The sequence below is a fragment of the Drosophila miranda genome (assembly GCF_003369915.1).
Source record: "Drosophila miranda strain MSH22 chromosome Y unlocalized genomic scaffold, D.miranda_PacBio2.1 Contig_Y1_pilon, whole genome shotgun sequence".
In the NCBI taxonomy this organism is placed as follows: Eukaryota; Metazoa; Arthropoda; class Insecta; order Diptera; family Drosophilidae; genus Drosophila; species Drosophila miranda.
Window position 1 is genome coordinate 35,960,297 of NW_022881603.1, and position 60,948 is coordinate 36,021,244.

A 60,948-nucleotide genomic window follows, 5' to 3' on the forward strand; every position below is an offset into this window, starting at 1 on the left:
TCGCATTTGACAGAAGTTTCTACGATATCTAAGATTGGGAGCCTTGGAGTGTGAAAAAGTAATATAATTTGTGACGGCACTACGGCCGGGGTATGCTCGCCGCGCCGGAGCTCACAGAAATTCGTTTGATCTCTGGCTATGGTAGCTGAAAGAATGTCTCGTGGTTTAAGAATAAGGCGTGCTCTTAATGGGATCGTATCTTCCTTCTGGGTCTTACTTCGGGGTCGTCCTTCGGGGTCGTCTGCGCACCACACGTGGCTGATAGCTGCGCGCTGGTCCAGGCGGTCGTCCGTTCGGCGTTGGTCTAAGTGCGCTCCGAGTAGAAGATTCGCAGCGCAGCGCACGCATTTAAGCGAAAGGCGTCACGTTTACCTTGACCCAAGAGAGTAGCGTAGCGTAGGGAGAGCATAGATGACCAAAATTTCGCTCAATTGGGCGAAAGATCATCCGATTATGTAGTTAAAGTTCCTAAGATCATCCGATTATGCAGTTAAAGTTTCCAAATATCATCCGATCTTCGAGCTTTTGGTTCGGTACCGCTTAGCTGAACTTGCAGAAGTTGGGCTGGAGTTATTGACTGAGAATCGATTGATTAAAGCGGACGTGTTTACTCGGGAACAAATAAATAAATATATATATATATATATATATATATATATATATTTAGCCAACGAACAGTTCTGGCATCTACGCCATACCTCTTGAGTTGAGTTTCAATTAAGACCGAGAATCAGGAGATTTACCCAGGAAAGCAGTCTCCAATGAAAGTGTAGTCCGCAGACCGACGTCGAATCGGATCGGCAACCTGAAGTCAAGCTAATGTACCCCATCGTCAACTGATTTAGCTGCGCCAGCGACACCCAATAATGAACTCGAATTGATTGCATTGTTGTTGGATTCTTCCGGAGGCGCAGTCCTACTCAGCCTGGCTGACATGTCTCTCGACCACGTCAATAGAGGATCGTAGTTACTCGTTGATGTAACACACGCCCCTTTTTCCTCTAGATTTCATGTGCCAGGCTAAAACCATTCTCTTTCGTCACACGATGTTTACAGTTTTATAGTTAGTTATGTAACACAGCCAACATAATGGTTTTAATGGGTATGAGAGCAACATTAATTTTTCTTGAGATTACAAAGCAGTACACTCTAGTACGCTCACGTGCATATATACTCGTATTAAATATCTTTTCTTTTCCTTAGAAGTATACACCAACGTCATCATTGAGCTCAAAGATCAAGGAATAAACGGTACTAGCCTACCAAAAGCGCTGTGAGTTTGTAAATAAGAACAAGTACATATATGCACTGAGCTGGGAAGTAACCTGCGTGTTACATATATTTTTCTATTGATATCACCTTTATATATCCGTAACCATAATGTATTGGTACCTCTCAGCCCTTTAGAATCTGTTACCCATATATGATGGTCATTTTTAAATCTTTATTTTTCCTAATATTTCTTCTCAATTCTTTACTAATATATTAAGCTATCGAGACACAGCAAAAAAAAAAATGAATTTAATTATAAGTTAAGAAAACCCCCTCCAAGAATTTAATTATATGATTAGGGATTTATTGAAATACATATATAATGATATTGATTTTGAAGTACAATCATAATATGTTCTAAATTCAGGAGTCCGTCCTCAGAAAGGCATGATCGAAGTGGTGGGATGATAACTGTTTAAAGTTATTAAAGGGTCTATACGGTCAGATTACCTGTATAGCATAGGTTGGGAGGGTAGAGAAGATAGAGATTCTCACTAACACCGGAGTTTCTCATCATTTGAGTAGAGTAATTGATAAGTATGTCCACACTTTCCACAACCAACTTGTTAGTCCCATAACCAATTCCTTGCTCCGGTTAAACCTGGATTCTGTTGTTAGTTTTATGTTTGGTTCTTCTTTTTTTTTAATTTTTAAATGTGCACCTAAAACAGTATGCGAGTGTGTGTCAGTATGTGATAGGAGAGAGTAGAACGAACCCCGACAATCCGGCGAGCTTAGTCAGAGCATAGCTAGAGGTGCACACGAAATCTCTTCATACTAGTATGGGTAAACGACAGCTATCCCACACCTGCACGCTACATAATTGGCGCCCAACGTGGGGCCCGAAGGGACATGATCTCTCGTAAAGTTGGTACTTAACTTTAGTACCAGAGGCATGTCATTCTGGGGCTAGGCTCCACCATAGCTCTATATTCCATCCAAAACAATAATTCTCTGGTAATGCCATACTGATAGATCGGGTGGTAGGGTGGGAGTACGACAGCTGCTGCCTACGGAATCTACGACTATTTTTCATGGTTGGAAAAGTCGACCTATGTATAATCTGTTGTCTCTTACTCCGGATGGACTAGCTTATATAGGTAGTTACAATATGCTAATATCACGATATAGGACTCCACCAACGAGATAACTAAAGATGTTGACTTAGGGAACTGCGGGAGTTATTCAAAAGACGGATACCCCGACTCAAAGTTATATTCATTAAATTATCTCGAGCTTGGCTGTAGAGATTCCCTTATCAAATTCTAGTTTGTGTCAGGAAAAAGTCACAGATTTTAGGAATCACGATCGTCTATTTATGATAAGTAGAGACTGTCCATTATCCGGACTTATACCTTCGAAACTGGTAATAGAACTGGCCAACATACACAACTTAATTACTCAACTATTCAAATCGAAACGTACAGTTAGTAGTAGACCACCTAGATCATGCCTGGAGAGGGCGAACATATTAATTATTTACCGACGGAAATAAGAAAAATTGAATATTCATTAACTCATATTTGCATATTAGTTTCATAATTTTATTTTCATTGTTATTATTTTTTTTTATTTATTATTATTAAGAAATTCATACAAATCATGGCGGTCCACCGTAGTAATGAAAATTTAGCTTCGGCATTGATCAACCAAGACTCGTTTTGCATTATTTTCCAGGGAAATTTGCGGCAAGACCAGCTGATAGCTACCACGCCTTGTCACCACCGATTTCATAATACGTGCGTATGCGAACATTTGAAAAGCGAAAAGTCTTGTCCAGTGTGCAAGGCGGAATGCGAACCTGGTAGGCTCCGTTACGAAAATAATACTCTAGCAGCAGAATTACACCTAAGTTCAGGCTCCACACCACCTAATGTTCAGGGAAACGAAGCCAATGGGACGGTACAACTAGATCCAACCTTATTACGTAAAAAAGGGAGAACAAACAGCAGAGGTCGAGGCCGAGGAGCAACCCCTAAAAGAGGAATGCAAACAAGGTATCAAGCTAGTTTAGATCAATATTTATCCGAGAGTCGACAGTCGGTTAGTAGCAACGGAAATAGGTCACCTTGTAACGCTCAACCTGAAAACCTTACGAATTACATCCATTCGGTCATGCAAAACCAGGAGAAATCTATGATGGAAAACCTTAGTTCGTTCATAAAAGCTTCCATCGAACAAGCTATACAGGCCCAGTTTTCCAATATGAATTTAGCCACAGCCGCTACTACGGGTAACGGAGGTCCCTCAGAGTCACACAGTAATGTTAGACCAGAGGTAGACAATGATAGTTACAAGGTTAGAGGCGATTCCCAAGGAAGAACTCCTAGGAGTGGTCAAACAGCCGGAAATGTAGCACCGGCAAAGGCGGCAAATATCCTACTAAGCTGGCGTCTTAAATTTGATGGTTCTCGAGACGCAATGCACGTAGAAGAATTTCTATATCGCGTTCGTGCCCTTACGGGACAGACTCTGGGGAATGATGATCAGTTACTTTGCGACAATCTGCATCTGCTTTTCACAGGCAAGGCCAGCGATTGGTTCTGGGATTTTCATCGAAGAAACCACCAATACTCCTGGCCGTCGTTCTGTACAGCGTTTAGACAAAGATTCGACGATCAGAAAGATGATTTGGGAAATGATACGGAAACGTCAACAGAAGGACAACGAATCCGTCGAAGATTTTCAGTCAGCCATTGAAAAGTTAGTGGCACGACTTTCACATGAGATAAGCGAACTCAAGCTGATCGATATTCTTAAGCGGAATGCGAAAAGTGCTCTGCGATATGAGCTGTTGCATTTAAAACGAGGGGGAACGTTGTGAGTTGCTGCGGAGACCGCAACTCTACATTTATACCCGAGACTTAGTCAGTAAGGCTCTCCTCCGGCAGACGCCGCTAATATTGAACGACACGACAAAGAGTGCGTGTGAGAGAGACAGAAAATCAGTCTGAGCGTGACGTCGGGCGCTGCGTAGCCAGTGCAAATTGATTTGTTCCTTTTGGCTATAAAAATTATCTGATCTGATCCAGATTCAGCAACCTGATAGATATGGTCATTATCTATGATTCTGCGTTTTTAATTTTCTCGTATCTCCAAAATTGTGGATGCCACAGATTTTCGTTTTTTGGGTGGCGGAAGGGGGTGGGGCGAAATTAAGAGATATACGTTTTATAGTGAAATCTAACAGGAGTGCGGATACCAAATTTGGTTACTCTAGCCTTAATAGTCTCTGAGATTTGTGAATATCCCCAGATTTTCGTCCTTTGCGGGGGCGGAAGGGGGTGTGGCGAAATTTTGAAACAAACTCGTCTCGGTCCGATATCTTAGGAGTGTGGATACCAAATTTGGTTGCTCTAGATTTTATAGTCTCTGAGATCTAGGCGCTAATGTTTTACTCCAAGCAAAGCCGCCTATGCTACGTGTGTGTTAGAGAGAGACAGGGCGAGAAAAAATGAAATTGTTTTCTTGATGCTGGCTATAATAATAATACGATCCAATTCAGATTCTGCAGTCTAAAAGATATAGTCATTCTCTACGATTCTGCGTTTTTGGTTTTCTCATATTTTTAAAATTGTGGATGCCACAGATTTTCGTCCTTTGTGGGGGCGGAAGTGGGCGGGGCGAAGTTTTGAAATATTTTTGTAGCAGTGACATATCACAGAAGTCTGGATCCAAAACATCGTTGCTCTAGCTCTTATAGTCTTTGAGCACTAGGCGCTAATAGGGACGGACAGACGGACAGACGGACGGACGGACGAACGGACGGACGGACGGACGGACAGACGGACAGACAGAAAGGGCTCAATCGACTCGGCTATTGATGCTGATCAAGAATATATATACTTTATGGGGTCGGAAACGATTCCTTCTGGACGTTACACACATCCATTTTCACCACAAATCTAATATACCCCAATACTCATTTTGAGTATCGGGTATAAAAATACAGAATAGAAGTGAGTTGAGGGAGGAAGTTAAAAAGCATGAACACTTCTGTAAAGATGCTGGCAACTTTCTACAGAGAAACCGGGTAATTAGACCCCACGTATCAGAAATTCAGAGTGAGGAAGAAGAACTCGAAGAAGAGAGTATCTCCGAACTACGCCGCAAGCGGTTTGTTTGCTGGAATTGCGACAAAACAGGCCATCGGTTTGAAGATTGCGTAGCAGAACGCCGAGTCTTCTGTTATGGCTGCGGGGCGAAAAATACTTTTAAGCCAAAGTGCGAAAAATGTAACCCATCGGAAAACCGAAAGCGGGATGCGCAAGCCAACACCATTCTGGCGCATCCGACAATGATGACAGAATGAAAGAGCAAACTTTCCAAGAAAACACCTCCAACCCGGATTGTCCAAAAATTCGATCTAATAGGTCCCTGGTAGAGGCACAAACCCAGACGGAGGGGATAGATATAGATGGTGAAAGTTCCCAATCAGATAAGCAAGGATTAAAGTATCAACCAAAACGTTCGACCATACGATTAAGGCAATTCTGGACCAAGGTAAAGAAGGTGCGAAAGAGACTTGTCTCGTCGGTCCTTTTGAGCTCTGATAACAGATTATTTATAGAACTAAGCATAGAAGAACAAAACTTCATGGCCTTGCTAGATTCGGGGGAGACGATAAGCTGTCTTGGAAGTGAAGCCGCTAAATCGTTCGCGCAACACGCCAAGGCAAAGAAATGCTCCGGAAATATTCGAACGGCCAATAATGAATCTTGTAAAGTCGTAGCGAAAATTACAGTTCCCATTTTCGCGATCATACTAAGGAGATAGAATTCTTTATAATACCAGCCTTGAAACAAAATGTGTATTTAGGAATTGATTTCTGGACAGAATTCGGTCTGGTAGCAAGACTTTTAACGGATAGATCTGTGGTACAAGAATTAGACGTAGGAAATGAAACAAAGGCTTCACCGCCAGTACATGATCTAAGCAAAGACCAAAAGGTTAGACTAGAATCCGTGATTCATTCGTTTCCTTCGTTTGAAAGGGAAGGATTAGGACGTACGAAAGCTATCCAACACACGATCGAAATGGTACCCGATAGACCAGTTAATCAACGCCATTGGCCGATTTCACCCGCGAAGGAAAAGTTAATGTTTGACGAAGTGGAGAAAATGCTGGCCTTAGACGTGATCGAGGAATCGAATAGTTCCTGGAGTAGCAATTGCGTTTTAGTTAAGAAAGGTACGAAAAACCGATTATATTTAGATTCCCGAGAAATTAATAAGAACACTCGCAAAGATGCCTACCCTTTACCACACATTGATGGCATTCTTAGTAGATTACCACCAGCCAAATACATAACGGGACTTGACATGAAACACGCATACTGGCAGATTCCTTTGGAAGAAAAATCTCGGCACTATACAGCTTTTACCATTCCCAATAGGCCGCTTTACCAGTATAAGGTAATGCCGTTTGGCCTAACTAATGCCGCTCAGACGTTGTGCCGACTTATGGATCAGGTGATACCTGCACACCTCAGGAATCGGGTTTTTGTCTATTTGGACGATTTACTGGTGCTCTCAGATGACTTCGATTCACACTTGGTGCTGTTACAAGAGGTAGCGATTAATATAGCCAAGTCAAACTTTTGTATACGGGAGATTAAATATCTGGGGTTCATAATAGGTTATGGTCAGTTAATCGGATAATTCAGATCCGGGGAAAATAAAATCCATAATGGAGTTCCCGATCCCAAAAACCGTGAAACAGATAAGGAGATTTCTAGGACTTTCTGGATGGTACAGACGCTTTGTCGATAACTATGCCACCGTCAGCTACCCCTTAACGGAACTACTAAAAAAAGCATCAACCACTTAAGTGGAACGCATCAGCCGAAGAAGCTTTCAATAAACTCAAATCCTGCTTAACATCTGCTCCAAGCCTAGTCACCCCCGATTTTAAGAAACCCTTTTTGTTAATATGTGACGCAGCCACTTTTGGTTTGGGCTGCGTACTAGCTCAATTAAACGAGGAAGGGATAGACTTACCTATAGCTTTTATGTCCGGCGAGCTTAGTCAGAGCATAGCTAGAGGTGCACACGAAATCTCTTCATACTAGTATGGGTAAACGACAGCTATCCCACACCTGCACGCTACATGTTCCAGTGGTTAAGTTGGTTTTTGTGGCGCCGGCTGATAGGATAGTAGATTAATAGATGATTATTTACTGTTCTAATGGCTACCTTCGTTACCGGAAAGTACAGAGTTCAGAGTTAGCCTGAGATACCAGGATATCGTATGGCAGGATAATGTCTTGCTCTGAAGATATAGTCATAGAATCTCTTTATAGATCAATAAATATTATTTATTGGAATGGGATATATATCTTTTTGTTTTATTTTTGTAGTTTTTGTTTGGTTTGCTTTTAAAATATCATCTTAGAGTATAAACTTAGCACTTGCTTATGAAATAAATAGTCTGGAAGTCTTCGGCTTACATTCTAGAGAAACGACTGGTAGGGGAAGTGTGGGACAGTATATGTCTGTCTATATATGGAGATGAGACAGGATGTGTGATCAGGTGTGAAACGCGGGTAAAGATGCGGTTAATTCTCATGATGGTTGGGCCCTCTCCTCATCAGCTGACTTAGAGGGCGGCAACGCGGGTGGCAAGCTGCTCCAGCTCGTTGTAGATGCTGGCTGGCAGATCGGAGCCCACCTGGGACTCGAAGTAGGTGCGGATATCCTGCACCTCCTGCGACCAGAAGTCCCTGGGCATCGAGAAAAGTTCGCTCTCATCGATCTGCTCCTTCATGCCAGTCAGGTTGAGGGCGCCCTCCGAGGGAATGTGTCCAATGGCCGAGTCCACGAAGCAGGACTCTCCGTTGATGCGGCGCAGGACCCAATCGAGCACACGTGAGTTCTCGCCATATCCGGGCCACATAAACTTGCCCTCGGCACTCTTGCGGAACCAGTTCACATGGAAGATCTTGGGCACCTTTCCCCTCTTCTCCATGCTCAGCCAGTGGGCCACGTAGTCACCGAAGTTGTACCCAAAGAAGGGGCGCATGGCGAAGGGATCGTGCATGATCACCTTGCCCTTGTACTCGGCAGCGGCAGTCGACTCGCTCCTCATGGCAGCGCCGATGAAGACGCCGTGGGTCCAGTCGCGGGCCTCGTAGATGAGGGGAACTCCGGCAGGACGACGACCTCCGAAAAGCATGGCGAAAATGGGCACGCCAGCCGGATCTTCCCAGGCACCATCGATGATGGGGCACTGAGCGGCGGGGGTGCAGAAGCGAGAGTTAGGGTGGGCGGCTGGCTTTCCGGAGTCCTTGGTCCAGGGCTTGCCCAGCCAGTCGGTGATCTGCACATTAGGAGCCAGGCTGCTCTCCATTCCCTCCCAGAAGACGCCGCCGTCGGAGGTGGAGGCAACGTTGGTGAACATGGTATTTTTGAAGACGGTGTTCATGGCAATGGGATTCGTCTCCATCGATGTGCCTGGCGCAACACCGAAGAAGCCGTTCTCCGGATTGATGGCCCTCAGAACGCCCTTCGAGTCGAACTTCATCCAGGCGATATCGTCGCCCACGCACTCCACCTTGTAGTCAGCCAGCGAGGGGTTAAGCATGGCCAAGTTGGTCTTTCCACAGGCGGATGGGAAGGCGGCAGTGATGTATTTCTTCTCCCCTTGGGGGTTGGTGATGCCCAGGATGAGCATGTGCTCGGCCAGCCAGCCCTCGCGCTTGGCAATGGTGCTGCCGATTCTCAGGGCGAAGCACTTCTTGCCTAGCAGCGAGTTTCCGCCGTAGCCCGAGCCGTAGGAGACGATTCGGTTCTCGGCGGGTTTATGCAGGATGATGGTACGCTCGGGATCGCAAGGCCAGGAGGGCTGTTCCACCTGGCCGTTGGCTGGGGCTCCGACAGAGTGCAGGGCGCGGACAAACTCCTCTTTTTTGGCCAGATGGCTGAGGACTGAGGCTCCCATACGGGTCATGATTCGCATAGACGCCACTACGTAGGCGGAGTCGGTAAGCTCAATGCCGATCTTCGAGAGCGGTGAGCCCACGGGGCCCATGCTGAAGGGCACCACGTACATCGTGCGTCCCTTCATGCATCCGGGGAAGCGCTGCTGAATGGCTGTCTCCATGTCCTTGGGGGAGATCCAGTTTCCCAGAGTTCCCTTCACTCCATCCTGGGGTGTGGGAATCGTCTCCTCGCGCTGTTCCGTGCAGATGAAGGTCTTGGACTCCACACGCGCCACATCGGCCGGATTGGTACTGGCCAGCCAGCAGTTGTCGTACTTGGGCAGGGCCACGATGGTGCCGGCCTCCAGCAGGCTCTTGATGAGCATCTTGTTCTCCAGATGTGCACCTGGTCGGGCTGACACAGGGCGATCCCTTCCTCCACGAAGCTACGGACGCCCGCTGTGAGGGAGTTGACATCGCCATACGAGATGGGAATGCCGCGGATGTGGCTGTACAGACCGCAGTTCTCCTGTCGCAGCTTGTGCAGCTGGGGCAGACCGCAACCGTTGGCAGAGCTGGACAGGAGGAGAGAGAAGAGCGGGGGAAACAGGAAATTAATCAAGTGCTTTTCACATTTTCAATGGAGTGTCCGAGAACGAGGACGAGGACTGCGACTGCGACTGGGACGGGGTGCCGGTGTCGCATTAATCATGCGGTTTTCATTTATGCAATTATGGCTCGCATGAAAAGCAATTACCGCAATTTATACGCTATTTAAATTATTATTTTAAAAATAATATCCGCTACAGTCAAGAGGAGAGTGTGTGGTGGGTTGGGGTGGGGTTTGTTTGGTTTTCTGTGCGTGGCGTTACGTTGCGTTGCGTGGCCTCTTTTCCCGGGGCAGATACTTACATAACTTTGCTTTGTTCGATGAATTCAGGCATGTTGCTGGTGTTGTATTTTATAGATTTTGGAATAAGCTGCACAGATTTCTTGATTTGCGTTTTACGGCTGTGACTTGTAGAGTCGTGGATAAATGTTTGGCACTTGGTTTGATTTTTTCGGCAAAATAGGCGAATCTGCTATCACAATTTTCAATTATCACCATTATTGTTTTAGTGTCTTAGTGCGACTCTCGCTTTCATATGTTCTTCCACAGCTTTTTGTCAAATATCAGCTTGATGCTCAGACCACTGAAAGTAGACTTTTCACTTGATCTTTCCATTTACTCCGGACACGAGTAACTGATGCCAGATGCCAGGCCGCGCGGCCTTTTATACGCTGCCGGCGGGTGCCTCGGCGTTCGGCTCCGCGATCGTGTCCGATCGGTGCGCTTGCGAGCGAGAGCGCCGATTGGTCACCGTTGGGAGGCTCGCCGATTGTTTTGGTTTTTCACAGAGGCAGAACCGGTGTAGCAGGGCGAGATCGGGCGAGGCGGTGGAGGCGGTGGAGTGCCCCCACCTGGAAACAGCTCAAGTACCAGAGAGCATTTTCTAGTGTGTTTGCCGCTGACTTCGCGCCAATCGGGTATTGATAAGAGCCTCACTGAGCCGCGGCATTTGTTGTTATTTTGATGTTTTGCCATTTTCCCGTTGTTAATTTAATTACTTTGTTTTTGGTTGTTTATGCTTTTATTGGACGCGGGGCCTGGCAAAAATAGATCCCAGTATACGGCAACAGGGTGTGAGCGGGTGCGGCTCTAACCGAAACAGCTGTGTCCACGGCCGTGGGTATATTCTGGTCCAATCTGCGGTGCAATAAGTGGATGGAGACCTCTACACGCGCCCTCCTACGCCTCCAAAACATCACGAGGCGCACTCGGATTCGATTCAATTTTTTTCTCTCTCCTTGGACCCGTGCCAAATCAAAAATATTCTCGGTTTTTATTTTTATTTGCGAAACTGGTGACGGAAAATTTGTGTGATGATTTCTGCTGGTCCCCCTCTCCACCGTTGACCGTGGCCGGATTGGAGGCCAACGCATTCATGTGACTCTTGCCGGGGCCCAAGAATAGCCGCGAATGGTTGTCATGTGTTTTCTCGCGCTCTCTCGCTCTTTCTCCGCGTGGAAGGATAAATGAAGGTGCCGTTCGGACGACTTTGCCCCGCTCCATGCTGCCTCAGTCCCTTTCGGGAAACCGTTGCAAATCCGGTTCCGCCGTTCACTTACCCTAGATCCAGACACAGAAGGGACTGTATCGAGCAGGCCTTGGGGAACCCAAGCCCAGCCCACTCCCTCTGCCTCTCCGCTCCACCTAGTAGGACTGGTCCATTTCCAGTTTCACACACACGCTTCGTGCCATTTTTTTGGCGGTTTATTTATAAACTATGGACTTGTTTTTCTAGTTGTGCCTGATGTCTGATAATCTTCATCATCGGCGTCAATTGCCGGACTCTGGCACTGTTGTCTCCGCTCCTGTTCTACTATCTCCTCCACCTGGTCCTCTCCTCACCCACACAGCAAGCGCGTTTCTGCCGAGTCGATCTTATATTGCATTTACGTCAATAGACATTCCCCAGCCCCAGCTCCAGTGCTGGAAGACAGGGTACGTAATAAATACACATGTACATGGATGTACCCAAGTGATCTGAATGTGGGACAGCCAGGCGGAGGGTTATCAGCTGACGAGCCTCTAGGGGCGTCTAAATATAGAGCTGGCACCGTCTGTAACCCGGATCTTGATTGGCACCCAGGAAATTTTCCTAGGGGTTCAGTTATACAAGCCCCCCTTCGGCCAGAGCACAGCCCGGATCTCTTCTTCTTCTTGCCAACGACAGAAGAAGGCCCATGCCAGCGACCGTTATCGAACCGAGGCGTGGCGTTGGAACATCACACCACACTCGTTCCGTCGATAATCAGGCCCTGGAAACCCGGTGTGGGTCCCCGTACCCGTCCCCATGCAGCCTTCGACAGTTCTTTCTTTGGATTTCTTGGGACTTTTTGGATTCTTTTGGCATTTTATTTGCTTGTTTTCCATCGCTGCGATCTTCTGATAACTCGGGTTAAAAGGCATTTTGGATTTATACGTCGCGGCGGACACTGATAAGCCATTGGGCCACGCCCCAATACCGATCCCATCCCGAAATAAATGTCTTCGATGCCGAATTTGTTGGTGTATAAAAATCGTTTCGTTTTATTTTATGCAATTAGGTCTTAGATTAGAAAGAGTAACCTATGGAACACACACATCACATGTTGGCCACACGCGCCTTCAGCTCCGTCAGCTGCTCGGCCACGGGGCGTGGCAGATGGCCGCCCACCTGCTCCTCGAAGTATCGCTCAATCTCGAGGGCCTCCTGCTGCCAGAAGGCCTTGGAAGATCGAAGAGCTGGGAGAGATCAATGTTGCCCTCGATCCCTGACACGTTCAGGGCACCCTTGCTAGGCAGTCGACCAATAGGCGAGTCCTCGAAGCACTTCTCGCCCTGCACCCGCCGGAAGATCCAGTTCAGGACGCGCGAGTTGTCCCCGAATCCCGGAATCCCACAGGAACTTGCCCTCGCTGCTCTTGCGGAACCAGTTTACGTGGACACACACCGTGCCCCTCTTCTCCATGCTCAGCCAGTGGCTCAGATAGTCCCCAAAGTTGTACCCAAAGAAGGGGCGCATGGCGAAGAGATCGTGCATGATGGTCTTGCCCTTGTGCTCGGCCGCGGCAGTCTACTCGCTCCTCATGGCAGCGCCGATGAAGACGCCGTGGGTCCAGTCGCGGGCCTCGTACACGAGGGGAACTCCTGCGGGTCGACGGCCCCCGAAGAGAATTACGGAAATCGGCACGCCGGCACTGTCCTCCCAGGCGGGGTCAATTATTGGACACTGCGTGGCGGGAGTGCAGAATCTGGAATTGGGATGGGCGGCCGGCTTGCCCGACTCCTTCGACCATAGCTTGCCCAGCCAGTCGGTGACTGTCAGGTCCTTCAGCTGAGCGGACTCCATGCCCTCCCAGTAGACGCCTCCGTCGGAGGTGGAGGCCACATTGGTGAAGACCGTATTGCGGAAGATCGTGTCCATGGCAATGGTATTTGTGGCCCGCGACGTGCCAGGCGCCACTCCAAAGAATCCGTTCTCCGGATTGGTGGCCCTCAGAACGCCCTTCGCGTCGAACTTCATCCAGGCTATGTCATCGCCCACGCACTCAACCTTGTAGCCGGGCAGGCTAGGCGTCATCATAGCCAAATTGGTCTTTCCACAGGCGGACGGGAAGGCGGCTGCCACGTAGATCTTCTTTCCTTCGGGATTGGTGATGCCCAGGATGAGCATGTGTTCGGCCAGCCAGCCCTCACGCTTGGCAATGGGGCTACCGATTCTCAGGGCGAAGCACTTCTTGCCCAACAGCGAGTTACCGCCGTATCCTGAGCCGTAGGAGACTATCTCATTATCGGCGGGCTTGTGCAGAATGATCGTCCGCTCGGGATCGCAGGGCCAGGAGGACTGGACCTGCACACCGCTCTTGGGTGTGCCCACCGAGTGCAGACACTTGACGAACTGGCCATCACCCTCGCGGAGCACGTCCAGAACTGGGTTGCCGGCCCGCGTCATGATCTTCATGGACTCCACGACGTAGGGCGAGTCTGTGATCTCAATGCCGATCTTTGAGAGCGGCGATCCCACGGGTCCCATGCTGAAGGGGATCACGTACATGGTGCGTCCCTTCATGCAGCCAGGGAAGAGTTCTCCGATGGCCGCCTGCAAGTCCGCCTCCGAGATCCAGTTCCCAAGAGTTCCGGGCGTCGCCCTCGGAGTCACCGGCACCGTCTGCTCCCTGCGCTCGGTGCAGATGAACGTCTTGGACTCCACACGCGCCACATCCGCCGGATTGGTCCTGGCCAGCCAGCAGTTCTCGTACTTGGGCAGCGGCAGAATAGTTCCCTGCTTCAGCATGAGGCCCTGGAGCAACTTGCTCTCCCCCGCACTTCCGTCGCAGATGTGCACCCGCTCCGGCTAGCACAGATCGACGCACTTCTCCACGTACTGCTTGACGGCGGGAGTGAGGACCTTGTCATATTGGTATGGGGATCATACTGCACGGACAGGGAGCGGCAGACCAGTCGAAAGTTGTAGCTCTTCGGTGGGCCAACGAGGCTGCGGTAAAGAACAGATGGCGAGGGAAGGTGTTAGCTAATATCAGAGTTAGGTAATATCTTCATTCGACAGGTAGAATGTAAAAAGAGGTTGGGTTATCTTCGTGCCGGGCCTACCTAATGTGCCAAGACCTTCACCTACAACAGCCTTTCCGACAGCTGTGCTGCGGATCGTCGCGATAGCGCACTACAAGAGCCGAGCACAAAATGGTCAAGGTCCGATATCACAGGAGTGTGGATACCAAATTTGGTTGCTCTGGCTCTTATAGGTTCTGAGATCCTTGAACTCATATTTTGCAATTGGCAAAACCGACCATGAAACCTGTGTGTTAGAGAGAGACAGAGCGAGAAAGAATGAAATTGTTTTCTTGATTCTGGCTATAATAATTATACGATCTGGTTCAGCACTCTGGAAGATATAGTCATATTCTACGATTCTGCGTTTTTAGTTTTCTCGTATCGTCGAAATTGTGGATGCCACAGATTTTCGCCCTTTGTGGGTCGGAAGTGGGCGGGGCAAAGTTTTGAAATATTCTTGACATATCTCAGAAGTCTGGATCCAAAACATCGTTGCTCTAGCTCTTATAGTCTGTGAGCACTAGATGCTGAAGGGGACGGACAGACGAACGGACGGACAGACAGACATGGCTCAATCGACTCGGCTATTGATGCTGATCAAGAATATATATACTTTATGGGGTCGGAAACGATTCCATCTGGACGTTACACACATTCACTTTTACCACAGATCTAATATACCCCAATACTCATTTTGAGTATCGGGTATAAACAGAAAACTGAAAGCAAACAAAAAACGAGGGGGAACGTTGTGAGTTGCAGCGGACACCGCAACTCTACAGTTATACCCGATACTAAGTCAGTATGGCTCTCCTGCGGCAGACGCCGCTAATATTAAACGACACGACAAAGAGTGCGTGCGAGAGAGACAGAAAATCAGTCTGAGCGTGACGTCGGGCGCTGCGTAGCCAGTGCAAATTGATTTGTTCCTTTTGGCTATAAAAATAATCTGATCTGATCCAGATTCAGCAATCTGATAGATATGGTCATTATCTATGATTCTGCGTTTTTAGTTTTCTCGAATCTGCAATATTGTGGATGCAACAGATTTTCGTCCTTTGTGGTGCCGGGGGTTGGGGCGAAATTTCGAGATATACGTTTTGTAGTGAGATCTAACAGGAAAGCGGATGCTAAATTTGGTTACTCTAGCGTTAATAGTCTCTGAGATTTGTGGATGCCCCAGATTTTCGTCCTTTGCGCGGCCGAAAGGGGGTTTGGCGAAATTTTGACACGAAACCGTCAAGGTCCGATATCATAGGAGTGTGGACACCAAATTTGGTTGCTCTAGCTCTTATGGTTTCTGAGATCCTTGAACTCATATTTTGCAATTGGCAAAACCGACCATGAAACCTGTGTGTTAGAGAGAGACAGAGAAAGAATGAAATTGTTTTCTTGATTCTGGCTATAATAATTATACGATCTGGTTGAGATTTTGCACTCTAGAAGATATAGTCATCTTCTGCGATTCTACACCGCAACTCTACAGTTATGCCCGATACTAAGTCAGTATGGATCTCCTCCGGCAGACGCCGCTAATATTAAACGACACGACAAAGAGTGCGTACGAGAGAGACAGAAAATCAGTCTGAGCGTGACGTCGGGCGCTGCGTAGCCAGTGAAAATTGATTTGTCCCTTTTGGCTATAAAAATTATCTGATCTGATCCAGATTCAGCAACCGGATAGATATGGTCGTTATCTACGATTCTGCGCTTTCTCGTATCGTCGAAATTGTGGATGCCACAGATTTTCGCCCTTTGTGGGGGCGGAAGTGGGCGGGGCAAAGTTTTGAAATATTCTTGTAGCAGTGACATATCACAGAAGTCTGGATCCAAAACATCGTTGCTCTAGCTCTTATAGTCTTTGAGCACTAGGCGCTGAAGGGGACGGGCAGACGGACAGACGGACGGACGGATAGACGGAAAGACGGACAGACGGACAGACAGACATGGCTCAATCGACTCGGCTATTGATGCTGATCAAGAATATATATACTTTAGGGTTTAGGAAACGATTCCTTCTGGACGTTACACACATCCACTTTTACCACAAATCTAATATACCCCAATACTCATTTTGAGTATCGGGTATAAAAACCATGTCTACACATTGTAGACATGATACGTTACACAGTGCAAAGTCCATGGCAAGTCACCGAACCTCGCCCCCACCCAGACCCAGTCCACCGTCAAAACGATAAGTTTACACGCGTTCAGGGCTGCCCCATTCGTGACGTCACAGACATACAGACAGCCAACATATCATTCAATGCTATCCGCATGACGCCACAGATGTTCGAGGTCGGTTGACCGCTTCCCTCCATCTCTCTATCTCGCGGTTTATTTTTGCCTTCGATTCCCCTTACAGAGTACGTACTCCTCAACAGGGAAAGCACTTAGAGCATTTGAAAGAAAGGATGGAATTTTTCTAGGTTATTTTATGCTTCGTTGTGGCGATAGTGGTCTTCTTTTATTTTTACTGCGAAAAGAAAATACGAAGAATTTTCAGAAAGCGCGTGTTTCCTTCAGTTAATTTGCATGAGTTTTTATATGGAAAACGTACATATCTCAGACCAGGAATATAAATAGTGATACATATGTACGTATGTATGTATATGCACACTTGGCAACAGATATTAAGCGTGTCAGCTGATTCAACAGATTTTCCACAACAAAATGATAAATTTGGAAACGGAACTGTACTTCTGGTATTATTGTAAAAGATTCTCAAAACTGGTTTTAGATGGGGGTTCACTAGCCTTGGCCCTCCGCCTTAGATTCGGCACTGAACGGAATACAAACAAGCAGAAGATTGCTTGCCCCTGAGTCCTTATCGAGTGCGAAGCTATCGTTTGAAGACAACTGCCTATCGAATATTAGGCAATGGTTGATCTGAATCGAATCGCTTCCAATGTAATAGTTACGTGAGAGCTGATCACGAGGAAAGCCTTATCTTATCGTTTTTATACCCGATACTCAAAATGAGTATTGGGGTATATTAGATTTGTGGTAAAAGTGGATGTGTGTAACGTCCAGAAGGAATCGTTTCCGACCCCATAAAGTATATATATTCTTGATCAGCATCAATAGCCGAGTCGATTGAGCCCTTTCTGTCTGTCCGTCTGTCCGTCTGTCCGTCCGTCCGTTCGTCCGTCCGTCCGTCTGTCCGTCTGTCCGTCCCTATTAGCGCCTAGTGCTCAAAGACTATAAGAGCTAGAGCAACGATGTTTTGGATCCAGACTTCTGTGATATGTCACTGCTACAAAAATATTTCAAAACTTCGCCCCGCCCACTTCCGCCCCACAAAGGACGAAAATCTGTGGCAACCACAATTTTAAAAATACGAGAAAACAAAAAACGCAGAATCGTGGAGAATGACCATATCTTTTAGACTGCAGAATTTGAATAAGATCGTTGTTCGGAGCAGAACCCAGCCGATTAGCTGCTTGCCAAATAGCACCTATTTCTTGGCCCTCAGCCGCTTATTTTGTTTGTTACTTATGTCTATGTCACTCATTTGTTTGTTAAAGCTCTGCGCTTGCTTGCCCTGCTAAACGCTCTCTGCCAGCTCGCTCTTCGCTATCTCCGCTTTGCGTCTGCCTACCGACGTCGGCCGAGCGAAGCTGCGCTTAGCGATCGGAGCGGCAATGTAAAGGGCAGGCAAGCCACACTTGCAATTTGGATGTCACGCATTAAAGAACATATCGTAATTTTATTTCTGCGCCGAGTTTTATTTAATTCGAAATAATTAGTCGGCCGATTGGGGATAAAAAACATTATCTCCACATAAAATTTGGTGACCCCGACGTGATCTCTGAGTTGCAGTGTCAATTAATAATCATTCGCGATCGACATTCGTTAGCCCTAGCAAATTTTCGGCGGCTAAGCACAATTCGGTGCTAAAACACACTTACAGCATTAGCTGTAATCCCTTTGCTTTCGGTTCCCACGTTTATACGTACATATACAGGGTGTCTTTTTCGGTCGTGCTGAGTGACTCTTTTAAAACCTCAACATGGCAGCACCTGAGCCTACCAATGTCGCGAACGCAGCAATTTCGAGTGATGTAGATTTCTACAAGCACAAGGCCGAGTCCATCGCGCGCCAACTAAAGGCCATGGATCGCTTTCTCACCAAGGAAGAGCTTGCCGAGTTAGATGAGGCAGAACTTCAAGCTCGCTTAGAGCAAATCGAGCGAATGAATGCAGATTTCGATGCCGCTCAAACGAGCCTTGAAAGGCTGGATTTTCTGCAGTTAGCCCATGATGCCCGACTGGACTTTTCGAATGTTTATGTGAAGGTTAGGTCCAGGCTGTCGCGGGAGTTGATGGCTGCGCGCACGGTAAATGTTGCCAATTCAACGGCTCGGCATACTCTCGAGGGGAATTCGTCGTTGTTCGCCTATAATAGTATAGGCCGTTCTCGAATGCCCGAGTTGCAGCTTCCGCGATTCGGGGGGAACTACATGGATTGGCCAGAATTCCACTCGATGTTCTCGACAATGGTGCACAAAGACCATCGTATACCAATCATCGAAAAATTCCAATATCTTCGTGGATGTCTAGATGGTGCTACGCTGGATACGATTCGTTCCTTGGAACTTTCTGAGGAGAATTACGACAAGGCGTTGAATTTACTAATCTTGCGATTCGATAATAAACTGTTACATTTTCAGGCACACGTCAAGGCTATTTTCGGGCTGCAAGGGGTGGAGAAGGGCTCAGCTATCGGCTTGCGCGCGCTCAGCGACAAAATCAATTCGCACTTGCGTGCACTTCAGACCTTGGCGACCCCGCAGGAGATTTCGGATGGGTTGCTGATCTTCATCATAGGCACGAAACTGGACCACAAAACAAAGGAGAAATGGGAAGAGAACTTGCCGACGTCAGGATTGCCTCGGTGGTCAAGCATGGCCTCATTTTTGGAGGCGAGATGTCGGATGCTGGATAATTTGGGACCAGCCATGGCAACAAGTCCTAGTCAACAGGTGGGAGAAGACAAACCTGTCACCCTTATCACCTCCAGTAACGACCATCCTAACCCCATATGTAACCATTGCAATTCCTCCGAGCATTACATATCTAGATGTCAGGCATTCCTGAATCTCTCTGCGTTTGAACGATACAAAGAAGCAAAGAAGAGCCGCTTGTGTTTGAACTGCCTCAACAAAGGCCATGAATTGCAGAGGTGCAGGTCAGGACTTTGCAGGCATTGCCAGGCCAAACATCACACGCTACTCCACATTCCATCGGGAACTGGTGCTTCATCTTACTCTTCACCGGCCGAGGAATCGATCCAGCAAGAGGCCGCGACTGTGCTTCTAGCAAGCGGGTGTTCCAGCCCTCCCCCCTCGATCCAGAAATCTCAGCCTAGCCAGAACGTGTTGCTACCTACTGCCCTCGTCCATGTAACAGATCGTTATGGAGCACTTATCCCATGTCGTGCCATTTTGGATTCTGCATCACAGGCAAACTTTGTAACATCTAGACTTGCTGATCAGTTGCAGTTGGATCATCGCTCGTCTTATGTTCACATCTCTGGAATCGGAGATTCCATTCTACCTTCGAGCAAGTCTGTACATATAGTTGTACAATCCCAGGACGCAAGCTATCGAGCTTCCTTCGCTGTAATTGTCACCAACTCAATTACGGAAATGCAGCCTAACTTCGGCGTAGACGCAAAGGATTGGCCAATGCCGAATAATCTAAAACTAGCTGATCCTAATTTCTCCAAGCCCCAACGTATCGATCTGTTGATAGGTTCTGGTTTGTTATTCGATTTAATGTGCGTCGGACAGATTCGACTATCAGCCCAATTGCCAACATTGCAGGAGACAAAACTTGGTTGGATAGTATCAGGAAGCATTGATAGCTCGGAGAATAAGCGTGCAGCTTTAACCGCTTTTGAAAATTCCTCGTGCATCTCTATTGACGATTTTCGACCCACAACGCTGGAGTACCAAAACTTAGAGCAGCAATGCAGGAAGCAGCTGATCGAGTGCCAGGTGCAAGTGGAAAAACTGCGATCGGAGAATCAGGAACTGCAGCGCGAACTTTTCCATAAATTAAAAACCTACATATCCACGCCAAATGAAATTCAACTTTCAACAGTTTCTACATTGCCAAATTTCCTGCCATTCTATGCAATTACAGAGGTTCCCGATGATCAAGACGTAATCACGACAAGCCGCCTTCGTAAAGAAGCGCCGATTGCTGCGTTCGACGATCATCCCAGCGTAGCCGCCAGCTGCGCCCAAGCAAGCATCTTCAAGAGGGCCGTTGGAAAAATAGCGGGTCTGCCCCTTCAGGATGGATCTGTTGAAAGCCTTTGCCTTCCAACGGGGGGTGAATGTTCGGAGCAGAACCCAGCCGATTAGCTGCTTGCCAAATAGCACCTAATTCTTGGCCCTCAGCCGCTTATTTTGTTTGTTACTTATGTCTATGTCACTCATTTGTTTGTTAAAGCTCTGCGCTTGCTTGCCCTGCTAAACGCTCTCTGCCAGCTCGCTCTTCGCTATTGGGGATAAAAAACATTATCTCCACAATCGTATTGTTATTATAGCCAGCATCAAGAAAACAATTTCATTTTTTCTCGCCCTGTCTCTCTTTAACACACACGTAGCATAGCCGGCTTTGCTTAGAGGTAAACATTAGCGCCTAGATCTCAAAGACTATAAAAGCTAGAGCAACCAAATTTGGTATCCACACTCCTAATATATCGGACCGAGACTAGTTTGATTCAAAATTTCGCCACACCCCCTTCCGCCCCCGCAAAGGACGAAAATCTGGGGATATTCACAAATCTCAGAGACTATTAAGGCTAGAGTAACCAAATTTGGTATCCGCACTCCTGTTCGATCTTTCTATAAAACGTGTATCTCAAAATTTCACCCACCCCCTTCCGCCCACACAAAGGACGAAAATCTGTTGCATCCACAATATTGCAGATTCGAGAAAACTAAAAACGCAGAATCATAGATAATTACCATATCTATCAGATTGCTGAATCTGGATCAGATCAGATCATTTTTATAGCCAATAGGAACAAATCAATTTGCAGTGGATACGCAGCGCCCGACGGCACTCTCAGACTGATTTTCTGTCTCTCTCGCACGCACTCTTTGTCGTGTCGTTCAATATTAGCGGCGTCTGCCGGAGGAGAGCCATACTGACTTAGTATCGGGTATAACTGTAGAGTTGCGGTGTCCGCTGCAACTCACAACGTTCCCCCTCGTTTTTATTTCGCCTGATTATTTCCCAGCGATTGCAGAAATACAAAGAGGACAAAGAAAACGAGTCACAACAAAACGACAAAAATAGAAAAATGCAAGGAAAGGAAGGCCGAACTGATTGATACTCTTGAAAGCCATCGGTCGTGCTATATTATCAAAATGATATAATCATCCGATCTATATCTAGATCGATTTGTCTCGGTCCAATATCGAAGCAACGAATCGAGTGGGGGCCGAGCAACGTACAAGAGCGAAACGAGTGTGTAATAGTATTATATATTAATATACCCACGTATATTTTTTGAGAAATACTCTCTGCAAGGGTATCAAGAGCGTGATAAGAACAAACGAATACAATAATAAAAGCACAACCTGTTTGTGTGTAAGAGAGCGCGCAGGACGCGAAGCTTTTGGCTTGGTTTGAGTCTTGTGTGCAAGTGATCGGAAGAGCTTTACACTGGCGGTTCATTTATTATGTTGGTGAATACGATCAGAAGCGAATCGTTTAAATTTTGTATGGTGAAAATGGATATTAGATATTAAGGAAGTCGAATTCCCAGTCGTTTTTCCATGTCGGTATTTTACAAAAGAATTGACTTATTGAATATAAATTCGACAATAAATTAGTTCTTATTACACGATTAACGTTCGCAAAAGTCTCATTTGCGAATTCTGATTGTAATTAATAAACCTTCATAAGTAGATGCAAGCTTATCTGCAGCCTACTTGAGGTTGAGCTTTGTAGCGAGAGGGAATGGCAATCTCTGGGGAACTTGTTGCGCTTCAGCTTCTGCTGTCTGTGCGGGGCACTTGTTTCTGCTTTGCCACAACAATCCAAACTGCGGCACTCTGCGCCGGCCGCTGCGCTCAAGTAACATACATGAACATTCTGTTTTCGTTCTATTTGTGTCTTTTCTGTACTCTTGTGCTTCGCTCCGATCGGATCCGAATCGGTTCAGAAACATATGGGAACGTATGTTTTGCCTTTGCCCTGATAAGATAAGGCCAGGCCCGGCCCGAGTCTGCTGCAGCTGACGCTTGGTACGTGCCTCCCACTGCATGCGCCCGCTCGGCGGTGGCACAGCTCGGAAACCACCAGAAACGACGGGACGCTATGCTGGCCACGCCCCCTTCGGGCATACCTGTCTGGCAGGTCTGCAAAGGTCTTTCGCAATGCCTGCACAACAGCAGACGGTCGGTCCCTCAGCCGCTCTTATCGATGGAGCTGCTGTTACGCCATCGCGGATCAGCCTCTAATCTGCGGATTCTGCTGCTGCTGCTGCTGCTGCTCTTCTCTCATTTGTCTTCCCATAATAGTATGGGATGTTCCCTTATCAACCGATCGATAGCAGCACTTCTTATACAACAGGTATTTTACCATATTTATAGGCCAATGCCGTTTACGATGCTTCTGTCCAATAATGACGCTTACCGATCCACAAAGGTCACCCGGGGGTGCCAATCCCTCCTTGGGTGAACTTTTCCCACAATCACTTCGGTTTGCTGATATGATTGGGGATACAAATACTCAAGTGATTATTAAGAATGAACCATGCATATATCGAAAATATAACTATTAGTATATTTTCTTTATTAATAAGTGAGATATTCAATATGCCGGTTGTTTTGCCAATGAAACGTGTGGATATTCCTATTGATTTTTCGTAGAAACTAACGTTCTCTTTTCAATTGTCAGCCGTGATAATAATAACAATGCCATTCCCTGCCGGACACGGCCCGATCGTCACTTGTATAATCATATGTATTGCATGTTATTTTGGAGGCAAAACCAAACAAAACTTTCCCCGCTGTGATAAGCCTAATCGGTAATTTTTGGCCTCCGATCCAAGGTGCCTTGACCAGTGGCACACCAAATACAAATCTCGAGGCATTGTTGTCCTCTATCGGAATCCAATCAAGTCCGCGGATGAAACGTGCCATTTGTGGAATCATTGTTCAGTGGTACAGTGGGTCCAGTATAGGGCAGATTGCGCATGGACTCTAGAAAGGAACGTCAGACGTCCCAAGACGGGATTAAGAAAAACACTCGAGTTTCGTTTTGCTCTTCTTCAACTTAACGCCCTAATCTTGAAATATCTTTATTAATCATAATCATAATCATTTCCTGCATACGGTATAATAATGGTTTATATAAGTATTCATCTCTTTGCAGTGTGTTTTAATACAATCAAATTTACACGAGTCCGTTGCGCACTTCTACTCAACAATAATTGATATACAATAATTATACGTAGGTATAGTATAGCTATGTATATAGGTTATATGTACTGTATACACTATATGTATATACCTATAGGTATTGTATATATAGTGGCGTAAACAAGTTAACTATACATTTAGGCTTGTTATTATGTGGTAATTGATTGATATTTGGTTTCGGTTTCTATTGCGATTGGGATTGCGATTGATAGGATTTCAGGATAAGTGTATCTTGGATAGATGGAGGTGAGGAGAATGGTATTTTCTATCTGTTATCTGTTAATGAGCAGTGCACAGTTCTGCATAAGGATTGCACGAAGACCATTTGGTGGAAACCGAATTGGGAATGGTAAGGGGAACGGGTCCGGGTCAGATAGTTCTCGGAGTGAACGGAAGTGAGTGGATGGTGTGGTGTGGTGTCGAGTGCCGCTTAAGAACTAGTTAAATATTAGCTTTATGGTTTCTCTTCTTCAGTAGAGCTTTACCACCACTAAATCTATTCACAGCAGTTTATTTTTCTCGTTTTGTTTTGTTCTGTTGGTATATGGTAAAATACACACAAAATACACTCAATCAGAAGAGCGGGGAGTGGTGGGGTGGGGCAAACAATAGAGATAAAGATGTGGTTGAGAGAACAGATGTGGTGTGGCTGCATGGGGGCGGGGAGGAGGGGATCGAAGAGTCTTAAAACCAAAGTGAAATCGATAAGGTTTCTCGCTTAGACTAAGTTCTGAGGATATTATTTAGAATATCACACATTCCATGTATCTTTGTATTCAATAAGTATTTACTTGTATCTCGCTCAAAGCAGCTAGAGCTTGAAATGTCTATAGAGTGTAACTTGTTTGTTTGAATTAACATTAAATTGTGTAACTCTGTTTCTAGATCTCGTTAGATTTAATAGATTGGGGTCTTGGCATGCACTCCCAAGTGTTGTATGTAAGAAGTCCAAATAATAACAGACAGTAGATCTATACTAAACTAAATATCGAGTTAAACTCTTTGGAAATGCGCTTCCTAAGTCGACTACAAAGCGTTTGCTATTGAAGATTGGCTGGGGTGGGGCGGGGTGCGGAGGGCTATGGATGGGAAACCAGAATACTTTCATTTTGTGTGTTAAAGTGTCTAATGGTAAAGCTTAAAGCATTCCAATTAAATGCTACGCTACATAATCATCCAATCGAAACATTTAGCAACCCCTTTTATTTAATAGTTTTCCTTTTCTTTTCTTTCTTCTTTAATTTTGTCCCGTCCTGCTTTCGTTCTTCCACAGCACAGCAGCTCATTGTACTCGCTATTTACGAGTTAGTTTTAGTTTAGTTTGAGTTCAGTTTGTGTTAAAAATACGGTTTAACAATTATAGTTACGCGCTCGAACTAGAATTCAATTAATTCAAACTCTTCAGTTTGTTCTTTCTGTTTCTTAGTTTAGCTTTAAATTATGTTAAAATACTTAGAGTAAATATTTATAAATGTTTTCGCTCATCTCGGCACGGCTCCACTCCAGCTCCCTGCCTCTCTCTCTCTCTCTTCCGTACTCTCAGTTTAATTAATATTTCACTTGACATTGCGTTCGCTCTGTTTCGTCGTCGTCGGAAAAGTCGCTCTGGGTCTTGGCGTGGCCACCCAGGGCGGGTCCGCTGAAATCGTTCTCATCGTCCTCCTGATTGGATTCGAGAGCAGAAACGGATTAGAAGGGACCGCAATGAGCAAACAAAAAACGAAATGGTCCTCTACGAAATGAAATCAAGAATATCGTACAAATTATAATACATAAATCATATGAGACGACGACACCACGCGGCGTATACTTGATATTCTACAAGCAAAAGCTCCCTACACATCCAACAGATGGCGCTCTGATAAACTTCTTAAAAGCACAACAAGTAAAGTGTACAATATTTACATGTAGAATGTAAAATGTACATAATGTAATCACATCTATCACATTCATAGAATTAAGATATAGAAGGGTACATGGGTACATGGGTACTTGGGTACTAGTGTACGAGGTACAACAAAAACATCTAAAACAATGAACCAACAAACGAACAAACTAAATGGAAAATTATGACAGTTTTCGTATCGTATTTGTGGTCTGGACTGTTTACTTTACCTGTAAATTTCCCTCGCTGGACCGCCAATTAAAGTACTGTACTGCCTTCTGTGTGGACTGGACTGACTGCCTATATCTGACCATTTCATTTATATATACACTCATTGCCCTACTTATATCTGCTGAGCCCTCTCATGCCCCTACCTGCCCAAGTGATTTAGCTAGTCTTTTCCCTAAACATAACGCTTGTAAATAATTGTCGTGGCCTGGCCCTTATCGCTGGCTTAATATTGAATTTAATTTAAATATATTTCTATGTCAGTTTTAAAAAGCATTGATTTGCATTTGCTGATTTGCTAGCTACGAGAAATTTCTGTGCGTTGGTTAGTTCTTAGTGGTTTTGAGATTGGATTGAGTAAGTTGTAGGAGGGAGTATCTGAGGAATGAGCATTCTCTGTTTGGTTTGGCTACTACGCAGTTTTTGGGCACACGGTACGTGGAATTTAGCACTGTCCTTAGTTCGGTGATCAGTGATCGGTGATCGGTGTCTTTTGGTGTGGGGCCATGCGAATGAGCATTAGAGTTAACTACTTTTCGTGTTATCTTAGGGATTAACTGGGTTCTGTTTTATGTTTTCTGTTTGGTTTTCTAAGTAATTTCTGGAGGATCTTTAAAACTTGGCGCAGCACTTAATTAACAACGTTTCCAGGGTTTCGTTTCGGTTCGTTCTAATTCTAAACATTGACCAATGAGTGTGGACACAGGAGCATAGGGGGAAAGAAGAGCAGAGAATTGTGTGATTAGCGTTAGTGTCTATAGAGAGAGGTGCATGTGGCGGGAGTGGGGAGTGTGGGATCCGGGGATTAGGGGATTGGGGGATGGCTGACCAGGACAAGACACAACTTACTTCGAAGTCTCCAATTGTGAAGCGTGTCGCCGCTAATGAATCTTGCGGTGGCATATCCGGACTCATATTCTGTACGACAATGAGCGTGATTTGAATTTGTTTTTTGGTTTTGTTTGAAGCATTTTTAGACAGGAAAATCAAGCGCAAGTGTGAGGAATGTTTTTTAGGTGAGAGAAAGACACAATTAGTTACACTTATTGTCCAGAGAGAGCTGGGCATTATCTTAGCCTAGATGTAGGTTCAATTTGAACGCTCAAACAACACACCAAATGGTAGTATAAAGAAAGCTGGATCGCGAATGCGAATGCGAACACATGATGGGGGGACTTACATCGTCGTCGTTGTCAATCATCTCCTTGGTGGAGGCGGTTGTCTCGTTGCGCCGGATCGATCCCTGGTGTATGTCCAGGTCCACCTTCAGGCACTGGAAGCTGCGCATGATTAACACAATGGGCATGGGAAGAACGCCGGCCATGATCATCGAAAGGGCGATGCCCATGACCCACCTGGGGTATTCCTTCTGCTCCACCACACCCTGGATTCAAATTGAAAAGTAAGTGTCAGGCAAGCGGCAAAGTTGAGCCTTCGATGAGAGATGAACCCACCAATTCGGCATTCCAAGCTCCGTATGTGGGATTGCGGATGACCATAAAGACGATGGACGAGGCCAGGATGCAGACCATGATTACGGGCCCAATGTAGCGCCATGTAAGCTGCCAGTAGAGGCCGGGTCTGTAGCCAGTCATCTGATAGATGTCCTCAGTGAAGCTGTGGGCAGAGGACTAGTAGGACTTGTCTTGAGGGAATGCTTTCAGGGGTACCCACCGCTCGTGTCCGTAGATAAAGATAACGGCGATCATCTCCATCAGGGCCACCACCACCAGGCCAATGGTGCCGGCAAAAGAATCGAACATCTTGAGCCAGTACTCCCCGGCACCTGTGCAGAAGATGAAACCGACAGTAAAGCAGAATAGACATACCACGCCAGTGACATGCTGTTTCTTAACCCGCTTGATAATGTCTATGTCGAAGAGGGTGCACAGCATGCCCTCCAAGATGCCGATCTGCGAGCCCAGTCCCAGCGACAGCAGCATGGTGAAGAAGAGCACCGCCCAGAAGGGGGCGCCCGGCAGCTCCACAATTGCCTGGGTGAACACGATGAAGGCCAGGCCCGTTCCCTCGGCGGCCTAAAGAAGAGGAGGAAGTAGGAGAACAATGAATTACTGGATATGCAGGATACCATATGAGGCATATCACATTGTCAAGCTCCTTGGATAGGGTGCACTCGCTCAGCTGAAAGAGGGTCTTCTCCGTGTCGTTGAGCTTGTCCATCGCATGCTCGTACTCCAGGGTGGTGGCGTTCTTGTTTTCCAGAAACGCATGCCTAACGAGGATGTCCGTGTTGCTGTGGGGGCAGAAGACAAAGACGAAGACCGGTTTAAGTCGGTTAGAGCCCACGGACACGGCCGGACAGTTCAAGAGCAATTGCAAATAACTCAGCGTGGGACCATTAATTGATACAAATTGACAGACACGACCGCGATTCTATATATCGATTCGAATATCAATGAACGGCAGGGCACACAAATACCCAGATGTCCATTGATACGACGATACGTAAATAGGCACGGAGACAAAGCCTCGTGCCAGTTACAACTGGTCAACTTTGGATGATGTGATGACCTATCCCAGGTGCCTGTCCACCGATGCGTGCTGACCCCACCCCAGCCATTTCCACTGCTGTACTGCTTTACTGCTGCTGTACTCAACTCACCTTGCCACACAGCGATCCACGTTCATGGTGGCCTTGAAGCCGAGAATGGCGAAGATGACGACACTCGCGTAGATGGCTGTGACTGCATTACAGACGGACACCAGCAGGACGTCGCGGACGCAGTTGTTCTTCGGCGTGTTGTAGCTCCCGAAGGCTATTAGCGAGCCGAAGGCGAGGCCAAACGAGTAAAAGACCTGGGTGGCCGCGTCCAGCCACACCGTTGGCTCCAGCAGCTTTTCCACCTTCGGCGTGTACATGTGCATTAGACCAGCGCCAGCGCCGCGCAGGGTTATGCCGCGGATGAAGAATATGGTGAGGACGATGTAGGGGAAGAGCGAGGGGAAGTAGACCACCTTGCCGGAGCTCTGGATGCCCTTCATCACGATGAAGAAGACGATGGTCCAGGAGAGCATCAGGCAGAGCACAATCCACCACTTGAGGCCGCCGGGCTCGTCCATGGACGGGGCGGCGTCCAGGGTGGTGCGGTACCAGAAGTACGTTGTCTCCGACGACTTGGCGCACTCTTCAAGCGCGAATCCAGTGCCGTTGGTCGGACAGGTGGACCAGGGCAGGGGGTACTAGGGGAGTATGGAACGATCGAAACACCTTATAAGCAGATCTCTTCGAGATCCCAATCTGTGTGGGAAAACTCACCCGAAAACTGTTGAAGAGGTAGAAGAAGACCCACGTGATGATGACGTTGTAGTACAGGGCCACGAACAGCGTCACAATGCACGACGAGATTCCGATGCCGCCCAGCCACGGATGGATGGTGTTCCACACCCCCAACGCGCCCAGCCGCATGCGCTGCCCCATGCCCAGTTCGATGAGGAAGAGCGGTATTCCCTCCAGTATCAGCATAATCATGAACGGTATCAGGAATGCACCTATGTGTGGTGGAGGGCATGTAAGCACGGGTGAATGTGTGGGGATTAAGTCCAAAGTCCACTTGAGTGACATGACACGAAATCAATTTGCATTTGCATTTGCATTTGCATTTGCTCTTCTGGATCGTGTTCTGCTCGAGGCAGAAGGAATTTATTGTCATGAAGGTCCAACAATACACTTTTTGTAGGTCTGGTGCATTCTTGGCTTATATAATTAAATATTAATCTGCTCCGTCACCTGTGTGCCCGCTGGGAGTACTCTGCGCTGGCAATTTGGTCATTCTCTCTAGTTTGTAATTGAATTAAAGCCGGGGCGGGGTTGAATTGCCACTAGAAATGTGCGTGCTCGACACGGGGCGTGTGCCCTTCCCCTTTCCCCAGTGGGCCGATGCAAAGCTCCTCCACAAGGCCCCCACAATTGGGTCTTCCGGACTCGCCAGACGCGATGATAAAGCTATGCAATTAGTGCACATTAAATCCCATAATGTTATTGTCAAAGCTGTGCACTTTATTAGCTGCTCATACTTATATCTAGTTCGTTGGCCACATGATATTGGATATGCCACACAGACCGGTCGGGAGGGAGAGGGGGAGCAAAGGGAGCGGTGGGGGGTACCACCTGCAGTCTGTATAATTAGCGTTATCGCACAGGTGACGCCAGCAGAAGCAACAAATTGGCAGTGGAGTGGAGTTGGGTTGGGGCTAGTCTTTGGGGTTGGGTGCAGACATTGATTGGAAAAAACTGCAGCGATATGCACTTGTGGCAGTTGCTGATAGTTCGGGTAATCTGAACATGTGCAAGGCATTCCATGGACATTCCACGGGTGTGTACTCACCGCCGCCGTTCTGTTGACACAGGTAGGGAAAGCGCCAGATGTTGCCCAGGCCCACCGAGTAGCCGATGATGCTGAGGAAGAACTGCATTTTGCCACTCCAGGCGGCCCGCTCCGGATCTCCGCCCGGAATGTCCACCGACTGTACCGAGTTGCGCTGCGGGGCGGTCAGGACGATGGTCACGCCGTGGGTCCCATCGCCCCGTGCCCTTGTGTTCAATGGAGCCATCTCGTGGCCGTTGCGCGGTGCATCGATTATTTTGGTGGCAGCCATCAACGCTCGGGTGGTTCAAGTCGCGCCGAGGTTTCTGAAAAATGAAGCAGCCGATTAGGAAAAGGCCAACACAACTATATGATTCTCCGACGGCACTCTGTTTGATCAATATTCCTCGGGTGCGAATGTGTGCCAGTGTACGAATGTACATGTAATACATATATGTGTGTGTGTGCGCTGGCATTTGCTCTTTTCAGTGGTGGGGCGTCCTCTTCTAGTGGCTGCTAACTCAATTTGTGTCCTAATTGCTAGCCATTAAGGCGGGTTTTCCTTGGTTAATGGCAAATTTTCGATGGCACTTGTAATTCGAAATCTCCTTCCCTTCCCATTTCTTTGCTCTTATAACTTTATAAGTTGGCGAATCTACATATTACTTATAGGTGAGTACTCGCTCCTGCATAATTCATAAAGTTTTTCATATTGCTGGTTAATCTCTCTCTTAAGGAACAAAATTTTTATGCACGCACGGCAGAAAGTTAATAGGAAATTTATCTCTTTCCACATCCCGCCTAGACGAAGGACACCCGGCCCCTCAATCGTCAAATCGCTGCGCGGACGGAGAGTCACTGAACCACCTCACCCATCTAAGACCTAAACGCCCAGAAATCGTGACTTCCTGAACCTTGTTGCTCAGTGTGTAGGGCCAAAAAGTTTTGACTCCTACGGAAGGTCGTTGCAAAAGGAAAGAGCAATGAGAAAAGCAAGAGGACACGAGACTAGAACACACATACTCGTACATAAAGTAAATAAAGGGTGGAGGCCGCGGCAGGGCAGCCCTATGTACTATATACTAGGTATGTATGTACATATGTGTGTATATGTTGGCTTATTTACTTGGAGGCTCGTCTCTGCTCTGCTGACGTAGTAAAGCCAGAGGACGCAGCAGAGCAAGCGACAAAGAGAGGAAGTGAGCTAGAGCCAGCGCCAGAGCCATCTCTCTCTCTCTCTCTCTGAGCGGGTGTGTTGTCGCGAAACAGCAGCAGCTGTCTGGCAAGAAGTAGAATCGAATTCCACCATAGCTAGAGAGCAATGCCAAAAGAGAGAGAAGTAGAGAGAGGAAAGCTCTGGTAAGCTTTTGGCGTCCTGCCGCTTCATTGATAGCTCTGTGTATGCACACATCTGTACATCTGCACACAAACACAAAGACACAGAGCGCCACTATACGGTCTATATATTCTTTTCCGATTCTTCATTATTTTGTGTATACGTAATGCGCTATGACGTCTTTTGATGGCTGACTTGTTCGACAACTGCTAGTGGTATCGAACAGCCAGCCCCCTGGGCACCCGTGCCCACCCCCTGGATGGGTGGGTGTAAATATTTATTCAATTACTGCACACAGTGGCAGGCAGCGCACATAAATGTATCTCGTGGATGCAAAATGCAAAATGCACAAAGCTCAAACACAAAAATTACACCATAAGCTCGTTAATTCAGAGTAGATGGCAGACCAGGAACAGCACCACGATGGGACCAGCCCCGAGGGTAAAGATAATAAAAGGACTTGGAGCGTGGAGTGCGTTCAATGCCACAAGCTCCCAGCCAGTCCCTTCCATCTCCATCTTCAGACACACTGCAACATTTGTTTGCTTGCGTGAGGTGCGGTGCGGCGCTTTGCTTCCTTCGCTCGTCCGTCGCCTGCTGATTACACAATCCAATTGACGTTAAGTAAACCAGTGTGTGGAAATATTAAGCTCCTGTGATTGCTGTTTCTTTTGCGTCGCAATATCCCCACAGCCACCCTGCCGCAACACCAACCACACGGCCACGCCACTGGCGTTTCTAAATATAAAGCTCAAGCAGGACAGAACGACCCTGGCCCTGTCATTGGAACGGTTTGGCCCACTTAGACCTTCCCCTCCACCTCCCATAAAGCAGACTGAAACACAATGCTTAACTCATTGTTAAGGGAAATTGCTAAATGAGGGGCGCACTGCGGCTATGATTGAAAGATTGAAAGCACAATCAGAATAAGTTTGATTGAATTGGACAGGATGTAATTGTGTTGCACTGCTTATACAACTCCACTCCGCCTCGAATCGCACTGATTCTGGCTTGGCTTTGATACCGATTCAAACCCAGAGAACAATGCCTTGCCAAGCGATGGAAATTTATATGAATGGAAATTTACCAAGCTAACCAATCCTCCTAAATGTGTGTGTATTAGATGTGTACGTAAACAGGTATAAAAGCCTGCGCTCCTGAACAAAACACCGCCAAAAAGGACAAACGTAATTGCGTCGTTCCAAAAGTGATATTCAACAACAACAAAAAACGAGGGGGAACGTTGTGAGTTGCTGCGGACACCGCAACTCTACGGTTATACCCGATACTAAGTCAGTATGGCTCTCCTCCGGCAGACGCCGCTAATATTAAACGACACAACAAAGAGTGCGTGCGAGAGAGACAGAAAATCAGTATGAGCGTGACGTCGGGCGCTGCGTAGCCACTGCAAATTGATTTGTTCCTCTTGGCTATACAATTTATCTGATCTGATCCAGATTTAGCAATCTGATAGATATGGTCATTATCTATGATTCTGCGTTTCTAGTTTTCTCGTATCCTCAATATTGTGGATGCAACAGATTTTCGTCCTTTGTGGGGGCGGAAGGGGGTGGGGCGAAGTTTTGAGATATACGTTTTATAGTGAGATCTAACAGGAGTGCGGATACTTAATTTGGTTACTCTAGCCTTAATAGTCTCTGAGATTTGTGAATATCACCAGATTTGCATCCTTTGCGGGGGCGGAAGGGGGTGTGGCGAAATTTTGAAACAAACTCGTCTCGGTCCGATATATTAGGAGTGTGGATACCAAATTTGGTTGCTCTAGCTTTTATAGTCTCTGAGATCTAGGCGCTAATGTTTTACTCTAAGCAAAGCCGCCTATGCTACGTGTGTGTTAGAGAGAGACAGGGCGAGAAAAAATGAAATTGTTTTCTTGATGCTGGCTATAATAATAATACGATCCAATTCAGATTCTGCATTCTAAAAAAAAATGGTCATTCTCTACGATTTTTTGGTTTTCTCGTATCTTTAAAATTGTGGATGCCACAGATTTTCGCCTTTTGTGGGGGCGGAAGTGGGCGGGGCAAAGTTTTGAAATATTTTTGTAGCAGTGACATATCACAGAAGTCTGGATCCGAAACATCGTTGCTCTAGCTCTTATAGTCTTTGAGCACTAGGCGCTGATAGGGACGGACAGACGGACAGACGGACGGACGGACAGACGGACAGACAGACATGGCTCAATCGACTCGGCTATTGATGCTGATCAAGAATATATATACTTTATGGGGTCGGAAACGATTCCTTCTGGACGTTACACACATCCACTTTTACCACAAATCTAATATACCCCAATACTCATTTTGAGTATCGGGTATAACAAGTTCATCCCCTTTCCGACCCGGTGTTGGGGGTAGGAGCAGCAGCAGCAACATCAGCAGGGGATGGCTTTAAAGCTTATTCCCGGTTAAAGTGCCACCGAAATAGCTAAAGCAGAGACAATCGGAGGGCGGGGCGGGGCGGAGCGAAGCGGGAGAGCGCGGATTAAGGGACACGAATCTGATGACATGGCGTGTTCCAAGCCAAATCGATTGGAACACTTTTCGGTTTAAGTAGGAGAGGCGACCGGCGACCAGCGACCAGCGCCCAGCTGTGTTTTTCTATTCTGCATAAATCATGCAATTTGATTGCCAATGAAATATTTTTTGTTTATGCAATCGATTTTGTGCATTTTATTGGCTTTTGTTCACGTACACAATAATAAACCCTGTGCGCACCGCACAGAAGTTTGTTCACGATGATCATTTCAAAATTCCAACTAAAAATACCATATTTGCGGCTATTTTGGGATCCGATCTGCTCAGAGTGCAGATGCAGCGAGAGCAGAGAGTGGGGAAGATTGCGGATTTCCTGGAAATCAGCGCTACACTGCGGAGCGGCACTGGACGCATTAAGCTACCCAGATCCAAGCCCAAACTCCCGCCATCCCTTTTGAAATCCAACTCCACTTAGGATTGTGTACCCCAGCACCGCACCGATTCGGATTGTTTACGCGTTCTTAAGCTTGGGCCGCTTTCGATAGAAGGAGTTGTTTTTACAATGATATTATGCAAATAAACGCAGCTGATGTCTGACCGACGGAAAGTTTTTTAAGCTGAAACTTAATATGAACCGTCAGCATTTAAAAAAAAACAGCGTATAAAAATAAGCTATATTTTAGCCTGATGAGTCCTTCAGAAACTCTGTCGTTGGTTCTTGTTCTACACAATTTTTTATTATCATAAGATGAAGAAAGAAACATAACCAGGAACTATCTTCCCATTGTTCTCTCTTATCGCAAGTCCAAATATCTTGGTGAAACATTGCCTTTTTCAATCAATAAATAGCCAAAACAAAACAAAGAGAAAACAATTCATTTTTCAGGAGCATGCACCCAGCGGACACATGCACTTGCCAGCCAAAATAACTTATATGCCAGTGCCTTATATACATACTTCGACAATGTATGTACGCGTACATATGTACCACCAACTTTCGCTCTCACTCTAGCTCGCATGGAGGCGGGATTGCAGTCAGACAGGCACAAAGTTCAATTTCTTACTTTTTGGCACAGCATCAACTGTTGGCCTGTTGAGGATGAGAGCTACATAAAAAGGTGGGGAGGAGAGGTCTGAGCTTTTTGGCAAAAACAACCCCTTAGCCAATGACATTGCCAGCCTCAATGCAATTTCACTTTGCCACATGGAGCCAAAGGTAGCAGAAGGTTGAGTGGGTGAGTGGGTGAGTGGGTGAATGGATGAGTGGTTGAGAGAGAGAAGCAGATAGACAAAGAGAGACAGACTGGTGGGTGCCTGAGGTAAGATCTACGGAAATTGGTTTGAAAATTTATAAATTGATGCTCATATCTCATAGAGAATCAATTTAAAATTTTGCTTGCGTTCGCCGGCTCGCCCCATGATTAATGACTTGATGCTGAAATCTTGCCAAAATCTAGTTCTATTTCTTCTAATTGTGCATCATACCAATTTGTTCTTCTCGGGCACATGGATCGAAAATGTTGCTTCCTGCCTGTTACCAAGGTGCAAAGTCGTACGAGTATATATTTGTTATAATCGCATTGAGTCTGATGAATTTTCGCATTTCCTTGGTTTTATTGGAATGCGAATACGAATGCGAATGCACAGAAATGCAGATTTTCGTTGGCGTGAAGGGCACGAAACAATCGAATTCGTTGCTGAAAGCAATTTGCATAAACTGTTGTCACTGGAAATTCCACGTGCCTCACAAATACGAGCGCCGCTCATTATGTACAAGTTCTCGGAAGGAGAAAGAAAGAGACTACCACTGCCACTTGGGCTGGGACTGGGACTGAGAGAAAGAGGGAGAGAGAGAGAGAGATAGGGAAACAAGTTTACGCTGTGTGTGTGAGTGCGCAGGACACGTCAGGACGGGCTGAATGTGCTGCTGTCCAACGTGCTAGCGTACCAACGTACCAAAGTTTGACTTGGCTTAGCTTCTCTCCTTGCTGGCTGGCTGCTGTTAAGGGCGGATTTTTCACACACAAACAGGCACACACACGCGCAAAAACACAATGGCACAAATGTCCCTTCCAGACAACGTTTTTGGCAACTTGGAAAACCTTTTTGTGCCCGTGAACCCAAAATGCACTCTGCAATTCTCTAATACTTTGCTTTAGATCAAATGCACTCTAATAATCATGGACACACACGCACAAATCAATTTCGTTCGAGGAATTTTAGCGTTTTCACACGGAGCTTTGCCCAATTTTCACGACACGACCGTTGATTTGAGCTTTCTGTTACAAAGTGAAACGAAACGCTTGGCGCCGTGATAGCACTGCCAGCCAGAAGCTCTCGAGCGACGTTGCCGTGGTGAAAAGCCGAGCGAGAATCCACCACCACCAGAACCGAGAGACGGGCACGGGCGCTAACGCAGGACGACGGGCCACAGGATGAACGTACGGAGTGCATGGAAATTTTTCACATGCGGATAGAGTTCCTCTGTTTAATTTGGGCAAAGCTTCACTTTCATTGATTGCTGCCAGTGCGTGTGTTTGTGTGCGTGAAAGGAGGCCAAAAGCTAAGGGAAGCACGTGGCACTCACTCCATCAGGGGGTTGAAAGCTGCCAAAATGCCGCTGCTCGGCTTTGGGGGTAGTTCGGAGGAACTACCGTAGAAAGCAAGAGAGAATAAAAGAATGAAAGAAAGAAGAGCACTATAACTTGAGAGCTGTAAGATACATTCATATAATTATTCAAAGAATTGAATACTTGAATGTATTCAGAATTTTTCTTTAAAGTGCTGCCAAAACATAAATTATTTTCCATTGCATCCTTTTCAACGCCAGCTGATATCGATATCGCGCTATCGAAGGGCGCTGCGACATGGATTTTTTAGCCATTGATTTTTTGAATCGATAGTCAATTATATCGGTATATAATGGTATATTTTGTCAATTTCATCAATCTATTAAATTTAATTTTTAACGTTCAGTAGAAATCCAATAAAAGCAATTGTCTAGAATATGCCAGTCAAGTAGAAAATAGGTTCATTAATCGGATAAAATTATGTGGGCAAGGCTGAGAGATCTATCTAGCTAGTAATATTCGACGGAAGATCAAAATCGAGGAATATGAATAATTCGTCGGTACATTTTGAAAATGAGACCGTATGTTTCGGTATTTATTTGAATCGGGTATGAGTCGGTAATAACCGATATGATATACACCACATACAATATATCCACATAAACTTAGTTTTTTTTAATATACCGCCAAACTACGAACCGGTGAAACGGATTTTTTTTACGATTGTCATTGGCCGAGAGCAAAAATCGCGTTCCATGTTGCGGCAACATGAAAATCATACCCTAGGAAAAGGATAGGATAGGATATTATAGAATTAAGAAACTGTTTGCCATCCCAGGCTCCAAAGAAGGCAAAAACAACTTAGTCTTAGTTTAAGATATCACAACGATATTTTGCAGTTTATTGTATTCTTACAGAGAGCAGGAATAGGTATCAGGATCGATATATATATATATGCAAGATACCAATCATATTCATGAATATGTCTAAAGCATATCAATTTCAGAAAAGGTCTTTATTAATTACGTTTTATCTTCTTACCTTAATAAAACTTAAGAAATTAAAAAATTGTTTTTGATTTTGATTGTATAATTATTGTTATAATTATTATTCTTGATTTTTATTGAATAAATATTATTATAATTAGTATTCTTGATTTTTATTGAATAATTATTATTATAATTATTATAAACATAAACATTATAAACAATAAACATTAATTATATAATTATTATTTTTGATTTTCATTGTATAATTATTATTTTTGATTTTGATTGTATAATAATTATTATAATTATTATTCTTGATTTTTATTGAATAATTATTTTTTTTTTTATTATATAGTTATTATTATATTTATTATTTTTGATTTTTATTGAATAATTATTATTTTTATATCAAAACATTTATTATATAATTATTAATTTTTATTTTTATTGTATAATTATTATTCTTGATTTTTATTGAATACTTTTTTTTTTTTATTGTATAATTATTATTATATTATTATTAGAATTATTATTCTAGATTTTTATTGAATAATTATTATTTTTTATTTTTATTGAATAATTATTATTTCTGATTTTTATTGTTGGTGATTTTTTTTATGTTTGTCATCCCAAACTGCAAATAATGCAAAAACAGTTTAGTCCCTGTTTTAAACCTATTTCAACGATATAAGGTACATATAAGTATAGGTATAAGGATATATATGTATGTAAATACAAGACAATAATCATATGCATGAATATGTCTAAAACTTATCAATTTGAGAAAATTTCTTTATTAATTACGTTTTAAAAACAGTTTAAAAAACAGGATCTTCATATTAAATTAACGAAATAGGGTATACAAAGGCATATGTACATATACACGCATCATGTCTTCAAATACTAGCAACTGTTTTTTTGTTGAACTATTTTTTTAAAGCCTTGTTTTCGTCAAAATACAATAAGAGCAATTACTGAAAACTAGCCAATCTCGTAGAAAATTGATTGATTAATGGCCTAAAATTACGTGGGCCAAACTTAAGGTTTTAGTTAGCCAGAATTCTTCAACGGAATCTCTAAATTGAGCAGTATGAACGACTATTCTCTTTCGTTTTTGTTGTTTTGACCTATTTTGATAAAACCTTTTTTTAGGCAAGATCCAATAAAAGAGAGTATTTTAAAATTATGTGGGCATGGCTTAATGTTCTATATAGCTATTAATATTCGACGGAATATCAAAATTGAGGAATATGTATAATAGAACTTGAGCTCGTCAGTATATTTACGGTATATTTTTAAAGTAAGACGGTATGTTTCGGTATCTTTCTGAGGGTCGGACGGTATATATTAAATATAAATCCGAGGTCACACTGACGCTAACTTAATACTTTTCAGGTGTCCCAAATCGATTTTTTAAAACTCAAAAATAATCAAAATCAGCATAAAATCCGAATAACATGGACGCGTAAGTGAATGAGAAATGCTTGGACAGCGGCTTTCCTTTAACGGAAAATGATTTCCCACAGATTACAAGACGAGGTGGAGTCGCTAGAAGCAATTCTAATGGACGACGTTTGTATCAAGCGCACTGCCTGGTAGGTTATCTGAAAAACAAATCTTTATGCTACTAAACACGGAAATTACCGTTCCCCAAAAGCGGCGACGTGGACCTAATCGAGACAACGGTTCTTCCGCTGACTGGGGAGGACGACGAACAGCAGTACATATGTGTCACACTGCAGGTGCAGCCGACGCCGGGTTACCCAGACGTCAGTCCCACATTCAAACTGCTTCGTCCCCGAGGACTGGACGACGCTCGCCTGGAGGCCATACGAACCACCTGCAATGTGAAGATTAAGGAGTCGCTGGGCTTTCCCGTGGTCTTCGACCTGATTGAGGTGGTGAGGGAGCATCTGACCGGCAGCAACCTGCCCAGCGGACAGTGCGTGGTCTGTCTGTACGGATTCGCCGAGGGCGACGAGTTCATTCGAACCGAGTGCTTCCATTACCTGCACAGCTACTGCCTAGCCAGGCACTTGAATGCGTTACGGCGCAACTACCAAGAGGAGTTTGAAAAGCTGCCCGCCTGGCTGCAGAAGACGGCTGATCCCTTCCAGGCCCTTTGTCCCGTTTGTCGTGAACACATCAGTGACGAGTCGGACAGCTTAAAATGCGCCATGCCTCCCTCAGAGCTTATCAATGCTCCCGACTTCAAAGTGACCCAAGAGCTTAGGGAAATGCAGCAGCGCATGTCCCAGTTGTATCTGCAGCAAAAAAGTCGCGGAGCCATCATTGATGTAAAGGCCGACAGTGCTGCTGTAATTTCCATTGAGACCGAGGATGATGTACGACGACGTCGGCGTCGTGAAGAGGCGGAGGCCGCTAAGAAATTGGAGGGACCAGCCAAGAACGAGGCCCTTAAACCCACAAGCAGCAGCACCTTTGCTCCAGTTGTGCAGGAGACACATCGTGTCATGCCAGAGCCGACTAATAACAACTATCAGCATCACAATCGTCGACACTATCGTGGCAACAGGCGCCATCAGCACCACGGACACCACCATCGCGCAGACCGCGATCGCGAGCCCAACCCTGGCTCAGCTGGTGGCACTTCAGGCGGAAGCAGTGCAGCAACTACAGAGACAGGAAAGCAGACGAAGTCTCAGTCTGCCTGCTCTGGGCCTACCAGGTGACAATGGCTCCCAGGACAGATGCGGCTCCGGAAACCCATTGCGTTGCCATGCTGCTAATACACAATCCAGCACCATCCCAGACAGAACAGACTTTTAGTTTCGTGAGGCGCACTCGTTTCTGTGAATTTTATGTTCGTATTTATGTTTAGTTAGCTTTAGCGAACCGGGTTAGCTAATTTTCTATTAACATTGATATTTAGTTGTATATTAACTATAATGATATTTGTAATGGTTTGCAAAAGACTTGCGGCACCGCACCATGCCGAGACGATATTACGATTATGATTATAATTATTAGGATGAGGATGACTAGGTTTGATAGCTAGAGAGTAAAGCAAGCAAGCATGTATTTAGCAGCACCAACTGGCAGCGCTGGCGTTGACGTAACCCCTCCATACCAATCGATACACACGAGAGACACGTTGGCCAAGAAGACAATGATATTGATATTCCTATACGCATAATCTGCAATTGCTCTCAATCTTTAGCAGAAATATTTATCTCCCCTATATAGCAGCAGCTAGTACCACAAATAAAACTCAAACTAACGAATACTTGAAGTTGGAACGACCCCCATCTAGTCAGTCAGTTAAAGGAAGGAAAGAAAGGCAGATGTCAAGGTAGATGAGGCCCGAGACAGAGGCAGGGCATTATCATTAGCATACGTGCACACATTAAATGTTGTAATTAATTGAGTGTTTGTGTAGAAAAAAAGACCTGTACCGACATCAGTAAGGATCTACCAGGGTTATACATTCATACTCGTGTATCGAAAATTCAATTTCAATGTGTCAAATAAAAACTACCAAAATCATGGAATAAGCAGCTGTGTTTTACTGTGGGGGAAACGGAAATAGAATAGAACACACTATTGTTTTATGTTATAGTTTTTTGTAAATTTTATTTCTCATTTAAATTGTTTTAATTTAATAGAATTACAAAAAAAACGTGTTTAATGCATTTTCTTTCGATTCGTACAACAAAATAATTTAGTATTAGTATTGTTTGAGATGCCAAGATTTTTTGGCACCTATGTGTTTCAAAAATGAAAAGAGATTTCGGGTTAAACCTTATAATTCGTATTTAATCTTGGTGGCTTAGCGGAAGCCGATTGCTTGCTATTGCCAGATAAACCTTATGCGAGATCGATATGCAACCAATGCGCAGAGGGGTTAGCATAGAACTAAACTATAGACGACGGCGTTAGATCAAAGTGATTGCCGAAGTGGCGGCAGCAGATCAAAGTAGTTGCCGAAGTGGCGGCGGCAGAGAGCCCCTTTAGCGGGAGAGCGCAGCAGCTCTGCAGAACGTCAACGTTTTACAACATAGGCGGCTCTCTCTGCTCATACAATAATAATGTTAAAGTTACGGTTATTCTTCAGCGGCTGGCCCGAACATACTCCCCCGTTGGGAGCTAGTCTCTCAACAGATTCCTTAAGGGGCAGCAAACATAGCCGAGTGACGGCCCTCCTGATGTTTCCTGAGGATGTCTTCAGGTCAGCGACGCGACACACTCCGTCCTTGCCCAAAACGACATCGACCACTCTAGCCAGTGGCCAACGCATTGGAGGAAGATTTTCGTCCTTCACCAGAACGAGGTCGTTCTTGCAGATGTTTTGCGCGGGGGTACGCCACTTCGCGCGCTCTTGCAAAAGAGTGAGATACTCTTCGCGCCAACGGCTCCAAAATATTTGCTGTAGTTGGGTGACCCGCTGCCAGCCATCCAGACGATTGTAGTTCAGCTTCGTTAGGTCAGGCTCGAGGATTTGCTCATGGGGGCCGCCTAAAAGCAGATGAGCAGGAGTCAAAACGTCTAAATCATCAGGATTTTCTGAAAGCGAGAGCAAAGGGCGAGAGTTAACAATTGCAGTGATCTGACAAATCAGAGTGCGCAGCTCGTCGAAGCTAAGCACAGATGGTCCAACTGAGCGGTACAGGTGATATTTTGCGGTCTTCACGGCCGCTTCCCACAACCCGCCAAAATGCGGAGAGCGAGGAGGGATGAAACGCCAGTCGATCGAGTCAGCCAAGCAGGATTCGTGGACCTCCTTCATATGCGGTTCGCTCAGACAAAGCTTCTTTAGCTCCAGAAGCTCGTTCTTGGCCCCAACGAAGTTTGTCGCATTGTCCGACCAAATTTGACTTGGCCTTCCTCGAGTGGAAGGAAAACGCTTTAGTGCGCCTAGAAATGATGCGGTGGTCAAATCCTTTACGAGCTCCATGTGTATAGCCTGTAACGCTTGGATCAGCCGAGAGAGCTAGTTCGCAGCGCCATCTAGTGGTCGGCACCGTAATGGCCGTGGCAGAGCATACACCCTCTATGGGCTAGGTTTGGGAGGTCACGAAAAGGGGCATAGGAAAGGGTGATAGATTTAACAGCCCAGATTGTCAACTTTCTCTGGCATTTCCCTTGTTCTATGAGAGGGCCCGAAGGTTCTAGCATGTTGAGGGGCTTGGCTTCGGTCTCTTCCCGTTTTGGCGCTCGACCCGAGCATTCGTTTTCTTTTATCAGAAAAAAAATATATATATTTTTTATCTAAGTGCTTCAGAAACGAGAAAGTCTCGAGTTAATCCGGCGTTAGTTTTTCCAAGCTAGGTAAGATGGAGAAGGGGAGAAAGTAATTGGTCAAACTAGTTAGATGATTTCATCCACATAGGACCGGCTATTGGCGCAGTTTATACGGCAGAAGAGGAACGCCGTGTCGCCGCATTTTCATTACAATACCGACCCGGTTCAGCTTCACGGATCCAAAGACGCCGAGGCGTCGAGTAGAACGAGAGACCGAGGGACGCAAAAGAGGTCCAGAGGAGCAGCCGAAGCTGCGGTGGAAAATTTACAGGCCCAAGTACCCGGGCACCAACGACGCTAGCGGGAGTTGAGTGGTTTTTGGAAGAAAAAAAACTCCATTTTGTGGTTGGAGAGCGAGCCAAGGAAGGGCTACATAGCGCAGACTGAGCGCAATCAAGAACAGTCTGAGATTTCGAGTGGCGGCGCGAGTGGTCGACGAAAACAACCCGATTGCGGAAGGTCGGGAAGAGGTCGGGAAGAGATCGGGAAGAGATCGGGAAGGCAAAAATTTGAAAAGAATTAATATGTGTATTGTCGAGTGTTTTATGTTAATTTAAATAATTTTTTTTTTGTTAGTTTTTTTTTGAGAAAGACATTGGCAGTCGGCAAGGGGCGGCGCGAACGAGAAAAAGAAAAGGGGCGAGAAAGTTTTTTTTAATGTAATGAGTCGCTCAAAGTAAGTGTGGAGAGAGGAAAGTGGGGAATTTGTGAGTGAGTTTTTTTGTGCTTTATGCCACTCCCTATCGGAGTTCTCGTTCCAGGTCCGATTCTCCTCCGGAAAGCGCTTTCGTCGGTGGACATGCGGATCTGCGGGTGAGTGTGAAAGAGAAATCGTTCAACTCGAACGATTTGACTCGAGTCCCACTGAAAAAGTAAAGAGGAGAGGGACAAATACTTTATATGCTTCCCCCTTACTGTTTCTATTTCTTCCCCCCTTTCGGTTTGGCCGTTGTTAATCTTTTTATATGTGAAATAATTATTCATTTTGTTTATCACTATTATTACGTCATTTTGAAATTCCATCTATTTTATCTGTTTTATGCGTACCTATTTTTGGGTTAGGTTTAGTTTTAGTTTAGAAATTTGTTTATGTAGGATTCAATAAATTTTATAATGTTCTAGAAGATAGTTTTTGTTTGCCTTCGGCTAGCCAGATGCCCCTGAGAGCCCCATGAGAACGCAGAGGGGTCACTCCGTGAAAATTGCGACCTAGGGATGGCCAAGGAAGGGAGGGTCAATCCGCTTCAACGAGATCTGAGGCGAGGAAAAGCGTTCGGGAACAGGTAGAAGAAAGAGCCAATTATGTGTTCAGTCGAATTTTAGGTCCAAATTAACTCTCGTCGTAGCACGCACAGATTATAACCTTGTAATAATGAGAATAGGCATTAAGTGAGAGGAGGGCAAGATCACCACCCCAACTAGCCGACGAGCCTCCCAGCCGGGAATATCTGCGTGCCCCCTTCTCTCACTCCCCGACACCTGCCAAGTTCGTTACAGTTATAAGTAATTATTAATTTCATTATTATAAAGTTAGTGGCGCCCAACAATGGGGCCCAAAATAATTGGTAGAACCGCATCTCGATGTGGTCAACAATATCGCAGGAACACACATCAAAAACACTTTAGATTTTTCTGGCAAACTAGATACTATGTAGTGAGCTTGAGAAGAGAAGCATATACGTTTGTCCGCTTTTATTCTCAAACTACGGTTGCTGCAGCATCTGGGCCAGAATAACGAGCTTCACAGTCAGCTAAATTTTGCAAATCAGTCGCATAGGAGATTGTTGAGAAGTTGCTAGCAGCGATCGACAAGCCACGGCTGAAGACGTAGAGCTTAGTAGGCGATTAAATACCCTACAGTACTGGAGTCCGTAGCCCAACTAGTTAGACGTTTGGAAAAGCAGGGAAGAAGTCTTTAGATAAGTCTACCCTGACCACGGATAACAAGTTTTGGCAAAGACCCATCCACTTTCAGCAATAGTATGCGGCAGAGCTAGCCATCAAACGCTTGGAAAGACAGAACAATCTCTTTATAAAGAGTTTGCCTGGCCACGGGTGATGGAAAACCAGCATACCTGTCCGCAGAAGCAAGAGTGCGAAGGAGAGTAAAGAAGACGAAACTGATTAGCTTCGATTTACTCGCACTTTAGCTTGCAGTCGTTGTTTTTGTCTTGCGGATCGGCGCGCCAAAGCAACAAAACGTTTGGTTGTTGCGAGGGCTGATTAGCACGGCACAAGTAGCGGTAAATTATGTTTGATCTTTCTTCTCACAGCAGTTCCAATAAGATTTTTTTTCAGGGGAACTAAGCTATGCTTGAAGGCAAATAAATGTTTTTGTATTTCTTTATATATTGCGGTTTTTACAAAATATTATTTTTTTATTTATAATTTGTTTTATGTTTTGTTTTCAACAATAAACGCGTCTCAATTCCTCAAGCGGCAAACAAAAAAAAAAAAAAAAAGTGTCACAAACGAAGGTGTTAGGAGAGAACAAGGGTGATAAAACGCGGAACAGCTGGTTCAGTTGAGATAGGTCATTGACCGGCAGAGAGTTGTGAGCGCTGAAGAAGGAAAGGCTAGTTGAAGTACCGAAGGGAATTGAGCGGGTCAGCTGTTTTGAATCTCGAATCGTTGAATCTCGTTGATAGTGAGTGACAGAGTAAGCGGAAGTTAGCAGTTGGAGATAAAGGGAACGTATTAATAATGGAGGGAGAACCTGTAGATCCGTCCGTCTGCATTCTGTGTGGAGAAGAGTTTGGATCTCAGCAGTTATACAAGACCAGGTGTGGCCACGAATTTCATAAAGCTTGCATAGTGCCATATTCGAGGGAAAATGCCAAATGTCCTAGGTGTGGAAGAGTCACTTTTGACTTGCAAGGCGGCGCATCGGGCTCGGGCATGTAAACCGCCAAACAGCAGGCAGGAGGCAAAGAAAAAGCTTCAGGCACCCCAGCGGCGGGAGCACCCGTTAATAACCCAGGGTCGGCTCCAGTGGATAGTGGGAATATAGGGATCATGATTACCCAAGCAGTGCGGGCCATGCAAAACGACCTTTTATCCCAGTTGTCGGAGCAGATGGCGCAAATAATACAAACCAATGTCGCTGCTCATCTTCAACTGACTGGCCGAGATCATCATACTCGAAACTTAGCTCAGGACCATAGTTCGCAGGGTCAGGCAGCAGGCGGAGGCCGAGAATCGACAGGATTTTACAGAGAGGGCAGAGACACTCCTAGAAGTTTAGCTTCCGACCTGTCCCAAAGGCCGGACAAGGTCGTACACATTATGAATGGTTGGAAGCTACGATTTAGCGGGAATGCGGAAGGAATTAGCGTTGATAATTTTATCTATAGAGTAGAAGCTCTTACCCATTCAACGCTGGAAAGCAACTTCGCGGTGCTATGTAGCAACGCTAGCATCCTCTTTGACGGAAAGGCTCGTGAATTCTTTTGGAGGTTTCATAAGTCAGTGGTAGTTGTACGATGGGACTTGCTTTGTCAGGCATTAAGGAAACAGTTCCGAGACACTCGCACGGATGTGGACATTCGAGAAGCGATCAGGGACCGGAAGCAAAAAGAAAAGGAAGGGTTCGATGCTTTTTATGACGCCATAGTTCAGCTAATGGATAGTTTAGAGTCTCCCTTGTCAGAAAAGTCTGTGGTAGACATACTGCGAAGGAACTTGAGGCCCAAAGTAAGGCACGAGTTGCTCAATATAAACATAACTTCGGTTGGGGAGCTCAGGGAAATATGCAGACGAAGAGAGAGTTTCCTGGATGACGTGAGACGGAATTATGGTTATCAAAAGAGTGTCCCTTTCCGTAGGCAAGTGGCTGAGTTGGTGGAGGAGCACATGTCTGAGGACGCAACGGAGTTTTCCGAAGGGGAGGGCGAAGGCGAAATAGGAGCGTTGGCCTTGGTATGTTGGAACTGCCATAAGGAAGGACATCGGTACCAGGATTGCGAATCCAAACGCAAGATCTTTTGCTATGGGTGTGGCATTTCAAACATTTACAAACCAGCTTGTGAAAAATGTCAGAAAAAAAACGGCAGGGCGAGCACACAGCCTCGTCAGCTTCAAAGTGTGCGTCGCCAAAAATCCGCGAACCCAGACACCAGCCAGTAGAAAAGCAACACCAGGCAGTTATAGATACAACCATTCCAGTCCAGTCCGTCAGTAGTGTAGCAACAAATTTATGGCACAATTTCATTAATTCTCATTCAGATGCAGAGGCTGCAGAAACACTGTTCCGTCGTAAATCCAATTCAAGACACTCCAAACGGATGAGATCATTTTGGAAGGCAGCTAAATCAATAAATGCGATTAGGTACAAAGAGCTAGATAAACGTCCGTACGCAGAGGTTAACATTTTTGAGCGGCCAGTGCTTGGGTTGTTAGATACGGGGGCAGCGATGAGTGTAGTTGGTGGGAATTTGGCTAAACAAATAATCACCAGTAGGATTCCATTTAAACGGGGAATCTCAGTTGCTCATACTGCAGATGGCAAGCGGCAGGAGGTTCTGGGGCGATTGAGAACTCCAGTCACCTATGATAAGGTTGTGAAGGACTTGGAACTACATATCATTCCGTCGCTTAGCCAGGACTTATATCTAGGAACCGATTTTTGGTGTACGTTCAATTTATTACCTCCGGAGATGCAGGTAGCAGAAATTTGTCAGGAATCGCATGAACTAACTCTAAGCCAGAAAGAGGATTTGCAGAAGGTTGTGTCGGGATTTCCATCCTTTGCAGTCTCTGGTTTGGGTAGAACATCGGTTTTGTCGCACTCGATCGATGCAGGAGATGCCAAGCCCGTAAAACAACGGCATTTTTTCGTGTCACCAGCAGTGGAGAAATTGCTGTATTCTGAAGTGGACAGGATGCTCAAATTAGGAGTTATTGAGGAATCTGATAGCGCCTGGTCCTCTCCAGTTGTGCTAGTCCAGAAACCGGGAAAGGTTAGACTTTGCCTAGACAGCCGGAAGGTCAATGCCGTTACACGAAAGGATGCCTATCCGTTGCCGCAAATAGACGGTATACTAAGTCGCCTCCCCAGAGCAATGTTCATCTCAAGTCTGGATCTCAAGGATGCTTATTGGCAGATACCCTTGGATCCGGAGTCTCGGGACAAAACTGCTTTCACAATTACGGGCAAACCTCTATATCAGTTCAAGGTCATGCCGTTCGGTCTCGCCAACGGTCAATCTCTTGACCAGATTGATGGACAAGGTGATCCCGGCGGAACTTCGCAATGAAGTCTTCGTCTACTTGGATGACTTGTTAATCGTTTCCGATAGCTTTGAGTCGCATCTAAAGGTATTGAGAGTTGTAGCGCAGCATGTTCGATTGGCCGGATTAACGCTTAACGTGGAAAAGAGCAAATTCTGTATGCGTTCGGTGAAGTATCTTGGTCATATCGTCGGGGAGGGTGTCATTCGAACGGATCCCGGGAAAATTTCGGCCATGATGGACTTTCCAGTACCGAACTCTCTGAAAGCCTTACGGAGATTCCTTGGAATAGTTGGATGGTATCGTAAATTTATAGCAAATTTTGCGTCGATAGCTTCCCCTCTCACTGACTTGCTGAAACCTAAGTGCAGATTTGTCATGACACCAGAAGGACGTACAGCGTTCGAGGAACTTAAAAAATGGTTGTGCTCTGCGCCAGTTCTTCGCAGTCCGGATTTCAACCAGCCGTTCTTTGTGCATTGCGATGCCAGCAAATCAGGAGTTGGAGGCGTCTTGGTTCAAAAGACTCCAGAGGGAGACGAATTTCCGATAGCTTTTGTGTCGAAAAAACTTAATAAGGCGCAAAGAAATTATTCTGTGACCGAGCAAGAGTGTCTGGCGGCAATCGTTTGCATCAACCGTTTCAGAGCCTACATTGAAGGGAATGATTTTACGGTTATCACCGATCATGCATCTCTGAAATGGCTCATGACTCAGACGGATCTACATTCGCGGCTAGCCCGATGGGCATTAAAGTTACAGGGCTTTAACTTCAAAATTGAACACCGGAGTGGTCGTTTAAATGTTGTACCCGATGCCTTGTCCAGAGTCAATGAAGAAGATTTGGCGGCCGTGGATGTTGGTTATGGTCAAGCAGTTGATCTCGAGTCCCCAGCTTTTAAGTCCGCCGAGTATGTAGAACTGGCAAGCAGAATAAAAGCCAATGACGTTAACCTGCCGGATCTGAGGGTGGTCGAAGGTCTTGTGTACAGGAAGTGTGATTTCGCCACAGGGAGTACTCTTCATGATAATTTTATCTGGAAGTTATGGATCCCACAGAGTCTTATTCCAGAGGTTTTAGCCAATGCTCACGACCATCCCTTAGCATCGCATGGGGGAGTTCATAAGACTTTAGAGCGAGTGCGACAGTTTCTCTATTGGCCAAGTTTAGTCAAAGATGTAAAAGCATGTGTACTCGCGTGCGACACGTGCAAATCTACTAAAGCACCGAACTCTGTCCATCGACCCCCGATGGGAGTGGCACCTGAGTCGCAGAGGTTTTTCCAAAAGCTATACGTCGACTTTCTAGGCCCGTATCCACGCTCAAAAAGCGGGAACATTGGTATATTTATAGTGTTAGATCACTATTCAAAGTTCGTCTTTCTGAAAGCTGTTAAAAAACTAACGGCTGATCTTGTGATCAAGTATCTGCAGCAAGATCTGTTTCATACTTTTGGCTTTCCGGAGATCATTGTATCGGACAATGGCTCTCAATTTAAGTCGGAAGTTTTCCAGAAGTTTCTCAAGGCGCACAAGATATCACATACGGCCACAGCAGTATACTCTCCGCAGTCGAATGCGTCAGAGCGAGTAAACCGGTCGGTAATTGCCGCCATTCGCTCATACGTGAGGGCAGATCAGAAAAATTGGGACGAGGAGCTGAGCAGTATCTGTTGCGCATTGCGAACCGCGGTCCATTCCAGCCTCGGAACTTCGCCGTATTATATGGTATTTGGGCAACAGTTCGTTAGCTCCGGGGAAACATACAAAATTCTGAGAGCTCTTCGATTGTTGGAGGATAAAGCCCTAGTGTTTTCCAAGGAGGATTCGTTAGAGTTGGTACGTAGCAAGGCTTTAACGAAAATGGAGAAGCAAAGGGCGAAAAACGAACGGATTTACAATTTGAGATCAAGGGAGATTTCGTATCAAGTAGGCCAAGAGGTGTTCAGAAAGAACTTCAAGCAGAGTAACTTCCAGGCTGGCTATACTGCCAAACTGGGCCCAGCATATGTGAAGGCCAGAATACGCAAGAAAATAGGGAATGCTTACTATGAATTAGAGGATCTGCAAGGACGGTCTATTGGTCGATACCACGCGAAAGACTTAAAACAATAGCTGATCCGCGCAGTTTGGGATCCGACTTGTGTGATACCACTAAGTCAGATCTTCGGCGGGGGGTATTTATAACGCTTGGATCAGCCGAGAGAGAGCTAGTTCGCAGCGCCATCTAGTGGTCGGCACCGTAATGGCCGTGGCAGAGCATACACCCTCTATGGGCTAGGTTTGGGAGGTCACGAAAAGGGGCATAGGAAAGGGTGATAGATTTAACAGCCCAGATTGTCAACTTTCTCTGGCATTTCCCTTGTTCTATGAGAGGGCCCGAAGGTTCTAGCATGTTGAGGGGCTTGGCTTCGGTCTCTTCCCGTTTTGGCGCTCGACCCGAGCATTCGTTTTCTTTTATCAGAAAAAAAAATATATATATTTTTTATCTAAGTGCTTCAGAAACGAGAAAGTCTCGAGTTAATCCGGCGTTAGTTTTTCCAAGCTAGGTAAGATGGAGAAGGGGAGAAAGTAATTGGTCAAACTAGTTAGATGATTTCATCCACATAGGACCGGCTATTGGCGCAGTTTATACGGCAGAAGAGGAACGCCGTGTCGCCGCATTTTCATTACAATACCGAACCGGTTCAGCTTCACGGATCCAAAGACGCCGAGGCGTCGAGTAGAACGAGAGACCGAGGGACGCAAAAGAGGTCCAGAGGAGCAGCCGAAGCTGCGGTGGAAAATTTACAGGCCCAAGTACCCGGGCACCAACGACGCTAGCGGGAGTTGAGTGGTTTTTGGAAGAAAAAAAACTCCATTTTGTGGTTGGAGAGCGAGCCAAGGAAGGGCTACATAGCGCAGACTGAGCGCAATCAAGAACAGTCTGAGATTTCGAGTGGCGGCGCGAGTGGTCGACGAAAACAGCCCGATTGCGGAAGGTCGGGAAGAGGTCGGGAAGAGATCGGGAAGAGATCGGGAAGGCAGAAATTTGAAAAGAATTAATATGTGTATTGTCGAGTGTTTTATGTTAATTTAAATAATTTTTTTTTTGTTAGTTTTTTTTTGAGAAAGACATTGGCAGTCGGCAAGGGGCGGCGCGAACGAGAAAAAGAAAAGGGGCGAGAAAGTTTTTTTTAATGTAATGAGTCGCTCAAAGTAAGTGTGGAGAGAGGAAAGTGGGGAATTTGTGAGTGAGTTTTTTTTGTGCTTTATGCCACTCCCTATCGGAGTTCTCGTTCCAGGTCCGATTCTCCTCCGGAAAGCGCTTTCGTCGGTGGACATGCGGATCTGCGGGTGAGTGTGAAAGAGAAATGTAAAAGACTCAACTCGAACGATTTGACTCGAGTCCCACTGAAAAAGTAAAGAGGAGAGGGGCAAATACTTTATATGCTTCCCCCCTTACTGTTTCTATTTCTTCCCCCCTTTCGGTTTGGCCGTTGTTAATCTTTTTATATGTGAAATAATTATTCATTTTGTTTATCACTATTATTACGTCATTTTGAAATTCCATCTATTTTATCTGTTTTATGCGTACCTATTTTTGGGTTAGGTTTAGTTTTAGTTTAGAAATTTGTTTATGTAGGATTCAATAAATTTTATAATGTTCTAGAAGATAGTTTTTGTTTGCCTTCGGCTAGCCAGATGCCCCTGAGAGCCCCATGAGAACGCAGAGGGGTCACTCCGTGAAAATTGCGACCTAGGGATGGCCAAGGAAGGGAGGGTCAATCCGCTTCAACGAGATCTGAGGCGAGGAAAAGCGTTCGGGAACAGGTAGAAGAAAGAGCCAATTATGTGTTCAGTCGAATTTTAGGTCCAAATTAACTCTCGTCGTAGCACGCACAGATTATAACCTTGTAATAATGAGAATAGGCATTAAGTGAGAGGAGGGCAAGATCACCACCCCAACTAGCCGACGAGCCTCCCAGCCGGGAATATCTGCGTGCCCCCTTCTCTCACTCCCCGACACCTGCCAAGTTCGTTACAAGCCTTAGAAGTGAAACAGATGAATACGCTAATGTAGCACTTGATCGGAGGCCTCGTGCGGATTTCTGATCGGTAGAAAAAAGGTCCACAGTAATCTACTCCAGTGACTTCAAAAGCTCGAGATCCTTCCAAACGTTCCTTAGGTAGGCCATGCGCGGCCTAGTCCTGAAGCATCTCACACATCTGCTGACGATCCTTGACACTGCCTTAACACCTCCAATGGGCCAATATTCCAGCCGAATTTAGGATAGCAAGGCGCGAGGTCCGGCATGGAGGTTTCTTTCATGATAATATCTTATCAGCGCAAAGGTAATGGAATGTCCCTTTGGCAGAATGAGCGGGTGCTGAGCGTCAAATCCTAGCGATGAGTTGCCAAGACGACCTCCAACTCTAAGTAGTCCAGAATGATCGATGAACGGGTTGAGCGAACTAATAGAACTGGATTTCATGACTTGACCATTGCGCCGAATCTCCTTTATGTCCATCCACAAATTTGCCAGCTGAATGTGTCGAATTAGAAGATGCGTTCCTTGCCGAATATCAGAAACGGTGAGTTTCCAAGCGAGGAAATGAGATCCGAGAAATGCTTGCCAAACTATTTCTCAAGTCCATCCAAGTTGAATGCAACGCTGAGGGTAGGCTCTCACCCCAATCCAAATTTTCTCTCCAAAGCTGCTGAAGGAAGATTTTTCACCTGACAATGACTGGATTTATCAATCCAAGAGGGTCGTAGAACCGCGCAATCGTAGATAAAACCGACCGCTTTGATGGCTTTGAGTTTGTGTCCAGTGCGGACAAGGCAAAAAGCAGCTGATCCGAAGCAGGGTCCCACGCTAAGCCGAGAGTTTTGGCAATGTCGCTTCCATCATTAAACTTTAGGAACTTCTCTATGTCATCTTCAGGGGTTCCCTCAAGTACTTCCTGGTGACTGGAGCACCATTTCCTAAGTCTAAAATTACCACGGGACAGTAAAGCTGATGTTTGGTGCATCTTGTCCATGACCTGTGCAACCGAATTACCGCCCGAAATAAGGTCATCCACGTAAAACTCCTGCCGCAGAGCAGCTGAGCCAAGAGGGTAGGACTCACCCTCGTCGATGGCCAGCTGGTGCATTGCGCGGACCGCTAAAAATGATGCGGCCCTCGTCCCGTATGTGACGGTGTCTAATGTGTAGACTTGAACCTCGGACTCGATAGAATCTCGCCATAGGATGCACTGATACAAATTGTCGGGTGGAGACACTCGTACGCAGCGGTACATTTTACAAATGTCCCCAGTGAGAGCGACTGGATATGTTCGAAAGCGAATCAATATGTTAAACAATGCAGGCTGAATAACAGGGCCTGTCATCATCACATCATTTAGAGAATATCCAGTTGATGTAGCTGCGGATCCGTCGAAAACGACACGGAGTTTTGTCGTCGTACTGTCCTCCTTTAGGACACAGTGATGAGGCAAGAAATATTTGCAGAGACTACGGGAATCAGGGGTGACTTGGTGCATATGATGCAAATCAATGTACTCCCTCATAAAGGCGGAATACCGCTCCTTGAGTGTAGGATTACGCTCCAGTTTTCGCTCCAGACTGATGAACCGTCGATAAGCCTGAGCATAAGATTCTCCTAAACGATCAGTATTGTTATTTAGCGGCAGGCGGACAGCATACTCCCCGGATGGCAACCGTGAAAGGTGGCTTACGAAATGTGCTTCACAATCGTCTTCTTCTTTGGTATTCAACCCAGCTGTTGCAGCAGACGATCGTAATTACTCTATCGTAGCGTGTGCGATGTTGTGAGCAGAGCTTTTGCTCTCACACGCCGCGCTCTTGTACTGCTCTCTGCGCATTCAAGATCGGCTCGACGGTGGAGTCGGGGAGTTCTGCTATCTCTGGCTGCGACCAGTCCAATAAATGCTTTGAAGTCGAGCACTTGTTTTTTTTTAGTCATACATTACCTGACAATTTAACGTAAAAACCGAAACTAGAGCCCGCTGGACCGCAGTCATCATCACGTTTGTTTTTGGAAAAAGTCTTCCGAATTTTCATTGGCGCCCGAGCAGGGACATCGGCATCCAGCATTTCGTGGAAATTCGCACGACAAACCAGTGACCTACAGTGCATCTTCGTTGTCTCGGCACAAGTCATTGGTTTTTTTTGTTCTGTTGCGAATAGAGCTCTAGCTGGCTGGTTTTGTGCGACAAATTGGATTCATCTTTACTCAACAAAAAAGGAAAGTGTTCGGCTAATCTATGCCGAATTCTCAGGTATTTAGTGCGAAAAAATTGAGTGCTAGAACCAAGCCACCATTTTGTGCGCTGTGTTTCTCTATTTGGCCACTGATCTCAATTTCATTGGCACCTCGTTGAATTGGAATACCAATTAAATAAAACACAAAGTAATAAAATAAACCAAAGTGAACAGCCAGCAACATAAAATATTTATTATATGCGGAATATTTTTGGATTGAAGAAAAGTGCAAATTGATGAGGGTTTACGGTACTTGCTAATCAGACGCTCCGGTCATTGCCGCTGTTTTCAATTCTCTTTTGCGAAGTACCGCTTATTGGTGCTGCCTTTACTTCGGTAACGCTATCGTTGCGCCAAATTGTGCATAATTTGGCTGCGTTTGGTTGTGTGCATTGGCAGCATAATTTGTGTTTGTTTCGCTGCGTTAACCCTTTGAAGCCGATACATAGTTTTTTGTGGAAATTTCGCGTTCTTTCATAGTTTTTGCATACCCTACAGTATTTTGGTTAACCATTGTCTAAACCCAGTGCATTACTTTCCGACCCTCTAGAAGTAAGAGAAAGCGCCAGAATGAGTTAAAAGAAAAGGGAAATTGTTACCAGGGAAGGAGGTTCAAAAGAAGGAGGGGGTCCAAAAGTCCTGCAAAAGTTAGCAACAGCAATGCAAAGACACGATAGGGTGATGGGCGATCTAAGGCGTGTGAGAACGGCCTTTGAAGAAAAAACTATTTCGTTCGACTCTCTTCAAATTAAATGCAGACTCGAGCTGATCGAAAATTATTGTGAAAAGTTGATGGATATACAGGCAGACATGGATTGTTTAAATCCCAACAACGATCTACGAGCATCGGTCGAGGATATGTGTGTTACCACAAAGGCTCTGTACATGTCTGCACTTAAAGAACCCGAAACTCAGCGAATACAGAGGAGGGATAGGAGTAGCCAGCGTCATTCATCACATCTGCCTAAAATGAATCTCCCCAAGTTTAGTGGAAAACATTCTGAATTTAAAAACTTTATAAGCCTTTTCGAGAGTTTGGTGCATAACGACCCAATATTATCAAATGTGGAAAAATTCAACCACTTACTGTCGTGTCTCGTTGACGATGCATTGGGAACAGTGAAGGCGTTTCAGATCTCTGCAGACAATTATGAGAAGGCTCTTGATTGTTTGAAGGAGGTTTACGACAAAAAATATTTGATCTTTTCTGATACTGTTTCGCAGTTGTTTGACATTCCCAGCACAACAAAAGCTTCTGCTTCATGCCTTAGGTCCCTCATTGACACGGTGTCAGCCATATATTCTTCTCTGCAGTCGTTAGGAAGTGAAAAAGACATAAATAGCGCGATGCTAATTCACATAGCGCTGTCTAAAGTAGATCCCACAACGAAGTCTCGGTTCGAAGAGCAACTGGATTACGATAAACTACTGTCTTGGTCCGAGTGCGCAGCCCAGCTGAATCGGCGCTATCAGCATCTAGCTGCCGAAGAGTCAGCACGGAATAAGGGTAAAACTAAACAAGAGACAAGTAAAGGACCCACTAAATCGTCATTTTCATGTGCAAAGACGGATAGGCGAGCTGATTCGAAATGTAGCTATTGCCACGCGGGGAATCATACCATAAGCAATTGTCAATCGTTTAGTGCTCTTCCTGTTCTTCAACGGTTCGATATCACCAAGCAACTCCGACTGTGCATAAATTGTTTGAGGCCAGGTCATACAGTGACGAGGTGCAAGACAGCAAAATGTCGAGTGTGCTCTAAGCCCCATAACACTCTGCTTCATCGATACGGGGTTGAGCCACAGCAAAATGGGCCTAGTTCTGTGCCAGTAGAACATTCGTCATCGTCTGAGCCTCAGACAGCTTATTCTAGTCACGTTGCTAGTGCTGACCAGGTTATTCTTGCTACCGCTGTTGTAAAGGTGCAAGATCGGTCCGGACAATTTCAGTATGCACGGGCACTTCTAGATTCCGGCTCTCAAATTAATTTTATATCCGAGGATCTAGCCCAGCGCTTACGATTGAGCCGTGATGAATCGTGCCTTAATATCACAACTGTTGGAAAAAACTCGTCCGTCATAAAGCACAAGATTCATACTTCTGTCCAATCTCGTATCAACGATCACAACTTTGATTCCGATTTTTGGGTGTTAAGCTCGATTTCCACATACCAACCCGATCATGTTGTCAATTTCGCACAATGGAAGATACCAGCAAACCTGCAGATGGCAGACCCGCAGTTTTAAAAGCCTGCTAAGGTTGACTTATTGATAGGGGCAGAAACCTTTTTTGAGTTAATGTGTGTAGGCCAATTAAAGGCAAGTTCCGAACATCCAACAATCCAGAAAACATTGTTGGGATGGATTGTATCAGGAAAATATAAGGCATCAGCACAGGATGCTGTATGCAATATCGCTGTTGGTAGCGATCATTGTTCTCTCGACTCTCTGGTGGAGCGCTTTTGGGAATTGGAACAGGTCCCAGAGAAGTCGAAGGCTGTATATACAGCTGAACAATTGGCTTGCGAACAAAACTTTAAGCAGACTTTACGCAGGCTCGAATCGGGTCGTTTTGAAGTGGGGCTGCCATTTAAAATAAATCCCAACGTGTTGGGTTTCTCGTTCGAGACGGCAAAACGCCGCTTTCTATCCCTAGAACGCAGACTTGCACGAGATCAGTATTTGCATGATCTGTATATGGAGTTTATGAAAGAGTATCTCATCCTTGGCCACATGTCATTGCTTCCAGACACTCCTCCAGGACGCCATTACTACATTCCACATCAATGTGTCCTGAGACCTGATAGTAAAACCACCAAGCTACGCGTCGTTTTCGATGCATCGAGCAAAACATCGACTTCAATCTCATTAAATGAGACTTTGATGGTGGGTGCAACTATTCAGAGGGAGCTTTACGCAACTCTTGCCCGATTTCGATTAAATCGTTTTGCGCTCACAGCTGACATCTCCAAAATGTATAGGCAAGTTCAGGTCGCCGAAGAAGACCGAAATTTCCAATTGATTCTGTGGAGGGATAAGGCAAATGTAGATGTTCAAACGTATCGCCTGAATACGGTTACTTATGGGACAGCCTCAGCTCCATTTCTGGCCATCCGCTGTCTCGTTGAATTGGCAGACGTTTATGCTGAGTCCCATCCTATTGCATCACAAATCATAAAAAGTGACTTTTACGTCGATGATATGCTTACTGGAGCAAACAGTCTGGAAGATTTAGAACGTATTCGGCTGGAAGTGTGTGAGGTCTAAGAATCCGGGGGTTTTAAGTTGGCCAAGTGGGCGTCAAATCATCCCCAGCTGCTGTCCGATAGTGGCCAGGAGAAATCGCTGCAGTTTGATCCTTCGTCGTCTGTTAAAACGCTCGGAATTAGATGGAATCCGCAAAATGATTTGTTCCATTATCATTTAGATGACTCATTTGATTCATTGACCCCTACAAAGCGAAACATTTTGTCAGTTGCGTCCCGATTGTTCGACCCATTAGGGTTATTATGTCCCTTAATAACGAGGGCAAAAATATTGCTGCAGCAATTGTGGCGGCCAAAGTTGGATTGGGACGAGTCGTTTCCCATGAGTTTGCACACGAGTTGGAACCACTTCAAGCAAAATTTGTTTGAATTAGACAAGATAACCATACCTCGCTACATTGGCCTTCCCACGCATAAAAGCGTTCAGATTCACGGATTCGCAGACGCATCAGGTGAAGCGTACGGATGCTGCATTTACATCCGTACCAGTGATGGTAAAAATGTCGTGTCTAAGCTTCTTACCGCAAAGTCTCGAGTAGCTCCTCTCAAAACGAAATCGATTCCAAGACTCGAATTGTGCGCAGCACTCCTGGACAAGTTCATGATCGAAAGTGTGAACTTTTGGTCGGACTCCCAAGTCACCTTGTACTGGCTGGAAAGGGATCCAGCCACGCTCGCAACGTTTGTGGCCAATAGGGTTGCTGAAATCCAGGAATCGTCAAGCGGTGTGACTTGGCGGCACGTTCCTACTGAGCAAAACCCAGCCGATTTGGTGTCACGTGGCACAGACGTAGACGGTGTAACGTGCTCATTGTGGACTGAGGGTCCCCAATTTCTGCTCAGGAATTCTGAGGAGTGGCCATGTCTGTATCAGGTTGAGTTGTCCCCAGAAATGGAACGGTCGGAAAACAAGAAGTGTTTGGCAACACATTCAGTGGCAAAGTGTCAGGCCAATGATTTCATCGAGTTGATTGAAAGATGCTCTTCCTTTGAGAAATTGCTTCGGATTATGGCATATGTAAACCGGTTCCTACAAGGAAGAAAGCGTAGTCGAGAGGTCGTTCTGTCAGCCAAAGAACTTAAGGTCTCATTTCAAAGGCTGGTAGAAGTAGTCCAAAGACACGAGTTGGGACCAGAATTCCACAAGCTAGCGAGGTCGGAAATCCTGTCACCGCATCTTCAACGACTAAACCCGTTCATACATACGAGCGAACTCGACGGAGTAACGCTGCGACTGATTCGAGTGGGAGGAAGGTTGCTCAACGCAGAGATTCCGTATGACGCCAAATTTCCTCTGCTGCTGTCGCAAAAGTCGCAGTTCGTGACGCTTTATCTTCGCAATTTGCATCGGACTCACTACCATGCAGGCGCCAAAGTCATGGTTTCGTTGCTAAGGCAGCAGATATGGCTAATCAATGCTCGAGAAGCATGTACAAGGATCCTGAGAAATTGTGTGCACTGCTTCCGATACAAGCCAGTCCTACAGGGACAGATCATGGGAAACCTGCCAGCTGATAGAGTGCGAAGAGCTCGGCCCTTTTTGATTTGTGGGGTAGATTTCTGCGACCAATTCTACGTGTCTCTCAAGATTCGCGGCAGGCCCCCTATTAAGACATATGTAGCCGTCTTCGTCTGCTTTGTATCAAAGGCTGTTCACCTGGAGCTTGTAGCAGATTTGTCCACTGATAGTTTTTTATCTGTTTTTAAAAGGTTCATCGGGAGAAGAGGCCTTCCGGAGAAGGTGTACAGCGACAACGCCACCAACTTCGTGGGCGCGAGCAAGGTGCTGAACGAGCTGCATCATGCGTACCAGAGGGACCAGGACCGGCTCAAGGCGTACGCAGCGCGCCAAGGCGTCGAGTGGTGTTTCATACCACCGAGAGCACTACACTTCGGCGGATTGTGGGAGGCAGCCGTCAAATCAGCCAAGCAGAGGTTGGTACGCGGAGTGGGCAGCGCCAAGCTCACCGCGGACGAGCTGTGCACCCACCTGGTAGAGGTAGAGGCTCTTCTCAACTCCCGGCCAATCGCGTCCCCAGGCAACGATCCCAGCGATGGAGAAGCGCTAACGCCAGGGCACCTGCTGATCGGGCAGCCGCTTCTTTCGCTGCCGCCCGAATCAGATCACGACGACAGATGCAGCAGGGGAAGCTTCGCGTACTTGAAGCGGTGGCGAATGCTGTCAGCGCTCAAGCAGCAGTTTTGGCAGGGCTGGTCCAAGGACTACCTGGTCAGCCTGCAGAAGCGTCACCAGTGGGCTACCAAAGGGCCAGACTTGGACATTGGCTGTCTAGTGCTCGTCCACGAGGACAACACACCGCCACAGAAGTGGACCACAGGACGAGTGGTGGCCGCAATCAAGGGAGAAGATGGGAGAGTGCGCGTCGCCGAGGTGCGAACAACCGCGGGCGTAATTAAACGCCCAATACACAAATTGGCAAAACTGCCAATAGACGGTTGAAGCACCGGAGGTCTTCAACGGGGCCGGAATGTTGCAGCAGATGATCGTAATTACTCTATCGTAGCGTGTGCGATGTTGTGAGCAGAGCTTTTGCTTTCACACGCCGCGCTCTTGTACTGCTCTCTGCGCATTCAAGATCGGCTCGACGGTGGAGTCGGGGAGTTCTGCTATCTCTGGCTGCGACCAGTCCAATAAATGCTTTGAAGTCGAGCACTTGTTTTTTTTTAGTCATACATTACCTGACAATTTAACGTAAAAACCGAAACTAGACCCCGCTGGACCGGAGTCATCATCACGTTTGTTTTTGGAAAAAGTCTTCCGAATTTTCACCTGCCTCCACACAATTCTCGACTTCCCAAAACATACGAAGAGTTTTATCCAACCTTGCTTCCATCTCAGCTATCGAATCTGGACAATTGTGCGTAGCCAAAAACGCCGAGCTTGATACCTTCTGTCCACCGCCAGATACGATCCACCCAAGCCGGGTCTTCTGCAGAAGAGGCAGTCCATCGGTGAGTTTGATTTGCCCTACGCAGAGGAGATCATAAAAAACGCTCGCACCAATGAGAAGATCAACCCGTTGAGGATTGAAAAATGCAGGATCAGCGAGCTGAATGTTAGATGGAATACGCCAATCGGATACATTTACTGTCATACTTGGTTGAGAATCGGTAATCGTGGGGGCTATGAGAGCAGTAAGTGTAGTTGTGTAAGCAGAGGTGCGAGAATGCATACAAATGATTATGGTGGATCCCTCAGTAGAAACGCTGGTATCGCCCAGCCCAGACACAAGTGCAGACGATTGAGTTCTCCTAAGCTAAAGCTGCTGGGC

General features: G+C 45.8%; 3 protein-coding genes, 1 long non-coding RNA gene and 2 pseudogenes across 9 annotated transcripts; 3 read left to right on the top strand and 3 right to left on the bottom strand.

The window, feature by feature from the left end:
- Positions 1 to 7,606: 7,606 nt before the first annotated feature.
- Positions 7,607 to 10,442, bottom strand: LOC117190786 (annotated as a pseudogene).
- Positions 10,443 to 12,295: 1,853 nt separating this feature from the next.
- LOC117191283 lies at positions 12,296 to 14,279 on the bottom strand (annotated as a pseudogene).
- Positions 14,280 to 24,897: 10,618 nt separating this feature from the next.
- LOC108160111 (sodium-dependent neutral amino acid transporter B(0)AT3) lies at positions 24,898 to 36,362 on the bottom strand. 6 transcript variants are annotated; one of them, XM_033395928.1, is made up of 11 exons: positions 36,025 to 36,362; positions 30,256 to 30,560; positions 29,187 to 29,419; positions 28,533 to 29,110; positions 28,016 to 28,163; positions 27,584 to 27,945; positions 27,364 to 27,526; positions 27,265 to 27,293; positions 27,090 to 27,189; positions 26,759 to 26,827; positions 24,898 to 25,458 (listed from the first exon to the last, which is right to left on the bottom strand). In XM_033395928.1, the coding sequence occupies exons 2-11, from the start codon at positions 30,524 to 30,526 to the stop codon at positions 25,345 to 25,347; spliced, it is 2,067 nt and encodes a 688-aa protein (XP_033251819.1). In that variant the 5' UTR covers positions 30,527 to 30,560; positions 36,025 to 36,362; the 3' UTR covers positions 24,898 to 25,344. The 6 variants fall into 6 exon arrangements, with proteins under 6 accessions (XP_033251819.1, XP_033251816.1, XP_033251818.1 ...); XM_033395925.1 differs by having other exon boundaries at positions 27,090 to 27,293; XM_033395927.1 differs by lacking the exon at positions 36,025 to 36,362 and adding an exon at positions 35,554 to 35,668 and having other exon boundaries at positions 27,090 to 27,293.
- Positions 36,363 to 38,974: 2,612 nt separating this feature from the next.
- Positions 38,975 to 41,142, top strand: LOC117189969 (E3 ubiquitin-protein ligase RNF25-like). The gene is made up of 3 exons (XM_033395051.1): positions 38,975 to 39,092; positions 39,154 to 39,222; positions 39,285 to 41,142. The coding sequence occupies exons 1-3, from the start codon at positions 39,085 to 39,087 to the stop codon at positions 40,318 to 40,320; spliced, it is 1,113 nt and encodes a 370-aa protein (XP_033250942.1). The 5' UTR covers positions 38,975 to 39,084; the 3' UTR covers positions 40,321 to 41,142.
- Positions 41,143 to 44,771: 3,629 nt separating this feature from the next.
- On the top strand, positions 44,772 to 45,238 carry LOC117189974. Its single transcript, XR_004473615.1, has 2 exons — positions 44,772 to 45,132; positions 45,188 to 45,238. It is a non-coding gene; the product is annotated as an uncharacterized LOC117189974 (long non-coding RNA).
- Positions 45,239 to 51,236: 5,998 nt separating this feature from the next.
- LOC117189970 lies at positions 51,237 to 60,237 on the top strand. Its single transcript, XM_033395052.1, has 2 exons — positions 51,237 to 51,454; positions 59,366 to 60,237. Exons 1-2 carry the CDS (start codon positions 51,372 to 51,374, stop codon positions 60,114 to 60,116), a joined length of 834 nt encoding a protein of 277 aa, XP_033250943.1. The 5' UTR covers positions 51,237 to 51,371; the 3' UTR covers positions 60,117 to 60,237.
- Positions 60,238 to 60,948: the final 711 nt, after the last annotated feature.

Coding starts and splice junctions, on each gene's coding strand:
- LOC108160111 (XM_033395925.1), bottom strand. CDS start 30,526: ATGGCTGCCACCAAAATAATCGATGCACCGCGCAACGGCCACGAGATG. Junction 29,420..30,255: donor GTGTCAACAGAACGGCGGCG/GTGAGTACACAC, acceptor CACCACACATAG/GTGCATTCCTGATACCGTTC. Junction 25,459..26,758: donor TCACAATTGGAGACTTCGAA/GTAAGTTGTGTC, acceptor GAATCCAATCAG/GAGGACGATGAGAACGATTT.
- LOC117189969 (XM_033395051.1), top strand. Junction 39,223..39,284: donor TGTATCAAGCGCACTGCCTG/GTAGGTTATCTG, acceptor GTTCCCCAAAAG/CGGCGACGTGGACCTAATCG.
- LOC117189970 (XM_033395052.1), top strand. CDS start 51,372: ATGCCACTCCCTATCGGAGTTCTCGTTCCAGGTCCGATTCTCCTCCGG. Junction 51,455..59,365: donor GTGGACATGCGGATCTGCGG/GTGAGTGTGAAA, acceptor TGTTTTTAAAAG/GTTCATCGGGAGAAGAGGCC.